Source organism: Oncorhynchus tshawytscha, linkage group LG04, assembly GCF_018296145.1.
Source record: "Oncorhynchus tshawytscha isolate Ot180627B linkage group LG04, Otsh_v2.0, whole genome shotgun sequence".
Lineage (NCBI taxonomy): Eukaryota > Metazoa > Chordata > Actinopteri > Salmoniformes > Salmonidae > Oncorhynchus > Oncorhynchus tshawytscha.
In genome coordinates this window covers 44,764,874-44,836,962 of record NC_056432.1, presented here as the reverse complement: position 1 = coordinate 44,836,962, position 72,089 = coordinate 44,764,874, and the positions used below count along the sequence as shown (strand labels likewise).

The window sequence follows — 72,089 nt, the reverse complement described above, 5'->3', positions numbered from 1 at the left end:
TAATGCAAAAACAATGTGATGGAGAAGAAAGTAAAAGTGCAATATGTGCCGTGTAAAAAAGCTAACGTTTAAGTTCCTTGCTCAGAACATGAGAACATATGAAAGCAGGTGGTTCCTTTTAACATGAGTCTTCAATATTCCCAGGTAAGAAGTTTTAGGTTGTAGTTATTATAGGACTATTTCTCTCTATACCATTTGTATTTCATATACCTTTGACTATTGGAGGTTCTAATAGGTACTTTAGTATTGCCAGCCTAATCTTGGGAGTTGATAGGCTTGAAGTCATAAACAGCGCAATGCTTGAAGCATTGTGAAGAGCTGCTGGCACTCGAATGGAAAGTGCTGTTTGACTGAATGCTTACGAGCCTGCTGTTGCCTACCACACAGAAATGCGAGCCTTAGATCATTAATATGGTCAAATCCGGAAACTATAATTTCGAAAACAAAACATTTATTTTTTCAGTGAAATACAGAACCGTTCCATATTTTATCTAACGGGTGGCATCCACAAGTCTAAATATTGCTGTTACATTGCACAACCTTCAATGTTATGTCATAATTATGTAAAATTCTGGCAAATTAGTTCGCAACGAGCCAGGCGGCCCAAACTGTTGCATATACCCTGACTCTGCGTGCAACGAACGCAAGAGAAGTGACACAATTTCCCTAGTTTAATATTGCCTGATAACATTAATTTATTTTAACTAAATATGCATGTTTAAAAAAATATACTTCTGTGTATTGATTTTAAGAAATGCATTGATGTTTATGGTTAGGTACATTCGTGCAACATTTGTGATTTTTTTCACAAATGCGCTTTTGTTAAATCATCCCGTTTGTCAAAGTTGGCTGTCTTTGTTAGGAAGAAATGGTCTTCACACAGTTCGCAACGAGCCAGGTGGCCCAACCTGCTGCATATACCCTGACTCTGTTGCACAGAACGCAAGAGAAGTGACACAATTTCCCTAGTTAAAATAAATTAATGTTACCAGGCAATATTAACTAAATATGCAGGTTTAAAAATATATACTTGTGTATTGATTTTAAGAAAGGCGTTGATGTTTATGGTTAGGTACACATTGGTGCAACAACAGTGCTTTTTTCGCGAATGCGCTTGTTAAATAACCTGTTTGGCGAAGTAGGCTGTGATTCAATGATAAATTTACAGGCATTGCATCGATTATATGCGACGCAGGACAAGCTAGGTAAACTAGTAATATCATCAACCATGTGTAGTTAACTAGTGATTATGTTAAGTTTGATTGTTTTTTATAAGATAAGTTTAATGGTAGCTAGCACCTTACCTTGGCTCCTTGCTGCACTCACATAACATGTTTTCAGCCTGCCACGTAGTCTCCTCGTGGAGTGCAATGTAATCGGCCATAATTGGTGTCCAAAAATGCAGATTACCGATTGTTATGAAAACGTGAAATCGGCCCTAATTAATCGGCCATTCCGATTAATCAGTCGACCTCTAGTTTGGACCATGATAGTTTGTTGCTGATGTGGACATCAAGGAACTTGAAACTCTCAACCCCGTCGATGTTAATGGGGGCCTGTTCGGCCCATGATTCCATGATCAGCTGCTTTGTCTTTCTCACATTAAGGGAGAGGTTGTTGGCCTGGCACCACACTGCCAGGTCTCTGACCTACTCCCTATAGGCTGTCTCACTGTTGTCGGTGATCAGGCCTTCCACTGTTGTGTTGTCAGCAACTTAATGATGGTGTTGGAGTTGTGTTTGGCCACGCAGTCGTGGGTGAACAGGGAGTACAGGAGGGGACTAAGTACACACCTCTGAGGAGCCCCAGTGTTGAAGATTATCGTGGCAAACGTGTTGTTGCCTACCCTTACCATCTGGGGGCAGCCCGTCTACCGATGTGAGTGCTACGGGCGGTAATCATTTAGACAGGTTACCTTCGCTTCCTTGGGCACAGGGACTATGGTGGTCTGCTCTAAACATGTAGGTATTACAGACTCGGTCAGGGAGTGGTTGAAAATGTTGGTGAAGACACTTGCCAGTTGGTCTGCACATGCTTTGAGTACACGTCCTGGTAATCGGTCTGGCCCCGCGGCTTTGTGAAGGTTGACCGGTTTAAAGGTCTTGCTCATATCGGCTACAGATAGCGCTACCACACAGTCATCTAGAACAGCTGGTGCTCTTGTGCATGCTTCAGCGTTGCTTGCCTCGAAGTAAGCATAAAAGGCATTTAGCTCGTCTGGTAGGCTCGCGTCACTTGGCAACTCGCGTCTGGGTTTGCCTTTGTAGTCTGTAATAGTTTTCAAGCCCTACCACATCCGACGAGCATCAGAGCCGGTGTAGTATGATTCAATCTTAATCCTGTATTGATGCTGCTTGTTTGATGGTTTGTCTGAGGGAATAGCAGGATTTCTTATAAGCGTTTGGAGCAGTGTCCCGCTCCTTGAAAGCAGCAGCTCTAGCCTTTCGTTTGATGTGGATGTTGCCTGTAATCCATGGCTTCTGGTTAGGATATGTACAGTTGAAGTGGGAAGTTTACATACAATCTAGCTAAATACATTTAAACTCAGTTTTTCACAATTCCTGACATTTAATCCATTTGCGACCAAGCGTTAACTTCCTGACTGATGTCTTGAGAGGTTGCTTCAATATATCCACATAATTTTCCTCCCTCATGCTGCCAGTGTGAAGTGCACCAGCCCCTCCTGCAGCAAAGCACACCCACAACATGATGCTGCCATCCCCATGCTTGATGACTGGGATGGGGTTCTTCGGCTTGCAAGCCTCCCCCTTTTCCTCCAAACATAATGATGGTCTTATATTTTTGTTTCATCAGACCAGAGGACATTTCTCCAAAAAGTACAATCATTGTCCCCATGTGCAGTTACAAACCGTAGTCTGGCTTTTTTATGACTGTTTTGGAGCAGTGGCTTCTTCCTTGCGGAGCGGCCTTTCAGGTTATGTCGATATAGGACTTGTTTTATTGTGGATATAGACACTTTTGTACCTGTTTCCTCCAGCATCTTCACAAGGTCCTTTGCTGTTGTTCTGGGATTGATTTGCACTTTTCACACCAAAGTATGTTCATCTCTAGGAGACAGAACATGTCTCCTTCCTGAGTGGTATGACGGCTGCGTGATCTCATGGTGTGTATACTTGCGTACTATTGTTTGTACAGATGAACGTGGTACCTTCAGGAGTTTGGAAATTGCTCCCAAGGATGAACCAGACTTGTGGAGTTCTACAATTTTTTTCTGAGGACTTGGCTGATTTCTTTTGATTTTCCCATGATGTCAAGCTAAGAGGCACTGAGTTTGAAGGTAGGCCTTGAAATACATCCACAGGTACACCTCCAATTTACTCAAATGATGTCAATTAGCCTATCAGACGCTTCTAAAGCCATGACATCATTTTCTGGAATTTTCCAAGCTGATTAAAGGCACAGTCAACTTACTGTATGTAAACTTCTGACCCACTGGAATTGTGATACAGTGAATTATAAGTGAAATAATCTGTCTGTAAACAATTGTTGGAAAAAGTACTTGTGTCATGCACAAAGTAGATCTCCTAACCGACTTGCCAAAACTATAGTTTGTTAACAAGAATTTTGTGGAGTGGTTGAAAAATGTGTTTTAATGACTCCAACCTAAGTGTATGTAAACTTCTGACTTCAGCTGTACGTACGGTACCTGTGGGGACGACGTCGTCGATGCACTTATTGATGAAGCCGATGACTGAGGTGGTATACTCCTCAATGCCATTGGATGAATCCACATCATCTGACCACATCTGTATTGAGCGAGTCACTGATACTTCCTGCTTTAGTTTGTAAGCAGGAATCAGGAGGAGGATGGTCAGATTTACCAGATGGAGGGGGGGGGGGGTAGAGCTTTGTATGTATCTCTGTGTGTGGAGTAAAGGTGCACGCACACGCAGTTACAAGCCTTCTAGAGTTAGCTGCAACAATATCCACTGTCGTAGTACGGATGAAGCCTGAGCTGTAATGAGAAGCTAACTGAAGCTGGTTAGCTTTTGAAAACCCTGAGCAGATCTAGCTTCAATCGTAGTATACCCCTCAGGACAGACTGGGAGATTCAGGATGGCATTCCCATTGGAGAGCTGCAATTCCTATGACATGTGAAGGCCCACTGAGTTTCAGGTTGTGTTGGTTCATTGTAGTGAACACCTGCCATATGCGCGTGTCATCATATGTGGTTACATCCTCCACATACACTGTCACGCCTGCTCCCACTCCCCCTCCCTGGCACTCGAAGGTACCAGGCTGCCCAGCATCACGCACTCCTATCACCATCATTACGCACACCTGCCTTCCCCCGTCACGCGCATCAACAATTGTTGGACTCACCTGGACTCTATCACTTGTGTCATTACCTCCCCTATATCTGTCTGTTCCCGTGCTCTGGTCCCTGCTTCACGATTAATTGTCGTATGCCATTGTGTTACCCATGTGCTGATGCTGTTCCTGCCTTGTTCCATGTCTGTTCCTTATTAAATGTTTACTCCCCGTACCTGCTTCTCTACTCCAGCGTCGCTTCTTACATACACCATAATGTCACCAAGTTGACATATACGGCAACTCCAGGGCAGACAGCCAGGATGGTGGACATGATTGTCTGGAAGAAGCAATGTGCCAGCTCAACCTGAACAGCATAAGAGTACACCGGAACATACCAATGTGCATCACAAATTCAGTGAGCCAGCAGAAGATCATGTTGGATTCAGGTAGCCATATTGGACTAGCCATGAGTCAAAGCTCACATCTAAATGATAAGGTGACTGAAGAACCCAATCCTGGTGGTACAAGTTATACCACAGTGGGGGCAAGTTGTAGAGCTAGGGAGAGGGTGTTGGATTCTCTTTCATTTTGTCGGAGCCTCTGAGATGCCTCATTGATCTTCAAAGAGGCTTGTGACTTGGAGTACAAGGTGGTGCCATGCCAAGCAGTCTGCCGCCTTTTCTATTTCCAGGCAATGGTGTGAGTGTAATTATGGCAGGCATATTGAATTTCAAACCTAGTTAAATTGCACACACAAAAAACATGTTAATATACAGGTGATTAAACCACCATTTAATGGTATTGTGGCAGCCATATTTGATTTGGATTGAAATCCAGGGGAGCCCCCTATGATAATTGCATGAGTAGGGGGTGAAGAAATAAAAATCTACAGAGGAATGTTTGACTGATAAAAATACAGTTTTCAGTGTCTGAGCCCACTTGTTTTCCTTAGAGCCAATTAGATTACAATAGCCACAACGTCAAAAAACATTGTTTTTGTTTAACTGAATGTATTTTTGTCAGACAGAACTATACAGCACTGAATGAGAGCAAATTTGGCTTGGAAAGTTGTCTATTAATCAGCTATCAAAAAGTCAAGCCTACTGCAAAGTTGACAGGGAGTCAGGAAGCAGGTGCAGTTAGTGAGTTTAATAATACTGAAAGCAGACCGATACAAAACAAGAGAACCGTCTGACAAGGAAACATAACCAATACTACCTGAAGAGTTATGTTAGGGAGTTCTAGATAAAGGGGGAGTAATCAGGGTATGGATGGAGTCCAGGTGTGCCTCATAATGGGCCGCAGGTGTGCTTAATGAGGGGTTGCCAGGACCGGTGGTTAGTAGATTGGCGCCGTCGAGCTCCCGGAGAGGGGGAGTGGGAATAGACGTGACACCTACATTCATCATAAATATTCATAGTTGATATTTCCACCTATTGTATCTCTCTGTTTATATTTCCATGATGCATTAAGATATTCTAATGCTGTTTGTGTGTGGTGTAGGGGCATGCAACTGACTGCTTGTATTCCAAATGGTAGCAATATCAGAGCTTGCATTTCTGGGTTACATGAGTTCATGCAGCTGATTCCATCTCTAGTCAGGTATTATTCTGCACTGTTTTAGTTTAGGGTGTGTGTCACAATATCGATCAATTTAACCACTTTTTCAGTGAAATATCGTTACACAACCATCCATTTCATAAATTTTGAGCCATAACAGAGGTAAAAAAAACATGGTTGTTTAATTATACTTCTGGTAGGGGTATCTCAAAAACTAAAGTTATTTTTGAAGATTGGCCACTAGCCTAGACTCGTGCATAGGGAGGGAGAGCGAAGAAGAGAGAGCGCAAGAAGGACAGGGGAGTGAGAAGAAGAGAGAGTCAGACGTACAGGCAGACAGAGATAGACAGAACAAAAAGATAGACACAGATAGCTAGAAATAGAGAGAGTGAAAGAACGAGAGAGAGAGAGAGCAAGAATGATGATGGTTATCCTCCCTGCTGCATGATTGAGTATGACAAGCTCCTTGTTAAGTCATGTTCAATTCTACACCAGTCGCTAAAAAGTTAAGTGCTCTTGGTAGTCTAATATCTCCCTCAGTCTTTGTAATTGGCTGTTATTTAAAAGTCACAAATAAGTATATATATTTTTGTCAGTATAAGTGGTTCTAGCCTCTAGATATTCAGGACTATAAACTAAGTGTATTTAACTCCAAACTTTAAGGACCACTGATGTTTATGTATTTACTTGCTGTCAGTGACTATCTAGACGACTTCAAACCTGGCAAAGCAGATGTGTCCATTCTCTGTTCAGTGAGACTAATTGACTAAGCAAATACCAGGGATACAATAGAACACTTAAAGATGCAGTCCGGGATCTTAAGCACAACAAATTTGTAAAATATTGTATGGATTGGATTCCTAACTACACACTATACATATATATATATATATATATGGAATCATGTATTTCAGCTTTTATTTCTTTCATCACATTCCCAGTGGGTCAGAAGTTTACATACACTCAATTAGTATTTGGTAGCATTGCCTTTAAATAGTTTAACTTGGGTCAAACATTTCGGGTAGCTTTCCACAAACTTCCCACAATAAGTTGGGTGAATGTTGGCCCATTCCTCCTGATGGTGTAACTGAGTCAGTTTTGTAGGCCTCCTTGCTCGCACACGCTTTTTCAGTTCTGCCCACAAATTTTCTATAGGATTGAGGTCAGGGCTTTGTGATGGCCACTCCAATACCTTGACTTTGTTGTCCTTAAGCCAATTTGCTCTCTTTGAGTCTACCACTGAACACATTTTACGTACTGCATTAATAGCTAGCTCTAGCTTGTACTTTTAGTACTAAACTCAGCAAAAAAAGAAACGTCCTCTCACTGTCAACTGCGTTTATTTTCAACAAACTTAACATGTGTAAATATTTGTATGAGCATAACAAGATTCAACAACTGAGACGTAAACTGAACAATTTCCACAGACATGTGACTAACATAAATGGAATATTGTGTCCCTGAACAAAGTGGGGGTCAAAATCAAAAGTAACAGTCAGTATCGTACTGTAGTGCGTCTCCTCATGGACTGCACCAGATTTGCCAGTTCTTGCTGTGAGACATTACCCCACTCTTCCACCAAGGCACCTGCAAGTTCCCAGACATTTCTGGGGGGAATGGCCCTAGCCCTCACCCTCCGATCCAACAGGTCCCAGACGTGCTCAATGGGATTGAGATCTGGGCTCTTCGCTGGTCATGACAGAACACTGACATTCCTGTCTTACAGGAAATCACGCACAGAACGAGCAGTATGGCTGGTGGCATTGTCTTGCTGGAGGGTCATGTCAGGATGAGCCTGCAGGAAAAGTATCACATGAGGGAGGAGGATGTCTTCCCAGTAACGCACAGCATTGAGATAGCCTGCAATGACAACAAGCTCAGTCCTATGATGCTGTGACACACCGCCCCAGACCATGACGGACCCTCCACCTCCAAATCGATCCCACTCCAGAGTACAGGCCTCGGTGTAACGTTCATCCCTTCGACGATAAACGTGAATCCGACTACCGCCCCCGGTGAGACAAAACCGCGACTCGTCAGTGAAGGGCACTTCTTGCCAGTGTTGTCTGGTCCAGCGACGGTGGGTTTGTGCCCATAGGCGACGTTGTTGCCGGTGATGTCTGGTGAGGACCTGCCTTACAACAGGCCTACAAGCCCTCAGTCCAGCCTCTCTCAGCCTATTGCAGACAGTCTGAGTACTGATGGAGGGATTGTGCGTTCCTGGTGTAACTCGGGCAGTTGTTGGTGCCATCCTGTACCTGTCCCGCAGGTGTGATGTTCGGATGTATCGATCCTGTGCAGGTGTTACACGTAGTCTGCCACTGCGAGGACGATCAGCTGTCCGTCCTGTCACCATGTAGTGCTGCCTTTGGCGTCTCACAGTACGGACATTGTAATTTATTGCCCTGGCCACATCTGCAGTCCTCATGCCTCCTTGCAGCATGTTCATGCAGATGAGCAGGGACCCCGGGCATCTTTCTGTTGATGTTTTTCAGAGTCAGTAGAAAGGCCTTTTAGTGTCCTAAGTTTTTATAACTGTGACCTTAATTGCCTACCATCTGTAAGCTGTTAGTGTCTTAACGTCTGTTCCACAGGTGCATGTTCATTCATTGTTTATGGTTCATTGAACAAGCATGGGAAACAATGTTTAAACCCATTACAATGAAGATCTGTGAAGTTATTTGGATTTTTATGAATTATCTTTGAAAGACAGGGTCCTGAAAAAGGTAGATTTATTTTTTTGCTGAGTTTATATTCATTCTCTGATCCTTTGATTGGCATGTCAGTTCATGCTGTATGAGCTCTGATAGGTTGGAGGATGTCCTCAAGAAGTTGTCATAATTACTGTGTAAGTCTATGGAAGGTGGTGAGAACCATGAGCCTGCAAGGTTTTGTATTGAAGTCAATGTACCCAGTTGGAGGACGGTAACTAGTTGTCCTCCGGCTACCCCATGGTGCTACCCTACAGAGTGCTGTTGAAGTTACTGTAGACCATCATCGCGAAACAGTGTGTTTTAATCAACTATTGAGTGATTTTGTACAGTTTTGTATAGTTTTATCTAAAAAGGATAACATTTAAAATGTTTCAAAATTATAATTTTTATGAAATTCACTGAGGAGGATGGTGCTCCTCCGAGGAGCCTCCACTGGTAAAACCGAAGAATTTCTGCAAACACTTTTAGAAACCGTCTCAGGGAAACTCATCTGCATGCTCGTCGTCCTCAACAGTTACTTTACTTGACTGCAGTTCGGCGCCGTAACCGATTTCAGTGTGCAAATGCTCACCTTCGATGGCCACTGGCATGCTGGAAAAGTGTGATCTTCATGGATGCATCCCAGTTTCAACTGTACCGGGCATATGGCAGACTGCATGTATGGCATCGTGTGGGTGAGTGGTTTGCTGATGTCAACGTTGTGAACAGAGTGTCCCATTGTGGCGGTGTGGTTATGGGAAAGCATAAACTATGGACAACGAACACAATTGTGTTTTATTGATGGTAATTTTAATGCACAGAGATACCGTGACGAGATCCTGAGGCCCATTGTCGTGCCATTCATCCGCCACCATCACCTCATGTTTCAGCATGATAATGCACAGCCTCATGTCACAAGGATCTGTACACAATTCCAGGAAGCTGAAAATGTCAAAGTTCCTTCATGGCCTGCATACTCACCAGACATGTCACTCATTGAGCATGTTTGGGATGCTGTGGATCTACGTGTATGACTGTCATGTCTGCTCCTGCTCCTCCCCTCTGGCGTACGACGTCGCCAGAGTACTAACCCCCGGTCCTGGGATTCATCATTACACACACCTGGCACTCATCATTATGAGCACCTGTTAATCATTATGATTCACACCTGGACTCCATTACCTTCATCATCTCCTCCCCTTTATATGTCATTCTCCCATGTTCATTCACCAGTTGGTATTGTTTTTGTGGATCTGCCTTCTGCCTTATGTTAGTGTCGTGTTCTTGGTTTTGTTGTTTTAGTAAAATGTTGCACCTGCATTCGACTCACCGCCCCATCATTACAACGACAGTATGTTGTGTTCCTGGATATTGGCCAGTTCCCGCCAAAATATCCAGGAACTTCAAAAGGATTGGGACAATATTCCACATGCCACAGTCATCAGCCTAATAAACTCTATGTGAATGAGATGGTTTTTTTATTTTTTATTTTTATTTCACCTTTATTTAACTAGGTAAGCTAGTTGAGAACAAGTTCTCATTTACAACTGCAACCTGGCCAAGATAAAGCAAAGCAGTGCGACACAAACAACAACACAGAGTTACACATGGAATAAACAAGCGTACAGTCAATAACACAATAGAAAAAAAGAAAGTCTATATACAGTGTGTGGAAATGGCGTGAGGAGGGAAGGCAATAAATAGGCCATAGTAGCAAAGTAATTACAATTGAGCAAATTAACACTGGAGTGATAGATGAGCAGATGATGATGTGCAAGTAGAAATACTGGTGTGCAAAAGAGCAGAAAAGTAAACAAAAACAATATGGGGATGGGGTAGGTAGATTGGGTGGGCTATTTACAGATGGGCTATGTACAGCTGCAGCGATCGGTTAGCTGCTCAGATAGCTGATGTTTAAAGTTAGTGAGGGAAATATAAGTGATGCATGAGGCAAATAGTGGTGACCAACAGATGCATATCTGTATTCCCAGTCATGTTAAATCCGTAGATTAAGGCCTAATGAATTTATTTCAATTGACTGATTTGAAATTATAGCATGTGGCATTTACATTTTTGTTCAGTGAACATGGCAGCTAAAAGCTGAATTGCATATATATCAGGAAGTTTTATAAAAGTAAATAATCAATAAATACGATACAGTGTCAAGAAAGTTCCGAAGTCATGGTTATGATCAGGGTTGTTGCGCAGCTTGCATATTGGATGGTCAGCCGAGGACATATCAATGGTCTTGAGGAGGGAGCAGCTCAGTCACAGCTAGGGAGTCAGAGACAGACAGGTCCGTAGCTTCAGCAGCACACCTTGCTTTCCCTAACATCCTCTCTGTGCCCTGGGCTTTGTAGATAGCTTACTACTATTCCTCCAGATGTACCATTTGTGCAGTACCCACTTGGGTGATGCCACTGCTGGCGCACAGGCTCATACATTTGGTCATATTAATAATTCATTATTTGATCATTTTTTGTTTTTGCTTTTTCAAACTCTATGAGATTCTTTGAAAAGCGCTATAGATGTTGAATAAATTATTATTATTAGTTGTAAAGGGGCAAAGTCCACCCACTCCAGAACAACCAACAGGGCTTGGCCCTCAAGCACTGCAATATAGTGGAATTTCCCTGGTACAGGCAGGGAGAAACTTTGGGTATGGCTTATCATCTTACTGTTGTCCTGACAAAGACATTAGAGATTAAGACAAATGCCAGTCTAAGGCAGTTAGCCTATTCCTAGTAAAGGAATGATTTAATGACTTAATTGTGTTGTGGCGGCATCCCTAATACTTTTATCTGCCTGCCGAGCATCCCCTGGGGTCCCAGTAAGTGTCATAGCAGCAAAGAGCAGGCCTGGTGTTTGTCGTCAATCTGGTAATGGGTCTGCTTGGGGTCCGGAAAGGAAAAAAATATATACCCACACACTGTTGAATGCTCCCAGAGTTTTATTGAGCAATGGTGTGCAGGATTCTGTCTTTCTTTCAATACTTATTTTTTTGTGCCCTGCATCTGCAATTTAATGGAGATGCGTACACTCCTTGTAAAGTATCCGCTCAGCATGTCTCATCTGCATGGCTCAAGATGCTTTGGCACAACAAGAACCAACTAACTTCCTCTGATATCTGTATAAAAGACGAAGGACCCCATGACGATAGCTGGCCGAGCCGAAGGCGGTCAACTGGTGCCTGCTCAGAATGAGTCAGAACGGAGACTGAATTGTTGTTGCCCTTGTCTATGTTAGTTTGCGATAGTAAAAGGAGTTATGGTTCTTTGTGTGAATTGTTTTTAGTTTTCTTTTCGACGGTGGCATTGTCATCTGTATGTGAATGTTTCCCAATGGATTGCCGTTCAAAAGACTTACTCGCAGCATCCATTATGTCTCTTCATGAAGCTGAAAGGTTTGTTAGTTAGCCTGACTGATGTGGCGTGTGTGTGTATGTCCAGTTGGAGGGCTGCCCCTAGCCTGCGGACAAAACACAACCCACCTGCTGGGCCTAGAGAGCCTGTTGTTAGGTTAACAGACACCACCAGGCTCATTTTACTATCACATTTAATGAAGACGTCTGCTCCCCACATAGCAATATCAATTCTAGAACAGAAATTTCTATTCAATGTTGTGGTCGGCTGAGGTATCTCTACAAGAAAAAAGTAATATAAACATTATTATCAGCACTAATGGCCACTAGAACAGACATGACTGCTTACCAAACTATGCAAGTTACACTAAGTACAAGTGTTGTATTAATGGGGACCAGGTTAAGTAGAACTTTCAGACTTCCAGTGAAAGAGGACAAGGCGGTGAGCTAGCAGCTTCCGCATTTGCCTGATGCGTGGGAGCATTCTGGTCTAGGTGAAGTATCCCAAAAATGCCAGTGACCAGGTTGGGGCTAGCAGTTGTATTACACATATGTGAGAATGCCTAAAAAAATGGGGTCCCAGAGGCCACTCAAAGATTGGCATGACCAAAACATGTGTCCCACAGTTGCTGGACTCTGGTGGCATCTAAAACACTTGTGGTCAACCTTTGGAAAAAATATACCCAATCTGTCATTCGAGTAATGGAGACGGTGCAAAACCTTAAGGTGAATAAGCCCACGCCTTATGCAAAAGGATGATGTGTGGATACGCTCAATACTTTGTTGCCATATGTCCTCAGGTAGCTCGCCACCTATGTCTTGCTCCCATGCAGATTTTGTATTCGCAAAGGAAGGCGGATTAATTTTCTGTATTATGTCGTATAGTCTGGAGATTGTGCCTTTCAGATAAGGGTTAAAATCTAAGCACCTCTCGACTGGACACTTAGGAGGCTTGAGTGGAAATGAAGGGAAAGGTTTTTTGGCCAAGTTGTGAGTTTGCAGGTATCTAAAAAAGTGGGTATTGGGAATATTATGGTCAACACTCAAGAGTATCGAATGAGACGAATGTGTTATCAGCAAATAGCTCACAAAAAAACACCGGACCGTTCCTATGCCAGAATCTGTGACGCTGAGAAGAGATGATTAGATGTTAACGGAGAGAAGCAGCCTGCTTGTTTAAGGCTAAAGTGATTTTAGAATTGGGACGAGGTTTTAAGGGAGTTCTTAACAATGGGGTTCAAAATATGGGTGCCGAGTTTCATAGGCATTGGGGAGCACAGGAGCGAGATCGGAGAAGATGGAAGGCTTGACTGTAAACTCCATGATGGCCCAAGTTGGGCCATCCTTGTTTTCAAATGTAGAAACCTAATAAACACATTTAGATATATTTGCTGATATACTTGCTGCGGGCTTAGGTCTCTCTAGATATACCTTTCTCATTTGTGGATTTGACTTATTCCAAATGAAGTTGTAAATGTAGCTGTCCAGCTGTTTGAACATCGACTTTGGCAAAAAACAAAATGGGAATCGTTTGGAATATGTACAAAAACCTAGGTAGTACAGTCATCTTAACAGAATTAATGCGACCTACTAATGAAATGGGAAGAGATGACCACCTTGTGAAATCCTGCTTAGTGCGTTCCAGAAGTGTTTTGAAGTTATGTTTAAACAGAACTTCAAATGATCGTGTGACCTCTACACCCAAATAAGTAAAGACCTGATGCTCCACCTTAAATGGGAAATTGGCACACCCAATTCCTTCTGAACTGATTAATGGGGAGTAGCACACTTTTTTTATTAGGTTTAACTTCTAACCAGAGAATGTCCCAAAATATTGTAGCTTGTCCAAGAGATAGGGTATAGACTCCACAGGGTTAGAGATGTATAAAAGAAGATTTGTCTGCATATAAAAACACCTTGAAAGTTATGTCGCCCCTTAATATTCCCTTAATCATTTCCTCCGCCCACAGGGCGATAGCAAGAGGCTCAATAGCCATAACAAATAGGAAAGGGGACAAACAGCAACCCTGCCTGGTCCCCCTGTGGAGAGGGAAGTAGCTGGACGTAACATTGTCGGTGCGAACAGAAGCCACTGGGGACGAGTACAAAATCTTAATCCAGGAAAGGAATGACGGGCCAAACCCAAATTTCTCTACTTATGTAAATAGATATTCTCACTCAACCTGGTCGAAGGCCTTTTCAACATAAAGAGAGAGGACAACCTCTGGCTGTAGAGTTGAGTGGGCAGAATAAAGAACATTAAATAGCTGCCGCATATTATGGAAAGATTGCCTACCTGAGATGCATCCTGTTTGGTCCGAGTTAATTATATTAGGCATCACTCTCTCTAGACGGCGCGAGAGGACCTTTAGTGAGAATTTTATAATCGCAGCACAAAAGGCTTATAGGGCGGTATGAGCCACAGTCTAGGGGATTTTTTTTTTAAGCAAAACCGAAATAGTCACCTGGGTAAGTATCTGTGGGAGTTTCTTACTAGAAAGGATTTCATTGTACATTGAGCTGAGGATAGGGGATAATTTAGAGGAGAATGTTTTATAAAATTCAATAGGGAAGCCATCAGGCCTATGGGTTTTACTGCTCTGCGTGGAGTGGATTGCCAGAGTAGCTTCATCATGACTTATTGAGGCAACCATGTTGGTTTGTTCATCTGAATTGAGACAGGGGATGTCCAGATTGTCTAGAAATACATGCATACGAGATGTGTCAGGAAGAGCCTCTGATGAGTAAAGAGCAGAGTAGAATTGTTTAAACTGATTGTTGATTTCTTTGGGATTGGTAGAAGTTAAATCAGCTGCAACACAGATTTCAGGTATGGTGCTGCTAGCAGCGGATTGTCAAAGCTGGTGAGATAACAACTTGCCAGCTTTCTCTGTGTTCATAGAATTTTTGCCTCAACTTAAACAGAAGCTGCTCCGTTTGTTTGGTGGAAAGATTGTCAAATTCCGATTGGTGTAACAGTCTCTCTTTGTAGAGTTCAGGAGTTGGAGGAGAGGCATATCTGTTGTCCACATGTAGAATGAGATGAGGTAGGCATGTGGTGCGCTGTTTGTTGTCATACGCTGTGTATTAAATGATTTGGCCTCTTAGATATTCTTTTAATGACTCCCAAACAGTAGAGTGAGACATGTCAGGGGTGCAGTCGATCTGTAAAAAGACATAAATGTGAGTTGATATGTATTTTTTAAAGGCACTACAGGATAGTAGTAATGGGTCAAGTCACCACGTTAGTTGTGACACAGTACTGTCCAGAAAGCGGACATCTAGCTGGACAGGGCTATGGTCTGAGATAACGATGCTATTATATTGGCAATTAGTTGCAAAAGGAAGAATTCTATTGTCCGGCAGGAAAAAGTAAATCCTAGAGTATGTGCTGTGGACTGGAGAAAAAATTGAGTACTGTTTAGCAGTGGGATTGCTCCTCCTCCATGGATCAGACAAATTATAGGATTCTAGAAATGAGTTGACTACTGCGCCTGAATTTGAAATTACATTGTTGGGTTTCGGTCTGGATCTGTATGGACTTGGATGCAATACACAATTGAAATCTCCGCCCGATATCAAATGATGAGAGTTAAGGTCAGGAAGTGTTGTGATGAGGTCAGAGAAAAATTGAGTGTCATCCCAATTAGGACCATAGAGGTAAGCCAGAATAACCTGTGTGCTAAACAATTTCCCCATCACTATAATATATCTTCCATTAGTATCTGAAATGACTATGGCGGGGACAAACGGGGTGCCTTTTCTGATAAGGATGGCTGCCCCTCTTGGCCTTCGCACCAAGGTTAGAGTGAAATATCTGGTCGACCCATCCTCTCGCTAGTTCATCATGGTCACTGGACCAGAGATGGGCCTCTTGGAGAAAAACAATGTCCGGACGTAAGGACTTAAGATGAGCATACACTCGGCTACGCTTGATCACCTGGTTAATTCCTTTTAAGTTCCACCTGATAAAGCATGTGGAGCCTAGAGTATGTGAATTAGGCATAGTCATAGTAAATCAGAAATTGATGTTAGTATGATCACATGGCCAGTGTACTGAAAGGTCAGAGTAATAAAATATAAAGAATTTAAAAATAAATAAAAAACCAGCTAAAAACAACAGAAAACCTTGGACCCCTATGCTGGCATTCCCCCTGTTGGAAGGCTGCATCTAGCTCTCCTAGACTAGAGCAACATGCAACCATGTAAAACTGAACATCAGTAGAGCTCTATCCAGGGTGAACATAATCAAGTTTACACCTAGGGAAGGGATTTTGAAGGGAACCACCACAGTTATCTAAGGTATCTTATGCAATATGCATATTTGAAGGATAGTAAAACAATATATAAAAAAGGAGGAATGGGTATATGACCAACCCCATCCACTTAGGATGACTTAAAAAAAAAAAAAAAAATATATATATATATATATATATATATATATACATATACACATATATAGATACACACATATACTTTAAAATCATTTAATTAAATAAGTAAATAGGAAAACAAACCCAGTAAAATTCAACATTTGTATAAATGTAACCCTCTGTTGAACATCCTAACAAGTCAGAATATCGAAAATTGACAAACGCTTGGCATTTAATACCCGTCCTGCAGTGTTCGCTCGGCTATACAACCTTCAAACCCGTGCCATCCGCCACCAAGCACCAGGGCAGACCAATATGAGAGCAAAATTGCAAGATTACGTTATAATGCTGTAATTCCATCAAATGGTTGTTTTATGCAACAGAATAAGGGCTTGTTAGACCACTCATCTGTGTGTGTTCTACTGAGGATGGGCCTCTGGAAAATGTACGATGTCATTGGGTGATACCGCATTCCAGAGCATGAGTTAACGGGGTGGCAGGTAGCCTAGTGGTTAGTGTGTTGGGCCAGTAACCAAAAGGTTGCTAGATCAAATCCCCAAACTGACATAAAAAAATATGTTGTTCTATCCCTGAACAAGGCAGTTAACTGTTCCTAGGTCATTGTTGTAAATAAGAATTTGTTCTGAACTGACTTGCCTGGTTAAATAAAAAAAGTAATGTTTCTGTTATGTAAGATACCAGGGAGAGATGACTTCAGGGCCAAAAATTAGAGTCTACACAATGAGAACTGATTTTACAGCAGATACTGTTTGCTGTGAATTCTAAGTATCTTTCATACAAATCTTAACCTTGTGACCCATTCCATACATCTGTTGTTTGTCATGTAGACTGAAGGAGGATGGACTTTGCTCAAAAATGCTGTGGCTCAAACCAGCTCGTTGAGTTCTCAGTGATCACCTCCAGTTTGATTGTTTTGAAGAAATCTAAAAGTCTCTCCTTTTGATTACAACAATTCCACCACACCAACCAGTCACATAGTAAATAATAATACACATGGTCCTTTGGGAGTATAAACTTGTATGTAACATGTCTAAAGAAGGCCAGTTGAATTGCTTCTTTAATCAGGTCAACAGTTTTCAGCTGTGCTATAACATAATTGCAACAGGGTTTTCTAATGATCAATTAGCCTTTTAAAATGATCAACTTGGATTAGCTAACACAACGTGCCATTGGAACACAGGAGTGATGGTTGCTGATAATGTAGATATTCCATCAAAAGCATCCGTTTCCAGCTACAATAGTCATTTGCAACATTAACAATGTCTACACTGTATTTCTGACCAATTTGACGTTATTTTAATGGACAAAAAATGTGCTTTTTTTGGCAGCATGGTGGAGGCACATCTCTAATCAAGATATGAATTCCCTATTTGGTCTACTTGACTAGTTGATTAGTAATTTGGGTTTCGATTCCAGATTAAATGTTACAAAATGAACACGGTGGGGGAGGTGTTGGTCAAGAATTAATAGTAAATTGTTCGCCCTGGATCGGCGCACGAGAAAATGTGTCTTCACATGTTGCTGCTCACCAGCTCCTCCTAGGCATTCTATTTCTATGGCTGGCTTCTCCCCTGTCTGCAATTCAGCTTGCCACAGAAAACATTTGTCTCACTGCTTCTCTCCATTCTGAATTGTCCAAATGAGAGACTGGTCTGTGCCATCCAGTTCAGGCATAGTATGTCCTACTTGCAGTCCCTCTCTCGTTGCCATGTTTCATTGGTTAGAACAAAACACTTACGGGAAAAAGTGGTGGTGTGGATATTTGTTTCACATCCATGATAATAGTTTCTAATGACCATCATCATGATGTGTAACAACGGAAAAGCAAGATGGCACTTGGGGATAGGTGAGGAGAGGGAGGGGGGTTCTCTTCATCAAAGATGACAGCAGATCAAAGATGACAGCAGAATGATATTCTGTTGAAAAGGTTGAACCCACACGTTGTGTTTGTCATGGAAACAGCGTTGGCAACAAGGCTCTTTGTCTCGAGTCAACAGAGTTTATTTCACACCGCAAAAATGACAGTTACATTTCACCACTCTTTGTGTTTCATTTTACCTTTATTTGACTAGGCAAGTCAGTTAAGAACAAATTCTTATTTTCAATGACGGCCTAGGAACAGTGGGTTAGCTGCCTGTTCAGGGACAGATTTGTACCTTGTCAGTTCGGGGTTTTGAACTTGCAACTTTTCAGTTACTAGTCCAACACTCTAACCACTAGGCTACCCTGTCGCCCCACTAGGCTGTTCATATATACGTATATACAGTACCGGTCAAAGAAATGTAGAACACATACTCATTCAAGGGGTTTTTCTTTATTTTGACTATTTTGTACATTGTAGAATAATAGTGAAGACATCAAAACTATGAAATAACACATGTGGAATCATGTAGTAACCAAAAAAAGTGTTAAACAAATGAACAAATGATCAATTAGCCACCCTTTGCCATGATGACAGCCTTGCACACTCTTGGCATTCTCTCAACCAGCTTATATATAGTCATATATATATATATACACCTGTAGGCATCATGCTGTATGAAGTATAATTCCATGCCTTGTCTTTTGCCACCTTTTACCATGCCACCTTTACCGTGCCACCTTTTACCATGCCACCTTTTACAGTGCCACCTTTTACCGTGCCACCTTTCACCGTGCCACCTTTTACCGTGCCACCTTTTACCGTGCCACCTTTTACCGTGCCTGTCATTAAAAAGGCAGAAATGGTTTAATATCCTCCATGTCCATGTCTCTACTCTCTCCCTTCCTGTGCTGTTGTTGTTTGGTTGTTTGTCATGTCATTAGAGGATAGAGGACAGCGAGTGGAGGGGGAAAGGGGGATGAAGGGATAGAGGGATGAGTGGAGGGGGATGGAGAATATGTCTCCATCCTTATTAAACAGAAACGGATGGAGGAGGACACTGTAGTCTGGCGCCTTTGGGTTACTCAGACCTCCGGTTCTGTGTGTCTGTGTGTCTGTGCCAAATCAAATGTTATTGGTCGCATACACATATTTAGCAGTGTGTGTGCTTGCGCACATGCTGAGGTGCACTCACAAAGGTCAATCAGGTCAGGCTAATATACTGTACCATCGTACAGAGGTTTCAGGACTTGACCCTCTGTGTGAGAAACAACTGGCAGGTCACAGAGGCGTCAACATCATCTGATGGTTGCTCTTGTGTTATGAGGCTGTTAGTGTAAACAGGCAGAACAATAAGCAGATATTTCAGTTCCCCTTCTCTATTACATTATCAGGCTGAGTGTAATTGAGTGATGTATTGGACTGTGAACCACAGACACAGAGTCACAAGCCCCAGGGATGGGGTGGCGGGGACTAGTAGTTGTTAGCGTTGGATTTTGTTTGCTCAGGAATGTGAGTGGTGATTTTAGACCTAAAGGTCAGGTCATAGGTAATGTACACTACCGTTCAAAAGTTTGGGGTCACTTAGAAATGGCCTTGTTGAAAGACCGATAGCTGTGGAATGTGTTGGACGAGAGGAGAGCAACGTGTGAAACAGGGGAGACAGATGGACATCTGTGGATTAGATGAAGGAGAGGTTGAGGTCAGGAGGTGAGGACAGATTTTCTTAAAGGAGTAATAAAGGTTTGGTATCCTGTTACCCTCTTTATTAACTTCCTGTAGAGCCATAAACTGTAAGGATTGGAGAGAGGGAGTGTCTTAAGTAGGATGAATATAACTAAGATGGAGGGAAAAAACTTTTTTTTTGCCAAGGCAGGAAACTTCAGTGGCTTCTGATTAAATTACATTTTCACAGAACTGCTTGTTGCAATTTCGATGAGGCTCTCTTGTTCAGATATCAGTATGTGGACTGGAGGCAGGGCATGAAAGGGATAACGAATCCACACAGTTGTTTGTGTCATCCGTTTCGGGAAAGTACCTGCGTAATTGCGCACCCAACTCACTCAGGCGCTTCACCATATCACATTTGACATCGTCCGTAAACTTGAGTTAATTCGCACACAAAAAATCTTACAATGATGGAAAGACCTGTGTGTTGTCCTTGTTAATGCAGACAGAGAAGAGCTCCAACTTCTTAATTATAGGCTCAATTTTGTCCCGCACATTGAATATAGTTGCGGAGAGTCCCTGTAATCCTAGATTCAGACCATTCAGATGAGAAAAAACATCACCAAATAGGCCAGTCATATGAGAAATTCGGTCAGACAAGTGAAAATTATCATCAGTAAAGGAAACTTTAAACTTGTCTCTCAATTAAAAAAGAAAACGTGTCAATACTTTGCCCCAGCGCACTTCTGTATGTTGTAAAAGCGTTACATGGTTGCTGCCCATATCATTGCATAGTGCAGAAAATACACAAGAGTTCAGGGGCCTTGCTAACCTGTTGACGGGTTAGGGTTCCCTTTTGGGAACGACCCCTCCCACGTTCAGCTGGAACGTGGCGTATGGAACGCAAAAATATTCTTAGAAATATTTCACCTCCACACATTAACAAGTCCAATAGCTCAAATGAAAGATAAACACCTTGTTCATCTAGCCAGCAAGTCAGATTTCTAAAATGTTTTACGGCGAAAACATAGCACATATTAATGCAAACCACCACCAAAGACACAGCTAATTTGAATAGCCACGTTGAACAAAATATGCAATCAACAACCGCATGATTAAAAGAAAAATAATTCACTAACCTTTTGAAAATCTTCATCAGATGACAGTAATAGGACATGTTACACAGTACATTTATGTTTTTTTCAATAATATGCAATTTATATCCATAAATCTCTGTTTACAATGACGCCATGTTCAACAAATGCTACTCAAATGTCCTGAGAAATGATGATAGCCCCGGCAGATAACGTCAGATAACAAGAAATACACATCAGAAACTTTGACTAAATATACATGTTCTACATATAGTTAGAAAGATACCTCCTTCTTAATGCAACCGCTGTGTTACATTTATTTTTAACGTTACAGAATTCGTTCACTAGGCTATAATATGAGACGGCGCTCAGAAATTAGCATTATGTCTCCTCTATCTCGGAGTCCACAGAAACCCATAATTAACACATAAATATTCCCTTACCTTTGATGTTCTTCGATCAGAAGACGTGGAAGGAGTTATACTTACCAAAAACTGCGTTTGGTTTTCAAGTCTGTGTCTTTAGGTTATCAAATGCGACAAATTCCGGTTGAAATGCAGCCAAAATTTCAAAATTACATATTATATGTCGACTAAACTGGTCAAACTAAGTGCAGAATCAAACTTTTGCATGTTCTAAACGTGCAAAACAATCCTTAGCTCGAACAGACAAACCTACATCGTTTGGTCAATCCTGGAAGAAAGAGAGCTCCGGACCCAACGCGCGCATGAAAGTACATGTATTTTCGCGTGACCCGGAGGTTTCAGCCCGCCAAAACTCGAGGGAGCGCGCGATTCTCACACTGAAAGGAGACATCGCGCTGAAGAGATAGGAACTGTTCCCAGATCCGTAGCTGGTTGGGAAGGGTGGGGGCGATGACGTCAAAGTTGGGCCAACTTTCATGATGGCAAGAGAGAGTTTGGGAGAATGGCTGGCTGCCCTGAGTGTTCTGCTTTACATACAGACATAATTTGAACGGTTTTAGAAGCTTTAGAGTGTTTTCTATTCAATAATAATTATTATATGCATATATTAGCCATTTTGGACAGATTTTTTTTCTGTTTACTATGGGCACGCAATTCCTCCAAAGGGGGCCTATCTTTAAGTTAACCATTTTCACTGTACTGTCCAAAATATATTTCAAGCTGTCAGGCATTCCCTTGGCAGCAAGAGCCTCTTGGTGGATGCTGCAGTGTACCCAAGTGGCGTCGGGAGCAACTGCTTGCACGCGCATTACCACAACACTATGTCTCCCTGTCATGGCTGGCTTTTGCGCCATCAGTACAGATACCAACACATCTTCACCACCAAAGTCCATTTGATGTCACAAAGCTGTCCAGTACTTAAAAAATATCCTCTCCTGTTGTCCTGTTTCCAGTGGTTTGCAGAAGAGGATGTCTTCCTTAATTGACCCCTCATAAACGTAACAGACATATACCAGGAGCTGTGCCAGGCCAGCCACGTCTGTTGACTCATCCAGCTGTAACGCATAGAATTCACTGGCTTGTATGCGAAGCAGTAATTGTTTCAAACATCTCCTGCCATGTCACTGATGTGTCGTGAAACAATGTTTGCGTCGTGAAACTCGGTAGCTCACCATATAAGATGCTTCTAGCCCCTTCTTATTAATGGTATCTGTTGCTTTTATACATGTCGCGCTACTCGAAAGTCGTCTTAATTCTCGCATAAAAAACCTCCCGTGGCTTATTTTTCAAATTGGCATGTCTTGTTTTTAAATGCCTGCGCAAGAGTGATGGTTTCATCGAGTTGTGAGCTAGTATTTTTGCACATCTAACACACTGGCTGAGGAAAAGCACTACTCCCAATATGATTAAACCCAAATCAATGTTGTTCTCATCATATTTGCACCTCTGAGATGGTTCAACGTCCTTGTCTGTTGTTCGGTGCTTTCCCGAGTAAGGGCGCAGTAGCTCTTCGGCTGCATCAGATTCACAACTGTCAGTGTCCATGCAATTACTGATGATAAATGGACTTAATTAAGGTTTCACCTGTCACTTTAAATAACGCCACTTTAATAATGTGTACATATCCTACACTACTCATCTCATATGTATATACTGTATTCTATTCTATACCATCTACTGCACCTTGCCTATGCAGCACGGCCATCGCTCATCCATATTTTTATATGTACAAAGTCTTATTCATCCCTATACATTTGTGTGTATAAGGTAGTTGTTGTGAATTTGTTAGATTACTTGTTAGATATTACTGTATTGTCGGAACTAGAAGCACAAGTATTTCGCTACACTCGCATTAACATCTGCTAACCATGTGTATGTGAACAATAAAATTTGATTTGATTTTCGTGCAAACGGAATGGACAGTAGCTACGTTTGGCTACATACGGACTGTTAGTGGCATTCCCACGAGAGAGTAACGGTTAATGTGATTGGATGTTAACTATTTGACAAGGCTACCTGTATTTGACATTGTGTTGTTATTTTGCTAAACACTAGATGGTTTCATTTGATTTTTGGCAATGAAACGAGGCTACTCAGGCGAGAAAAAAACCTCACCCAAATGTATACTGTTAGAAAATATAAATGGACTCTTTGAAAATGGAAGAATTATTATTATTTTAAAATTTGAATCACATTTTTATTTGGCATACACCCAAAGGCATTGTGTGTACACCTAGGGGTACTGTTTTAGACAATTGAGACATGGATTGTGTGTGTGCCATTCAGAGAGTGAATGGGCAAGACACAATATTGAAGTGCCTTTGAACAGGGTATAGTAGTAGGTTCCAGGTGCACCAGCTTGTGTCAAGAACTCCAACGCTGCTGGGTTTTTCAAGCTCAACAGTTGGGGTCAAGCATTGGAGTCAACATGGGCCAGCATCCCTGTGGAACACGTTTGACACCTTGTAGAGTCCATTCCCTGACAAATTGAGGCTGTTCTGAGGGCAAAACTCAATATTTTCGGAAGTTGTTCCTAATATTTTATACACTGTGTATAAAACATTGAACACAGTGATACAGTAGTTCCAAAGAATGTAGTTCCAAAGAACAGTTTTTTTGGACAGGGGATAGATCATACTGTACATTTAAGCTAAAAGCATTATTCAGTATGTAGGGATAAATATCTTACCATTATCTTACCAGTACTCTATATACTTTCCACTTTGACTCGCTCTATGAAGCTATTTTATAAATCTCTCTCTCTCTCTCTCTCTCTCTCTCTCTCTCTCTCTCTCTCTCTCTCTCTCCTATGAATGAAAGTTTACAACGTAGGTGCACAGGTTGAGAGCATTTTGAGTAATCAAGGTAATCATTAGTCCAACAGTTTCAAATGTCGGTGGAAGGAATCGGTGGAATGAATGCAAACACAGTTCACTTTCATAGCAACCACATAAAAACAGCTTCATCACTTTGCTCATTGTATAGATAATTCCTTCTAGCAACTACAGTATCTACGTACTCTCCTCCTCTCACCTCTTCCCTTCGCTTGTGGACTTCAATGCACAACACATCAGCTGTCTTTGACCAAGCCAAACCTTCATATCATGACCACTAACCTGAATTTGTACAATTTGATTTGATTTGATACACACGGCCTACATTGTTGTCAAGTCATAGTCAACATAAATACTAACGCGTAAACCCGCTATAATCATGCAGTATATTGTACAGTCAGAAAGTGGTTTAGCAGTTACACCAGCGGGCCCCGTTGGCAATATATTTCTAAAACCAAAAGCTTACTTTGACTTTGATGAGCTACCATGTTGGATAGCCATAGCCAGCTAGATAATATACTGTAGCATCCCTCTCTGTTTCAGCAGGGTGTTTGAGTAGGCTAAACTAGCTAGCTGCATTGCTAGCTAGGTGAAAGTACAAATAAATACAACCAAATATAGCTGTGTCTCTCTCTTTCTTCTCCTTCATTTTGGAAGAATTTTCTTTCTCTCTGAGTCAACTACTCAACACATTTTATGCAGTGTTACCTGTAGCTTATGCTTTCGGTACTAGATTCATTATCTGATCTTTTGATTGGGTGGATAACATGTCAGTTCATGCTGCAAGAGCTCTGATAGGTTGGAAGACGTGCTCCGGAAGTTGTCATAATTACTGTGCAAGAACCATGATCCTCCCTGGTTTTGTATAGAAGTCAATGTACCCAGAGGAGGACAGAAGCTAGCTGTCCTCCGTCTACAACATAGTGCTATCCTACATAGTGCTGCTGAAGCTACTGTAGACGTTCATTGCACAACAGTGTTTTAATCAATTATTTGGTGACGTGAATATATTTAGTATAGTTTTATCTGAAAAGGAAGGTTTTTAATGTTTCACAATAAAAAAAATGAAATTCACTGAGGAGCATGGTCCTCCCCTTTCTCCTCTGCGGAGCCTCCACTGACACACACACACACACACACACACACACACACACACACACACACACACACACACACACACACACACACACACACACACACACACACACACACACACACACACACAGAGAAATACAATATACAGATACTCCAGCCACACTCCTCACTATAGCTGTACTGCATGTGGGTGGACTGGGGCTGAGTAGTGGCACACAGTGCATTGAGAGGTGCATAATGTATTAGATGCTACTGCTACCGTTGCTGCTATTAATGTGTTCACTAATGGACCTACCAAAGGTTCTATGTTGGAAATACCTTTTGAAGTAAGAGGGTCCCTCTGTGCATACCCTCACAATGGAACATCTGCAAACACACAAAAGCTTTTTATATGGACGATATCATTAACATGCCACCTATTATTGTCTATATATACACGTGTGTCTATATAGCGGGGTAGGTCAGGTTACTTTGGGATTTTGGTAATAAGGCCCTTTATCGACTTCCCCAGAGTCAGATGAACTCATGGATGCCATTTTTATGTATCCGCGTGCAGTTTGAAGGAGGTTGCTAACTAGCGTGAGCGCAATTCAAATCAAAATCAAATCAAATGTATTTATATAGCCCTTCGTACATCAGCTGATATCTCAAAGTGCTGTACAGAAACTCAGCCTAAAACCCCAAACAGCAAGCAATGCAGGTGTAGAAGCACGGTGGCTAGGAAAAACTCCCTAGAAAGGCCAAAACCTAGGAAGAAACCTAGAGAGGAACCAGGCTATGTGGGGTGGCCAGTCCTCTTCAATTGCTAACAAGCGTTAGTGCAATGACTGGAAGTCTATCGGTATCTGCTAGCATGCTAGTAGATACTGTACCCACAGACTTCCAGTCATTGCGCTAACGCTAGTTAGCATTGGCTTATGAAACTACCCCTAACATCCTTCAAAATGGACACAGAGACATACAAATGCTGATTACATTCAATCTCTATGATATAAGGATGATTAGAATAAAGAATAAAACTTTTATTTTTTTCTATAAATAACCATGAGTGAATCATTCAAACCCACAACTTTTAACGTAGATCAGATATTTGTCACTTTATTGTTTTTGAATGTCAGGACGTTTTAGTCAAAATAGGTAATTATGATTGATTGCAGTAAAGGCCAAAGACACATCTGAGCAGTTGGTACAAATCTATTAATACGCTGAAATGACATGCAGTGCACAAATCAGTGTTTGATTTAGCCCAATCACAATCAGTGGTTACCAGCAGGGAACTATTCAATACCATTGCACGTGTTAATATTTAGGCCTACCCTCCACTGTCCAATGACAAGAATGCATTTGGCTGCAATGCATTGTTGATTCAATCAACCCTTTTGTGTCACTGGTTAAATATCTAATAATGCCTATGTTCTTATACATCCATCCATCCCTCTTTCTCCCTCTCTTCCTTCAGACACTCTGTCAGTGCCTCGCTGGTCCCCACAGATCCCTCGGAGAGACCTGGGAAACTCCATAAAACACAGGTAACGTGTGTGTGTGTGTGTGTGTGTACACTTGAATGAATGTATGAGTGTGTTCAGGCATTAATTTGTGTGTGTGTGTCTTAATGTGTGTCTTCCTCTACCAGAGACAGACAGAATGTCGGTCCAATTTAAGGGGGCGCTAGCATAACTCCTCTCCCTGTTCTATTCCTGTTTGAATATCTGATGAATCCCAAATGTCACTAATCTCCAAATTAAAGTACACCTCCGCTATTGGTCATGGGAATCTTCCAACCTACCGACTTTCTCTCTCCTTCTCTCTCTCTCTCTGTTTCTTTGTCCCTCCTCTCTCTCTTATTCACTGTCTTTCTCCACCTCCCCCTCCCCCCCTTTCTCTCAGCCTCAGAAGTACGTGGGTGTTAGCTCACTGCTGAATGTTAATGACGAGGAAAGACAGTGGTTGTGCACACACGTCTTAATGCATCATCAGCCAGGGACGAGCGCAAATGTAATTTATATTGGCATTAAATCTCAAGCTGTTATTAAAAGGACAAATGCTAGTTTCTAGGGTGATGGACAACTTTATTTCTCTTCATACTCTTTCTGACATGGTGATTGTCATAGATCTCTATTTGTGCCTAAAAGGACAAATGCTAGTTTCTAGGGAGATGGACAACTTTATTTCCCTTTATACTCTTTCTGACATGGTGATTGTCATAGATCTCTATTTGTGCCTCGATGTATCTTCAAAGATATGGCTCTAAGCACAGGTTATTATTCGTAAGTAAATCATAACAATGCAATAAACTACTGGCTATAGCAACATCTCCCTGGGAATGAAAAATATCTATCTGTCAAATCATATCTCACCTTTAATGTCAGTCTAACGGTAACTTAGGCAGCGTATGTATGCCTGCCAAAGCAATGTATCATTTAGGCCCCGATCACCAAAATTAGAGCGGGTTGCCAGATTGAATTGTGCCCTCCCTGATTCTGTTTAGCACAATACGAGGCAATACGAAGGTTCCTAATGAAGAGATTTCGATTCTGTCAACCCATTCCTATTCCATTACTCCAGCCAGCCCGCTGCTGGTACCCAGACGTCAGATCTATCAGAAAATAAACCCAGAGTTTTTCTTAAATTGGGCACTCAGATACTTCATCCAACCCCAAAGTAGGGAATTGCTTTTTATCATTCAAGACAATTGAGACACACTGTAGTCTTGCTCTGAACGCTGTGCCACGGGCTCTGCTGGGCTCCATCTTCATCTCTGTGACTGATTGCTGTGTTACTGTGTTGATGTAGCAGAATGGCCTCTGTCACAGCCTTTATTCACAGACATCACAGCCACAAACTGAACATTGGTGCAGAGTATTGAAAGGTGTGGGGGCCCCCCAAATTGAATCAAGGTGCATTGGAGATTGGAGCTCAAATTGTTGCGCGGTGGGGAAAGATTAGCCCTATAGGTGTCCATCTATCTTATGTTATGGAAACATCACCCTGCATAAGAAATAATAATAATATCATATTTTTTTATGTGACTTGTGAATATGAGGCATTCTATGACAAAAGCCATTTGTCATCACAAGGTGAATGGGAATGATAATCCAAAAGGTCACAAGCAATCTGTGATGTTTTTCTGCAGTGATCCACACCTGGTGGCTTTTGTTTGCACTCGTTTATGCGTGAACAAACAGGTGGAAGAGATGTTTTGTTTTGTTTATGTGCTCTGATCTCTCTCTCTCTCTTTTCCCCTCTCTCTCTTCTTGTGCTTGCAGGTTTTCCACCAAGTATTGGATGTCTCAGACATGCATAGTGTGTGGAAAAGGAATGTTGTTTGGACTTAAATGTAAAAACTGCAAGTAAGGTCCTTCCTTGTATTATTCTAATCTGTGTTCAGAAAACATTACTGCGCGATTATAAAAGTTTTATTGCCGTGCATAACATGTTTCTAAGGATTTATTTTCGTGTGCTTTTACAGAAGATTTTTAAAAAAAACCCATCAACATCAATCAATGATCCTCCTGGTTGGTTATAAAGGTTATAATCAAATCTCCAGCTATAAACTCTTTCTTGTCATCCATATTTGTTCATCCACATTATTATTAGAATTCTGGAAAGGACATTTGTCACTGTATACTTGTGAAAATCTCTGAAAAGAACAAGCAATTATCATTTAAAACAGATTACTTAAGTAAATTAACCAATTTTACAACCAACTGAATGTGCCATTTTTGACACAAGGGAAATAATTGGGTGGAACTCAGACAGCGTTTCCTTTCCTAGACTATTAAAAGTTCAAGAATGGGTTTCTTTTAACTGTTTGTAAAATGAGTAGCAGAGATTCAGTGATGTCTGGGGTTGCATCCGAAGTGACACCCTATTCTCTATATAATGCACTGCTTTTGATCAGACTCTGATCAAAAGTAGTGCACTATGTAGGGAATAGGATGCCATTTCTGATGCTGCCCTGGTGAGTGTTTTACTCTGTTGTTTCACCAGGCTGAAGTGCCACAACAAATGTACCAAAGAAGCCCCACCTTGCCATTTACTGATCATCCAAAGAGGAGGAGGAAGTAACCCCCTCAAAGGTAAAAGGACTGTTGGACCAGCAGCTTACTGTAGGACTGAAGACTGACTTCATATGCAGGTCCAATAACTTCAAGGACGATTTCACCACTCGTCTTTCAATTCATACATGTTATGTCATTTAGCTGATTATTTTATCCAAAGCGACTGAAAGCAGTGATTGCATACATTATGTACCATTTTAATCGCAGTAGAACTTCTTGATACACATGGCACAAACCTTGAGTATCATTCTCATCGTAAGCAGTAACACAAACTGCACATGCATCTCAAGCTAGGAGACACATATATAGCCCTACTGTAATTACGCAGTGCATATTCATATTAGGTATACTTATTAGGATTCCTAGAATATAGGTGCTTTTGCTATTGAAGTACTATTTTAAAAGCTCATCATTCTCTATTATAGTGCTTTTGTTATTGAAACTTTACTTTAAAAAAACGACTCATTCTCTGTTATAGTGCTTATGTTACTGAAGTATTACTTTAAAGTGCTACTCATTCTCTGTGATAGTGCTTATGTTACTGAAGTATTACTTTAAAGGGCTACTCATTCTCTGTGATAGTGCTTTTGTTTGAAGTACTCATTTAAAAAGATTCTCTGTCATCTAAAGTGAGCTTTAACTGTATGTCCTTTACACCTTTCTCTTTTTCACCCAACCGGTGTGACAGATCACCAAGGAAATCAAGGTAAAATAATCCATTTATGAACCGTTCTTTTGTTTTAGTACAGAACCTTCAAAAAAAGCAAGGGAAGATTCAAGTCTCTGCTACTTGAAGTTGGCAAGCTACAGTATCGTAGGGTGTTCTTAAGTGTTCCCTTGCGAGAGCAAAAAAGGACCATCTTCAAAGAAGAGGAGTTTGTCATATTTTCACATTCAGAAATTTGAGAAAATAAAGACTTTCTCTCAGTGTCTTGTTGTTTGTCTGATTCGGTCTATCCCCAGCTCGTTTGGTACGGACTGAATCGGTACCATGTGACATCAACAACCCGCTCAGGTACACAGACCTGCACATCAGTCAGACGCTGCCCAAAACCAACAAAATCAACAAGGTAGGAACTACCAGACGCATGAAGGCATGCTCACATGTACGTGCGCCCACACATACACATGCACCCCCCGTTCTGTGCTTCCACATCTGAGCTCTGTTGTCTTGATATCTGTTATTTTGGTCTGTTTGAAATGTGCATCACCTGAAGTCCAGTCAGACGGACCAGGATTACTGGACCAACCACCGACAACTGGATTATTTTAAAAACAAATTAATTTTCACACTTCAAAAGTAGCAGCTCATCAATCCCACAGATACTTTTCAATTCTTCAAACATTGTTTGGGATTTCCGCAAATCCCCCTACCCCATTATTAAGTTTGCAAGTCATCATAACTTCATAATGGAGGTATTTTGTTTGGAAACCCACACTATAGTGTTTTAGACAACTTTTAGTGGATGAGAGTTATAGTTTTATCTCACTGTGATTATATTTGTCTTATTGTGTCACGTTCGTTAGTATAGACGGACCAACGTACGTAGAGTTCCACATATTTATTAGACAGTGAAACTTAGAAAAAACAAAACAATAAAGAATAAACGAACCGTGACTACAATGCAGTGCAAACAGGCAACTAAACATAAACAAACAATATCCCATAACCCACAGGTGGAAAAATGCAACTTAAGTATGATCCCCAATTAGAGACAACGATTACCAGCTGCCTCTAATTGGGAATCATACACAAACACCAACATAGAAAATGAAACCTAGAACCCCACATAAACTAGACTAAAAAACCCTAGTCATGCCCTGACCTACTCGGCCATAGAAAATACAGGCTTTCTATGGTCAGGACGTGACATATTGGGTCTTCATCAGATGTCCTGTCACATGAAATATAACCCATTGGATTGCTTTGAGTCTTTATTTAAACAAGACAGAACTCTTTTTTTATTCACTGTGATAATAAGTAGTTTGATATGAGATCTCCCTTACTCTACCACATCAATACAACCACAAAAAGTTAATGGTGTGTATGTGTGTGTGTGTGTGTGTGTGGGGATGCTATTAATGAACACGCATAGCAGCGCTCAATAATAAGCGAGTGTAACCAAGGCCACTTATTTATACCTTACAACGTAATAGAGCTTTTATCTCTCAAAGAAAAGCCAGCATATCTCTCCCCTAAATCATATCTTGAGCAGCACTATCTCTATAGACCCGTGTCATAACAACACAATTAGTCGACAGGTGCATTGTCAGGTGTTATCTTCTGAATGAGGAAGTCTGAAAAGAGACAGAGTTCTACCTGCTCTAGGCCATAGAAATGCATTATAGTACTGGTTTATTTAATTCTGTGCTCCAGGCACTGAGGTGGATACAGGAGAGAGGTGCCTGAGGGTTCTAGAAGAAGAGAGTGTGTGACTCACAGTGGGGATGAGCTGTCTGTCAATGTTCGACTGAAGGGCACCAAAAAAGCTATCATGTAAACAGCAAGTAAACTCACAAGCCTAGGAAAATGAAATTATTTTGGATTCACAGTCAGTTTTGAGACTTGTTTCACCTGTGGGTCTGTATTCATTTTACACCTTGAAATTGACTCCCTCACTCGCTCTTTTTTTGTTTGTTTTACCCCTCACTCACTCTCTCTCTTGTCTCTCTCTCTCTCTCTCTCTCTACCTTTCTCTCCCTGTCTCTCATCTCTCATCTCTCCCTCTCTCTCTTCCCTCCACCTTTATCTCTCTCTCTCTCCATCCCTCTCTTTTTCACTCTCTCTCTGTCCTCAGGATCACATCCCTGTCCCGTACCAGCCAGACTCCAGCAGTAACCCCTCCTCCACCACCTCCTCCACACCTTCCTCACCCGCTCCACCCCTCCCTTCCAGTGCCACCCCTCCCTCCCCCCTACACCCTTCCCCACAGTCAGCACGGCAACAGAAACAGTTCAACTTCACAGGTACAGGATGAAATTAAAACCTACTCGTCTCATTTTCACCCCATTTTACACCTGATGTACTTAACAGAAATCACATCTCAATAAGGGGTCCAGGTTTGACATCATAACAGACCATCAGACCAACTCTTGAATGCCCCACTACTTGAAGTTTATTGTTGTGTCTAAAAACACACATTTGCTCAAAACATTTTTTTAATGCTTAAGTGTGTGTACAAGTACATTACTGTATTTATACTTGGGGAAACTTCAAAAATTACTGGAGGATGTCTTTAAAGTGCATTTAGAAATGTTATCTGATAGACGTAGTAAATGTAGTGCCACTCCGCTACTCTTTGATTTTTAGAGCTGTCTGTCCTACATCTCTGCTCTAGGAAAGAAATATCATTATTGCCATTTCAACCCTTCTATGAACCCAGCTCTGTACCACTCAGACCCATTCTCCCTCTCTCCCTCTCTGCAGCTTCTTCTTACTTCAAATACAAGCAGCAGTTCATCTTCCCAGGTAAGTGCCTCTTAATTGATCATTACGCCTAACCAAAATGCACTGCACTAGGCCAAAGTAAGAGGAGGAGGACTTTTTTGACGTTGTGATTTGATGCTTCTGTTCCTCTCCTCCTTGACAGCTTCTAAACTCTAAAGCCTTTTTCTCTCTAAGCCTGTCTTAGTTTTTGGTCCCTTAATGTGGAGACATGAGCATCTCCTGGCTGGACCATTGCAGAAGGGTCTTTTAAAACAGTGTTTCTTAATCCTGGTCCATTTTGGTTTTGGCCCTAGCACTACACAGCTGATTCCATTTATCAAGCTTTGATGATTTTATTCAGGTGTGTAGCGCTAGGGACACAATCAAAATGTGCACCCCTTTGGTTCCTGAGGACCAGGATTAAGAAACACTGTTTTAGAGAGATATTTTACAAGAGGGGATGTGACTGAAATCATATGGGGGTGGGAGAGAACATTTAGGAGATACAGTATGGTGGTATAGGATCGGTCCTGACAGAGTATCTCATGTATCTCAAGTCCTGAGTAGTAACAACTCCTAATGCTTATTATTTATTATTTACAGCCCCTGTATTATTGTAATGATTTAGCATGGACCTCACCCCCCAGGCATGACCCTTGAAGTCCCCAGCAGAGCTCAGTAGATTATTACAGGGTTATTACATACATAGATTATTACACTGTAGTTACCATGGTATAAGGGCTATTTTATGATTTACCATATACTGTATACTGCTCCAGACGTGTCCCCGGCACCAGAGGCTCCTAACAGAACACCCCAGGTCATCCTTCACCCTGTCCTGTCTGAGCCTGGGTGAGTAGAACTCTAGATCAAATCGTATTAGTCACATGAGCCGAATACAACAGGTGAAGACCTTACAGTGAAATGCTTACTTACGAGCCCCTAACCAACAATGCAGTTTAAAAAAAATAAGAGGAAGAGTAAGAAATAAAAGTAACAAGTAATTACAGAGCAGCAGTAAAATAACAATAGTGAGACTATACACAGGGGGGTACCGGTACAGAGTCAATGTTCGGGGGCACTGGTTAGTTGAGGTAATATGTCCATGTAGGTAGAGTTAGTAAAGTGACGATGCATAGATGATAACAACAGAGAGTAGCAGCGGTGTAAAAGAGGCGGGGGGGGACAGTCTATGACTAGGGTGGCTGGAGTCTTTGACAATTTTTAGGGCCGTCCTCTGACACTGCCTGGTATAGAGGTCCTGGATGGCAGGAAGCTTGGCCCCAGTGATGTACTGGGCCGTACGCACTACCCTCTGTAGTTCCTTGCGGTCGGCGGCCGAGCAGTTTCTATACCAGGCAGTGATGCAACCAGTCCGGATGCTCTCGATGGTGGAGCTCTAGAACTTTTTGAGGATCTGAGGACCCATGCCAAATTTTTTGTCTCCTGAGGGGGAATAGGTTTTGTCGTGCCCTCTTCACGACTATCTTGGACCATGTTAGTTTGTTGGTGATGTGGACACCAAGGAACTTGAAGCTCTCAACTGGCTCCACTACAGCCCTGTTGATGAGAATGGGGGCGTGCTCAGTCCTCTTTTTTCTGTAGTCCACAATCATCTCCTTTGTCTTGATCACATTGAGGGAGAGGTTGTTGTCCTGGCACCACACGGCCAGGTCTCTGACCTGCTCCCTATAAGCTGTGTCATTGTTGTCTGTGATCAGGCCTACCACTGTTGTGTCATCGGCAAACTTAATGATGGTTTTGGAGTCATACCTGGCTGTGCAGTCATGAATGAACAGGGAGTACAGGAGGGGACTGAGCACACACCACTGAGGGGCCCCTGTGTTTGGATCAGCATGGCGGATGTTGTTACCTACCCTTACCACCTGGGGGTGGCCCGTCAGGATGTCCAGGATACAGTTGCAGAGGGAAGTGTTTAATCCCAGGGTCCTTAGCTTATTGATGAGCTTTGAGGGTACTATGGTGTTGAACGCTGAGCTGTATTCAATGAATAGCATTCTCACATAGGTGTTCCTTTTGTCCAGGTGTGAAAGGGCAGGGTGGAGTGCAATAGAGATTGCGTCATCTGTGGATCTGTTAGGGCGGTATGCAAATTGGAGTGGGTCTATGGCTTCTGGGATAATGGTGTTGATGTGAGCAATGACCAGCCTTTCAAAGCAATTCATGACTACAGACTTGAGTGCTACGGGTCGGTAGTCATTTAGGCAGGTTACCTTAGTGTTCTTGGGCACAGGGACTATGGTGGTCTGCTTAAAACATGTTGGTATTACAGACTCGGACAGGGAGAGGTTGAAAATGTCAGTGAAGACACTTGCCAGTTGGTCAAGCGCATGCTCGCAGTACACGTCCTGGTAATCCGTCTGGCCCTGCTGCCTTGTGAATGTTGACCTGTTTAAAGGACTTACTCACATCGGCTGCGGAAAGTGTGATCACTGGTGGCTCCTCGCTGGCTGTCAGCTCTGGCGGTTCCGGACAGGAGGGAGACTCTGACGGCTCAGGACAGGAGAGAGACTCTGGCGGATCCGGACTGGAGGGAGACTCTGGCGGATCCGGACTGTGACCCGCCGTGGTAGGATCCGGACTGCAATCTGTCGTGGTAGGTTCCGGACTGTGACCCAACGTAGGAGGTTCCTGTCTGCGGCCCGTCGTAGGAAGTTCCGGTCTGTAGACTGTTGCCGGACACTCTGGACTGGGTACTGTTGCCGGACGCTCAGGACTGGGTACTGTTGCCGGACGCTCTGGACTGGGTACTGTTGCCGGACGCTCTGGACTGGCGAGGCGCACTGTAGGCCTGGTGTGTGGTGCCGGCACGGGTGGTACTGGGCCGAGGACACGCACCTCAGGGCGAGTGCGGGGAGGAGGAACAGGGAGTACTGGACCCTGGAGGCGCACTGGTAGCCTGGTGCGTGGTGCCGGCACTGGTCGTACCGGGCTCTAGACACGCACCTCAGGGCGAGTGCGGGGAGAAGGAACAGTGCGTACAGGGCTCTGGAGACGCACAGGAAGCCTAGTGCGTGGTGTTGGCACCGGTGGTACTGGGCTGGGGACACACACCTCAGGGCGAGTGCGGAGAGCAGGCGCAGGATGTACTGGGCTGTGGAGGCTTACTGGAGGTCTGGAGTTTAAAGCTGACACAACCCGTCCTGGCTGGATGCTCATTCTAGCCCGGCCAATGCGAGTTGCTGGAATATAGCGCACCGGGCTAGAAATGCGCACTGGAGACACCGTGCGCATCTCTGCATAACACGGTGCCTGACCAGTTACACGCTCCCCACGGTAAGCACAAGGAGTTGGCTCGGGTCTCCTACCTGACTTAGCCAATCTTAGCAAAATTTTTTATTGGGGCTGCCTCTCGGGCTTCCGTGCTAGCCGTGTACCCTTATATCTTCACCGTTCCTCCATTCTCCTGTATCCCTCCTCGCACTGTTCCAAAGAATCCCATGCAGGCTCTGGCACTCTCCCTGGATCGATCGACCAACTCTCAATCTCCTCCCAGGTTGTTACCTATTCGTCCTTCTCCCGGGTCCATTTCTCCATTAAGCGCTGTTCCTCCCAATCACACTGCTTGGTCCTTTTATGGTGGGTTATTCTGTCACGTTCGTCGTACGGAGGAGACCAAAGCGCAGCGTGATTAGAATACATACTTTTTAATGAAGACGAAGAACACTTAACAAACTATACAAAAACAACAAACCGAACGTGAAGCTATATAAAACTAGTGCAGACACAGGTAACTAGACATAGACATAGATAATAACCCACCAAATACCCAAAGAACATGGCTGCCTAAATATGGTTCCCAATCAGAGACAACGATAAACACCTGCCTCTAATTGAGAACCAATCTAGGCAACCATAGACATATATATACACCTAGATGATAAACAACCCCATAAACCTACAAAACCCCTAGACAGTACAAAAAACACATACATCACCCATGTCACACCCTGACCTAACTAAAACAATAAAGAAAACAAAGAATACTCAGGTCAGGGCGTGACACCCGGCTACTTTGAGCTGCTCTGTGTGAGCATTTTCCTGTTTGCTTATGGCGAAATACAGCTCATTCAGTGCTGTCTTAGTGTCAGCATCCGTTTGTGGTGGTATGTAGACAGCTACGAAAAATACAGATGAAAACTCTCTAGGTAGATAGTGTGGTCTACAGCTTATCATGAGATACTCTACCTCAGGCGAGCAAAACCTTGAGACCTCCTTAGATATCGTGCACCAGCTGTTATTTACAAAAATACATAGTCTGCCACCCCTTGTCTTACCAGGCGCCGCTGTTCTGTCCTGCCGATACAGGGTATAACCGGCCAGCTGTATGTTGATAATGTCATCGTTCAGCCATGACTCCGTGAAGCATAAGATATTACAGTTTTGAATGTCCTGTTGGTAGTTTAATCTTCCGCTTAGGTCATCGATTTTATTTTCCAAAGATTGCATGTTTGCTAGCAGAATGGAAGGAAGTGGGGGTTTATTCGATCGCCTACGTATTCTTAGAAGGCAGCCCGCCCTCTGGCCCCTTTTTCTCTGCGTTCTCTTCACGCAAATGATGGGGATCTGGGCCTGTTCCCGGGAAAGCAGTATATCATTCATGTCGGGCTCGTTAAAGTAAAAAAGGATTCTACCAGTCCGTGGTGAGTAATCGCAGCCCAGAAGTTATTTTCGGTCATAAGAGATGGTAGCAGTAACATTATGTACAAAATAAGTTAAAAAACAAGTTACAAACAACGCAAACACAATTGGTTATGAATACGTAAAACGTCAGCCTTATTTTTCAGTGCCATTTTGGAGTTAAACTGTTGACAAATACCTCTGATTCTTCCTCCGGATCCAGTCACCAGTGAAGTAGGTCGGAAAATAACCTAAATGTTATTTTTTAATGATGTGCTGAGAAATGTTGTCAAGCGATGCGGTCACAGAGTAATGTCCGTGTGGGCAAAAAAACAGACTGTTTCAGATAACCCTCATATCACATCTTGTCTGCCTATCTCTGTCCCTTCATTGGTTAAAGAGGATAGCGACTTTGAATCATTTGAGCAAAGATGTTTTGGTGACAATTTCAATGAGAGATGAAGGGCTAGACAAACACTCTGGGGCTAATGTTAGCATGGCCTTCACTTCACGCTACAGTTACGATGCCAACTGGATTCCGCTTGGTTTTTTGAAAACCACGGCTGCGGAAAACAAGCAGACGGAGGAGACAAGGACTGATGGAGATGTCTTTGGACTACTCAGCTAATTAGATTATAATCTCAATTGATCACAAAACTAAACCCAAGGTAGCACTCAGTAACTTTAGCTTTCAGTAACTGCATATGTACCAAGATGTTCAACTAAACCTAAACTAGCTTTCATAGACGATTTTCAATTGTTTTCAATTATTGGTGGATTTTTATGCTTATTGAAATGGTCATTCCTTTTTAGTATCGCTCCCATGGATATCTCATCCCCTCCTCAATTGACGTCTTTGGAGTCTTCAGCTAATTACATTATAATCTCAATCAATCACAAAACTAAAAGGTAGCGTTCAGTAACTAGCTTTCATAGACAATTTTTATAGTCAATTACTGGTGGTTTTTAAGCTGATAGAAATAGGTGGCTGTTTGAATGACTTGTGTTTGATACCTTCTAAGTGACTGACACAGGTGTTGTCTCAGTGTCAATATGACAGGGGAAATTAGTTTAAGGTGGCGCCAGCAACAGTCGCTCTGTCTCTCTCGCTTTTGCTCTTTTTCCTCCCTCTCTCTCACACACTCTCTCTCTCTTTCACCCCCACTGCTCTCTCCCTCTGTCGTTCCCCTCTCCTTCTCCGCCTTCTGACAAATGTGAATACATTATCTTGGTTATGAAACACACATTCTCATGATTTAATTAAAGCCCGTCTTCTCTGTGTGCAGCTCCACGCGCTCCCTCGCCTAGCCAGCACCCAGTGGCAGCTGGCTGATTCCCCTGCCTTAATGGCCTCTTCCCTGGTTTAATGAGGGCCTCTCTCTGGCCCCGGCTGGATCCTCTCATTAGGAGACAGAGGCCCTACCAGGGGCCCCACGCGCCACAGGGACCACATATAATTTCATACACATATCATCACGACACTGAGCTGCCAATCAGTGTCTCTCCTCACACAGATACTGTGTGTGAATCTGTAATGATGATACAGAGAGGTTAGGAAAGGTTAAATGCAGCTAAATGGACAAAAAGGATGGCTCACTAAGTGTATGGTGTTTAATCAATGATGCATGATTCAACAGGGTTCAGCGCATATGTATAATGCTAACGTGTGGGATGTAAAGTGCTCATAATTCCCGTCTGCATGCTGTGCTCTTGTTTTCAGAATCGAGGTCAACCCTTTAAACCCTTTACTACAGATTGAAGTTGAACCGACATCAGACGTGAGTCCCCCCATCCGATGGCATTGTATGATTTCTTTCTGAATAAGATCTGTGTAGCCTTTGTCATGTCTGTTATAGTTTGGCATGCTGACGCTCCTGATGGTAATCCTCTGCAACCCCACAACATGGCTGTCCATTTTCACTGTTTCAATTTAATTGGATTTTATTTTAATATAAAGTAGAGGCCAGAGGACAGCACATTCAATAATTATTATAAAACACTTATTGTTGACCTGGATGGAAATTAGTTTCACTCTTCCTCTCCTGAGCAGAATGAGGAGGGCAACGATGAGGCGGAGTACTCGGAGGATGAGTTTGAGGAGATGAACCTGTCTCTGCTGTCAGCCCGTAACTTCCCCCGTAAAGCCAGCCAGACCTCCATCTTTCTCCAGGAGTGGGACATCCCCTTCGAACAGCTAGAGATAGGGGAGCTCATCGGGAAAGGTAATAGACAGACTTAAATAAATCAGCCTCTGACAAGATCAACAGACTCCATCACCATCATCTGACCAGCTCTCTCCGCTCAAGCCAGGAACTGACCCTTTCCATCTCCGGAGGATGCAGCTTTCAAAGACTTGGCCTCTATTGGTTGACTTGTCATGATATATTGCTTGCATCTTTTTTTGTTCTTGAAGTGCTTAGCGATTCTATGAAAAGCGTATTGTATTGTATTATTATTATTAATACAATACTGTGAGAGAGCTGACCTATGCTCTAACACTTAAAAGGCATTAAAAACAGACAGAAGTAAAATGTGCAAAAATGCTTAATTAATTGTAAAACGGCAGGATAAACCAAGTAAACAAGTAACTGATGGCTAAAACTGTGGCTCACCTTACACACACAAGGATCTCTCAAAAAATGACACACCTGCTGTTAAAAGCAGTTCCTTTAATAATTAGGTCAGAGGGACCACACCTGTGTTCAAACAGCCGCTCAACGAGCAAGCCTATCAGGATACAGAACCAATTAACAGGGAAGAGGTACAATTGACATTGTAGCTATAGTATTGCCTGGAATGATGAATGGTTCAAATGAAAGGGATTTTGCATTCAACTTGTTTTACATTAATTGAAATAATGTCAATACGATACAATTCCATGCAATACCATACAATAAAATTGTATTAGTCCAACTCTTACAGTGGAAATTGGTCCACCCAATTGATCCACCCCCCTGAAAACGGCAGCCCTCCAGTCACAAAATTCAGACCCCACTTTTTAGTGTCAGACTTGAAACCTCTGTGGCGGAAGAATCAGAATTAGTTGTGTAACATAGACAATAAAGATGTCTTATCTGCATAATATGCTTATGTAATATACTTGTTATTTGAATGTATCCCTTCGGACTCTGGTGTTGGCAGTTGCACTTCTTCCCTCAGCTGGGGCTCAGTCACCCGGGGCCCAAAGAGGGGAGAGGTCAGGCTTGTCTTTCACATGTCCCTGGTGCTATGCAGAATATCAGAAAGGGAAGAGGACAGGAGGGAACATTGTCTTCATATGTGAATGAGTCTTTACCTATTCTTAAACCATGTGAAGGGATGGCGTGATTAATGGGGAACCAATTACTTGTCTCCACAATGTCTGTGCGCCAGTCACTCCCTCCCTTATCATTGGGGGATGTGTGTGGTAGTGTCTGGAACCATTGTATGTCATCTCTGGTGTTGCACTTATCCTGGGTGAGTGTATGACCTAGAGGCTCACTCCCCTCAGTGAGCTTGTCCAGGAGTGGGGTCAAGAAGGGGTTTTTACTTGAGATGGGAGTATCTGGAGTTGACAATTGATTTATGCCATTGGATGAGTTTGTGCTTTTGTGCTATGAAGTACCAGGAATGAGATTGAACCTCATCTTAGGGACCAAACTGAATGATAATTGATAGCGAATGCTATCTGGCTATAGGATACTCCTTTCTCATTTAAAGTCTCACCTTGTGACCCGTTCAAAACATCTGTGGTTTGTTATGTCGATTAGGGGGTGGATCTTGGCTTTAAAAGACCTTTGTACTTTTGTCTCGCTGCTTTTCAACGAATCAGAGACACTGATTTATCGACAAGCGATTGCTATTGCAAAGCTCTTACTATTAAAGATTTAGTTTACGTATAACTCTGACTTGTGTGATAAGTTTGTCTCTCCTCATTTGATAGTAAAGAAATTAACCACCACACCTCTCTAACCTCTAAGTTACAGTACCTTCTGCCCTCTTCAGGTCGCTTCGGCCAAGTTTTCCACGGGCGCTGGCATGGCGAGGTGGCCATACGCCTCATTGACATTGAGCGTGACAATGAGGACCAGCTCAAGGCCTTCAAGAGGGAGGTGATGGCCTACCGAAACACTCGGCACGAGAATGTGGTCCTCTTCATGGGCGCCTGCATGAGCCCTCCACACCTGGCCATCATCACCAGGTGAGTGATGATGTTTGTAATTCCTGAGCTCTGTTCCAACATGGAATACAGCCAACTGAAGAATTAATCAGCAAGCATGTTGTTACGTGTGCTCTTCAAGTACAGGAGGGGCATTGGGTCAGACAACCCTGTAATAAATATACTTGACAGCTTAGGAGTGGCAATACAATAATTAACATATTCTGTGTTTATTACCAGCAGCTGTTCTTGCAGTATAGGAAAGGAGCCCAACCCTTTTCCCGTCAACATAACCCCCTCTTTAAATTCACCTACCCTGCCCCTGATCCCCTTGTGTTCATCTCATAGAGTTGTGAAGTGGAATACTAATCGCAATATCAAAATCTCTGCAAAGCTATTGTAAAATAGTTTAGCTCTGTAGAAAAAAGACAATACATACACTTACTATGTAACGTAGATGCTGGGAGTCGAGAAGCAAGTGGTAAGTTTAATATAAGAGTTAACATGGAATGATACAACATAGGAGTAGTGTCTAGACAAGAACAAACAGAAACCAGACTGCCTGGGGAAGGAACATAAGGGAGTGTCAGATAAAGTGGAGGTTATGGAGTCCAGGTGCGCGTAATGATGAAAGCCATCATTCCCAACTGGCAGCGTTGAACACTGGAGGGGAGGACTTGACAGTTCCTGGTAGAGAGCCAGCCGCGATTCCCAGGATGGAACACTGGAGTCTCACTGCGGTGGCGGTCTGCCTGCTCCTTATGACGGTGAACGGCGCGCTGGAGTCTCACGTGAGCCTCGCACAACACTTCTTCTGTGCGCCTGAACCCCTCATCAACCGCAGGAGTGTCAGTCTGGCCCAGGGTCCACGGAGCCAGAGCTGGCTGAAACCCCAGAACGCTCTGGAAACGTGTCAGCCCGGTGGAGGTGTGACGTAACGAATTCTGGCCATGGAAGTAATTGGTCCCACTTTCCCTGCCGGTTCTAGCAGTAACTCCTCAGGAAACTCCCCAGCTCCTGGTTCATCCTCTCCGGAAAAACAGCTGGAATAGTGCCTCAGTGACCTGGAGAGCAGTAGGGAGACTAGAGAGAGGAATAAAACGACAGGATTTAGAAAATTGTCAGAGAAGGGGAGATCAGTGACAAAGTCAATGGATAGATGAGACCAGGGATCCCGATGCATGTGAAGGGGAAGGACTTTCCCTGTTGAAGCGTGTCAAGGAGACTTAGTTTGGGCAAACACAGAACAGGAATTGACGTAGCGAGTAATATCCTGCGCCAAGGTGGGCCATCAATACTTCTCGGAGAGTGATTGTATAGTACGGGTGATCCCAGGATTTCCAGCAATGACAGCTATTTGTGCCAGGTCAACAGGCACTCTCTTATCCCTGTGGCAATGTAGATGTGCTCAGGAGGACAGGTAGTGGGAGCGGGTTCCTTCTCCAGAGACTGCCGACTGTCCACATTTACATCCCAGACCACAGTGGCTACAACATGAGAGGGAATGGGAAAACAGGTCCTCTGGCATTCGGATGACCAGTCCGTGATCCTCATCCTTGACCCCACCTTGAGATGGTGGGGTTATGGCGTTGGAGCTATGGGAGACTGAGGATGATCTTGTGAGCTGGTGCACTAGTGATGAAGAAGGGGATGTTTTCCTGATGACTGGACTCCATGGTGAGGTTGAAGGGTGTGGTGATGGTTCCGGATCCTAGTGGCCGATTGCCAAGGGCTTGCACCGGGAACGGAGAGCGTGTATGAGGGAATGTTCAGAGAGGAGGCAGGGTCTGGTCATCCTGCCGTAGTTGGAGTAGGCGCTCACCCCCATCTCTGCCCTCCTGTGGAAGATCAAAAATACCTCTGAACAGAGCCATGAACCCCTCATACAAAGCCAGCTCCTCCTCTCCTCTCTCCCAGATGGCCATAGCCCACTCCAAAACCCACCCAGTCAGCAGAGAATTTTCTGTGGCAACCTTGGACCTCTCAATGGTGGGGGCTCCCATCTGATGAGCAAAATATAGGGAGCACTGGAGTCGGAAGCGACAGCATTTAGATAGGGTTCAGTTATATTTATCCGGGAGGGACAAACGGGCATTGCTGACCTGAGGGGGCTGCTGAATTGACTGATGTGCTGGCTCGCTGGGTCGACTGGTGGTATCCTCCGCTAGTGGAAGGCAACACCTCTCAGGCATGTTCGAGACGTTGTAGACTGCAAAGAACCTCTTCCATGGCCATCCCCAGTTGAGCCAGCTGGTCGTGGTGTTTACAAAGTAGGTATCCCTGTTTGTCGACCGTCTGGGAGATGTCCTGATTTCCTGCTGCTTCCATTTGGTGAGGCTGTATTCTGTAATGTAGATGCCGGGAGTCGAGAAGCAGGTGATAAGTTGAATATAACAGTTAACATGGAACGATACAACGTATTGCCTGGGCAAGGAACATAAGGGAGTGTCAGATAAAGGGGAGGTAATGAGTGAGGTAATGGAGTCCAGGTGTGCTTGATGATGAAGCGCAGGTGCGCATAATGATGACAGCCAGGTGAGCGTAATGATGATTCCCAGAACCGGTGGGTAGTAAACCGGCAACGTCAAATGCTGGAGGGGATGAGCGGGAGTAGACGTGACATACTAATTGATTTAGCTACTGTACAGTGTCATCTTTCCCTCGATCCTGACTAGTCTCCCAGTAAATGCCGCTGGAAAACATCCCCACAGCATGATGCTGCCACCACCATGCTTCACCATAGGGATGTTATTAACCAGGTGATGAGTGGTGCCCGGTTTCCTTGGCTTTCAGGCCAAAGAGTTCAATCTTGGTTTCATCAGACCAGAGAATCTGGTTTCTCATGGTCTGAGAGTCCTTTAGGTGCCTTTTGGCAAAGTCCAAGCGGGCCATCATGTGCCTTTTACTGAGGACTTGCTTCCGTCAGGCCACTCTACAATAAAGGCCTGATTGGTGGAGTGCTGCGGAGATGGTTGTCCTTCTGGAAGGTTCTCCCATCTCCACAGACAAACTCTGGAGCTCTGTCAGAGTGACCATTGGGTTCTTTGTCACCTCCTTGACCAAGGCCGTTCTCCCCCGATTGTTCAGATTGGCAGGGCGGCCAGAGCTAGGAAGAGTCTTGGTGGTTCCAAACTTCTTCCATTTAAGAATGATGGAGGCCACTGTGTTCTTGGGGGACCTTCAATTCTGCAAAATTGGGGTACCCATCCCTAGATCTGTGCCTCAACACAATCCTGTCTCGGAGCACTTTGGACAATTCCTTTGACCTAATGGCTTTGTTTTTGCTCTGATATGCACTGCCAACTGTGGGACCTTATATAGATGGATGTGTGCCTTTCCAAATTATCTCCATTCAATTGAATTTACCACAGGTGGACTCCAATCAACTTGTTGAAATATCTCAAGGATGATCAATGGAAACAGGACACACATGAGCTCATGTTTGAGTCACTCTCTCCCTACTCCCTCCCTGTGTGTGTCCGGGCTGTGCTGTCTGGCTGGTTGATTTGAAGTGCACTGGGTTGACCTAACTTAGATGTGCAGTGATTCTCGATGGTCCTCACATCTTGTGTAGAGATCTGTGCTTACACAAAGAGTTGCCTTTCTGAATGGTCTGCAAACTCCTCTGAATACTTTTCTAGGGGGACATGTTGGTTTTATTATAGGTTTAATAGACATGGTATTGTTTGTAATTTATCATGTATCAGGGTCCTCCAAGAAACTTGATGATTCATCTCAGGGTGTTTACTGTATGTGGCAGAGAATTTATATGAATAAAATATGAAATGTTTGTGGCTGTCTAAGAAAAGATACAGACGATGTTGCGGCTAAGAAAATAAATGTATGTTAAGGTAAAGGGGCAATCCAAAATTCCTCACAAGTAGAACTGCATACTTTCAGGTGAAGCAGTTCAATTGATAATCATACTGTTTAGTTAAGTCATAGCAGAAACATCTGAACATTCCCTCGTCCAGACATGGCACTGTTGTGGTATAGTACAATGTTCACTACTATGAAAATTCCTTCCTGGTGTGGTATTATTCTCAAACAAGACTGAAATTAAGAATACATTAATCTGGACCTTTAGACTATACGGTTCTGCAAAAATATGATTCTGGGATAATTGGCTTTAAAGTTCCGAACCATCATTGGTTTGAATGTTGTTAGGAATTTATATATTTTTTAAATATATTTTTAATATATATTTAATATATATTTATTTTTTAACTTAACTACATGAATTGGAGTATTTAGAGCAGTGGTCACTAATCTTTTCTGAGTCAAGATCACTTTCACAGTCAAAAAGCAAACTGAGATCTACCGCCCGGTTACATTTCTTTTAAACATTTAAAAAATGTAACATTAACTTAATAAAAACTGTTCTGTATGAATGACGTTTGGGCAGTAGGCCTAATATATTATCACAGCATGTTTCCCATATGCCTGGCCTGCCAATATTGTTATTCTCAGACCATATTATATTTCAAAAATCAAAGCTTTGATAACAAAATAGATCAGTTGGTGTAGCACTTGTGAGGTACTGCTGAACATGAATGGAAATAATTAGCTTTTTTATTTTACTGGACTGAAGGTACTTGTATCTGGCCAATGTTGAATGTTTATAATTTTAAGCTTGGAAAAGAGACCCTTAAACCCAGACTTGGGACCACACAACCACTCCACTGAATAGCATGCTAGTGATTGCTTTGCAATGCTTGCAGTTAGACACTGATTCCTTCCAAACCACTCATTGTTGAATTTGCGATTTCCAACTTGTTGTGTAATGTTTATGTCCAATGGCCGATGAGAACCGACACGTTTTATCTATAATTTGTCTTCATTATTTGTGACTCACCACCTGGATTCGGTTTTATGTAGCAATATTTGAATTTCTGTGTCTTACATTGGATAAAAGTAGAGACTCAAAGCTACAAAATAGAATATCAAACACTGCATTTGAGGAAACAATTGGAAAGTAATTCTGCTTTGAAAATTGATCAATTTGTAAACTCAGTTTTGGAGAAAACCGTCTTTCAATGTTTTGGTACTACAATTGGAGAGCCCTTCACTGTCTCCACCCATTCTGCATTGTTCACACCCTCTTAAGCCTTAGCCCCACCCATCTCTTTAAGGGCTGTTCCAACCGTTCTGTACTAACTTGCCAGCTACTTCCAGACATCTAAGAGAGAGAGAACAGTTCACTAAGCATTACATGCCCTATCGCTCTATCTGTGGTTTCGTGTTCAGAGCGCACACTGGACGCTCTGGCCAATAAGTAGGGTTGTTCCGAAAGCTCTGACCTCACAACTACAGTCAAGCACCCAAGCTAACATTACTTCCAGACACATAATGAGAGAACACCCCACTCTGACCATTTTACTCACCCTAGCAGTACTGGTTACACGGAACCCAAACCGGCTGCGCGTGTGCGCCATCGTGCGCGATCGTGCATTAATTTATTTTGTCCCCCTACACCAAAAGCGATCACGACACGCAGGTTAAAGTATCAAAACAAACTCTGAACCAATGACATTAATTTGGGGACAGGTCGAAAAGCATTAAACATGTATGGCAATTTAGCTAGTTAGCTTGCATTTACTAGCTAATTTGTCCTATTTAGCTAGCTTGCTGTTGCTAGCTAATTTGTCATGGGATATAAACATTGAGTTGTTACTTATTTATTTATTTGAACTCTGTTTATTAAGTTTTACACACACACATACACAGACAAGACAACACAAAGCAATATAAATAATATACTCAACTAGAAAAAATACAAATAATACATTTTTAAAAATAGCTTTAAATAGACCATACTTTAGACAAGTTAAACACACCAGGCAGAAGGCTACAAAGGTTAAAGGGCAATCTATAGTACAGGGACAGAGCAAACACCTCACCATTGTTCCTGTAAACAGTCAAGGGATAGGGGTGGAGAAATGCAACCACTCACAGACAGTCATGGCCACAGACCGACCATCCACTGGAACAAAAATAAAAAGTTTACAATGCTTTAAAATAAAAAAATGAATAATAATAATTTTATGTAGGCGTGATTTAAAAAATAATAATAATAATAACTGGGAAAAACAAGCTCACACCTTAGTCTCTGCCCGGGCAAGATGAACAAGGCATCCGCAGGTCACAATCATTAAGCACATCAACCTTAATCCCCCAGAAAAAAAACACAACAAAATGCTCATCCAACCCTTAAATCACAGGGGGGTCAAATACAGACTTATTTTGGTTATAATAAGAATGCCATCAGAGGATGGACTGTTTAAAGTAAGACCGGAATGGAGCCCAAGCCTCATTAAACAGTTTGGGGTTCCCACGTGAATTGAATTAAAAAATGTCTAGTTTCAGAGAGCACAACACATCTCTCACCCAATATTTATAAGATGGGGGAGCTGCCATCTTCCAGTTCTGTAGTATTAGCCGTCTAGCTAAAAGAGTTGTATAAGCAACAGTGTCCAACTGGATTCTTGACAGGGGGGTACCTATGGGCAGTACTCCAAAAAGGGCTGTAAGGGGAGACGGATCTATATCAGTGTCATATATATCAGAGAAACATTTAAATATTAATTCCCAGAAACCTGACAGTTTATGACAGCCCCAAAACATATGCAACAGTGTGGCTGGTTCCATTTTACATCTGACACAGGTAGGATCAAAATCAGAGAATATTCTTCCAAGTTTGGCCCCAGACCAGTGGATACGGTGAACCACCCTGAATTGAATGAGGTTGTGTTTAGTGCTAAAAGAGGACGAATGCACCCTGTGCAGCACAGATTCCCAGGTGTCTTCCCCAAGTTCTTCCCCCAAATCCTTTTCCCATCGAGTCTTTAAAGGCACCAAAGAAGGGTTCTGTAAGTTAAAAATGATTCCATATACATCTGAAATTGCGCCCCTAGGAAGCTTGTTCAGCTCCAATATGCTCTCTATAGCTGTATTCGCAGGCCTATGGGGAAATTCAGGTGTGTTAGCTCTGACAATGTTCCTAGTCTGGAGATAGTGGAAAAAGTGGGATTGAGGGAGGTTGAACTTTTCCTGCAGCTGAGCAAAAGAGCCAAATGTATCATCAAAGAATAATTGGGCTAGTGAGGAGAGGCCTAGTGAGTGCCAGATGCCAAAAGCCCCATCATTCAAAGATGGAGGAAATCAAATGTTCTGATTGATTGAGCCTGATAAAGAAAAGCCTTGGAGGCTAAAGGCTAAACGGAACTGATTCCAAATTTTAAGAGACTGCTTTACAATTGGGTTGACACACATTTTGCCTAGGGACACTGGGAGAGACGAGCACAACACAGAAGAAAGTGCAGCAGGTTTACACGATTCAGACTCCATCTGGACCCAGAGTGGTCTAGGGCCAGTAGGATCAGTCTGCAGCCATTACAGAAGGGCTCTGAAATTTGCAGCCCAATAGTATGTCTGAAAATTTGGTAGAGCTAAACCCCCCAATGACTTAGGCTTCTGTAAATGTTTTCTACCAATCTGTGGTACCTTGCCATCTCAAATAAAATGCATGAATGTTTGATCCAGTGAAATAAAAAAAAGATTTTGGAATAAAAATGGGTAAACATTGAAATAAATATAAAAATTTGGGCAACACACTCATTTTAATGACATTAATCCTTCCGATAAGAGAAAGAGGTAGCGAATTCCAAAAAGATTGTTTCAAACTGTCTGCTAGAGCAACAAAGTTTTCCTGAAACAAATTTGAATATTTCCTTGTCACTTTAACTCCCAAGTAGGTGAATTGATCCCGGACAATCCTAAACTGAGAACTTGTAAAAGAGCACTTTAAAGCAGCCTTGTTTACAGGAAAAAGCTCACTCTTGCCTAGATTCAGCTTGTACCCTGAGATTGATCCAAACTCTTTAAGAACAGATAAGGCACGTGGCAATGAGGTATCAGGGTTAGAGATAAACAAAAGGAGGTCGTCAGCATATAGCGAGACTTTCTGTTCTAAACTCGTCCTGATTATTTCTTGAATGGCATCATTAGAGCGTAGTGCAATGGCGAGAGGCTCGATTGCCAAAGGGAGAGAGTGGACAACCCTGTCTGGATCCGCGGTGCAAGGGAAAATAGTCAGAGGACAAGTTGTTAGTCCGTACCGAAGCCATGGGGGAAAATAAAGAATCGTTATCTACGCAATGAATTTGGCCAAAGCCAAAGCTTTTTCCGCATCAAGTGAGACCACCACTTCCGGGTCCTCCAAAGCTGGGGAGTACAGTACATTCATAAGGCGCCTAATATTGACCACGCGCAATGAGACTGAGGCTTTCTGCCAGACCACCCACTCAAAGAGCTATTATGAGCCCCTCCTTTATAGTAGAATCATACAACTAGAATCAAAAGACGGTGACATCTTGTGGAAGCCCTAGGAAGTGCATAAACATCCATATCTAAGCTGGACTTCAAATGGCACTGTTTTAAAAATCGTGGTCTCACTTCCTGTTTGGATTTCTTCTCAGGTTTTTGTCTGCCATATGAGGTCTGTTATACTCACAGACATAATTCAAACAGTTTTAGAAACTTCAGAGTGTTTCCTACCCACCAGTAATAATAATATGCATATATTCCCATCTGGGAAAGAGTAGGAGGCAGTTTACTCTAGGCACGCATTTTATCCAAAAGTGAAAATGCTGCCCCCTAGCCCCAACAGGTTTTAAACTGCTCCATTCATTAACCAACTGTTTAAGAGCTACGCGATCTCTCTGCCCAACAGATTATATTTAGGTTATATGTGTGCAGCGCGCGCAATTAAATAATCAACATAACTAAAGAACACTTTCTTTTAGAAAAAAAAGTTAAGCATAATTACTGTATTTTTTTCACTGGCCCCAAGCACGCTACTGACTGTGATGATCCACTGGATTTGCATGATTTGAAACCGCATTAGCTCTTTAGCTAAATCATACAGGCATTATCTCTAGGAGCTTTCAGGGAAGTTTACTCATCAGCGAACCACCAACACTCGCAAACAATAGTTAAGAGGACTCAAAGTCAAAGTGTATGCTTTGCTTTGTACAAAAACACAGTCATCCACGGCAGATGTAGGGTTAGACAGTTGCTCTGTACTGTACGTCCATCACCAAAATGGAAATTATAGCATGTTCTTCACAATTGTTCATTTGCAAATGATTCCAGGAGAGTAACATGTTTGGGATTACACCTCATATATGGACTACCCCTATTATATGTGGCTATGGAGGAAAATGATCTCTGCTGTGGTTTACATGTGCAAACTGAATAATTAATTTATGTGCTCTGTTCTTCTTAAATACATGTCATCATGAATAAAAACGGACATTGAATGACTAATAATGGGAACTAGAATACAATATCATACAGATACCATGTCATGTTGTCTAAAGTATAAGACCGAGCGTAGGCCAAACATGGCTCATAAGGTTTTGACTGCTTGCCTAGAAATGTGGATACAAATGATCGATCTATCGTTCTCTGAAGTCCTGATTGCTAGAAATGAGCGAGTGCATGAAATCAAAGTAAGTGACAATGTCAGAGGAATACTGGTATTTATTAGTCATAGCTAGCCGAGCTTGCTCTTATTATAGCTTGCGGAACAGGAGTCTTAATTATTCTATTCAGGCCCATTACCCCAGAAAGCATCAGGAAAAACATTTCAAAAATGTAACCTGAATGAGGTAGAAATTGACTCATACCAGGTGGGGATGCAGGTTTCGTCAGTGATTTGGAAAATATAAATATTGATTGTTTGTGTTTGATTCTTCATGAGTGGCTGTGTGTGGACTGATTTGCAAGAGCGTCCGCAGCGTGGAACAATCTTTTCTCATCACCGTAGGTTTCTGTCCATACAGATTAATTACTCAGCTTTCAAAGTTAGGCTCTCTGATTGTTTTGGTGACTTTATTTGCTTTTGATTAGAAAAGAGTGCCATCCCTGGCTGTTTTCAAAACCTTCAGTACACGCACATGCATGCACGCACACCTGGACGTGCGTACGACACACCCACTCTTCAATGAGGTATGGCAGTAATTGATGACATCCATGGATCTTTAAGATCTTTAACGGTACCTGAAGTTGTTGACGGTGATGGTGCAACATCAGGCGACATAAGGCCCCTGCCTCGTCATCTGGAACCACAGAGGGCCCAGAGAGATGCTAAAAATGTCTCCTGTCACCTTCAGACTTGGTATGAATGAATATGCATGAAGCTCTGGTATCAGCTGGCCCTCAGGTCATCTGGATGTCACCTATCTGCGTCAAGCAGTCACAGTCGGGGTGAGGGGAAAGACGGGGTATGAGCAGGGGGTAAGAAGGTGAGTGGAAGGGGTGAGGGGGATGGGAGGATGAGGTGAGGAGGGTGAGGGGCAAGGCTTTGGGGTGAGAGGAGGGGTGTGAGGGTTAGGAGGGGAGAGGCGCTATTGGGGCGAGAAGATGTAATTCTGCACTCTGGGATGAAACTTCCTTTGATACCTCCTCTTCCCCTCCCTCTCCACCTCCCCCCTGACCTCTCATGCCCAACCTTGACAAGAATCAAGGAATCCTTCTACATTTGAATGACAGTGAAGCTCTATACTTTCACAAGGGCCTTCAAAATGACAGCAAAATGATCTGGTATAAAATATGGCCTACGTTTGTTTTGATTAAATGATAATGACATACTGTGCAGTTGAGTAGTCGGCGGCTCAAAATGATCAGAGGACATTGCTTTCGTGGAACCATTCTATGATTCACCAGTAGTGGATAGAAAGATTGCAGGCAGCCCCTGGCTTTAGTTGTTTTCTGCTCTCATCCTTCGCCTTCCCTCTGAGCCCAAACAAGGGGCCTTGGGGATAGATGTCACACCAGTTATTCCTCCACTACAAAGCCAAATGCTCAGTTTGTGGTCAATTGGCGATGTAATGTAATGTGATTAGAGGATATGTCACCAGTAGGGGTTGGCATGACAGGATGGGTTTTCCCTACGCTAGAAGTGATACCATCATCATTGTGCATATTTCATTCATTTAATTTAATTAACAATGCCCCCCTGGTAAAAAATAAATACAATTTTAAAAAACATAGCATATGTTTTCATGAAGCAATGCATCTCTTGCTGTGAAGATGAATATGTTATTCTACTCTACTCTATTCTAATGTATAGTATGATGTGTTGTTAAGGTGTAATGTCTATCTCTCTCTCAGCTTGTGTAAGGGAAGGACTCTATATTCGGTGGTGAGGGATGCCAAAGTCATCCTGGATGTCAACAAGACCAGACAGATCGCCCAGGAGATGGTTAAGGTCAGAAAAATGAAACATGCAATATATACACTGAGTGTAAAAACCTTTTAGAACACCTGCTCTTTCCATGACATAGACAGACCAGTGGATTCCAGGTGAAAGCTATGAACCCTTATTGATTTCACTTGTTCAATCCCCTTTAATCAGTATAGATGAAGGGGAGGAGACAGGTTAAAGAAGGATTTTTAAGCCTTGAGACGATCAAGTCAAATCAAGCTTTATTTATACAGCACAAACACAATGTGCTTCACAGGAAAAATAAAACTGAAATATTTACTACACAACAAACATAAGAGGATAAAAAACAAAAGAATAACAATAAAACTGAACGACTAAAAAGCACCCCAAGGAAAAGCAAAGCTAAAAAGGTGCGTTTTGAGATCTCTTTGAAAAATGTCCACAGTTTCAGCCCCCTTGGGTTCTCTGGCAGGCTATTCCATAGGCTCGGGGCATAGTAACTGAAGGCTACCTCTCCATGCCTCTTGGTCCTAGGCTTTGGGATAGTTAAAAGGCCAGTGCAGGAGGACCTGAGGGACCTACTGGGTACATAATTTAAAAGCATGTCTGGCATGTATTGGGGTCACAATTGTGGATGGATTTAAAAAACAATTGAAGTTTAAAATGAATTCTAAAACTCACAGGCAGTGTGCTCTCCATCTGGTCTTGGTCAGTACACGTGCTGCAGCATTCTGTATATTTTGCAGTTGACCAATGGCTTTCTTGGGTAGATCAGACAGGAGAGCATTACGGTAGTCAAGCCTGTTTCTAATAAAAACATGGATGAGTCTCTCTGTATCAGCCTGAGAGAGAAACGGTCGCATCTTGGCAATGTTCCTCAGGTGGTAAAAAGCTATTTTGGTCACATTCCTAATGTGAAATTCGCAATCGAGTTCAGATTCTAAAATAACACCTAGGTTTTTTATTTTTACTTTATTGCCTGTGAATTCAAATGTGCAGAGATTCTCTCTCTGTGCTTTGGCTCCAACAATAAGTACCTCGGTATTGTCTTGATTTAGCTGGAGGAAGTTGGGAGCCATTAAATCATTAATACAGTCTAATAATTTATCAGAGGAGCTAAAATCCTCTGGGTGACACAGAAATGTAAAGTTGTGTATCGTCTGCGTAACAGTGAAAATCAATGCTGTGCTTTCTGATAATGCTGCCAAGGGGTAACATATACAGTATGAACTGAACAGTACAGGACCCAAAATTGAACCTTGTGGAACGCTGCATGTGATATTTATTTTCTCTGAGTTATGTTCAGTAATGGTGACAAAACTGTCAACCAGTTAAATAGGTCCTAAACCAATTAAGAACTGGACTGAAGAGACCAACCCACCTCTCCAGAAGGACATCATGGTCAACAGTGTCGAATGCATAGAACTGTTTGGCATCTGTGTTGGCTCTAAGATAATTTACCACTTTAACTAAGGCTGCCTATGCTGTGGTGGGCCCAAAAACCAGATTGGAATTTTTCTAAAATACAAATACAAAATGATTTGGTTGTTTGAAAACCAATTTCTCCAGAATTTTGCTTAAGAATGGTAGGATGGAGATTGGCCGAAATTGCTAAGAGCTGAAGAATCTAGATTACTTTTCTTCAGAATGGGTTTCACCATAACAGTTTTTAGTGCAGTGGGGAAAGTGCCTGTGCACAGGGAATGATTAGCAATAGCTTGCACTTCTTCAGATATGCAAATAAAAACTGTTTTGACGAAGGTGATGGGGATAGGATCGAGAAGGCAGGCAGAAGGCTTAAATTGTGATAGCACTTCAAATCAAATCACAAGTTATTAATCACATACGCCGAATACAACAGGTGTAGTAGACCTTACAGTGAAATGCTTACTTACAAGCCCCTAACCAACAATGCAGTTTTAAAAAATACCAATAAGAATAAGAAATAAAAGTAACAAGTAATTAAAGAGCAGCAGTAAAATAACAATAGCGAGGCTATACACAGGGGGGTACCGATACAGAGTCAATGTGCAGGGGCACTGGTTAGTTGAGGTAATATGTACATGTAGATTGAGTTATTAAAGTGACTATGCATAAATGATAACAACAGAGAGTAGCAGCGGTGTAAAAGAGAGGGGGGGGGGCAATGCAAATTGTCTGGGTAGGCATTTGATTAGTTGTTCAGGAGTCATATGGCTTGGAGGTAGAAGCTGTTTAGGAGCCTCTTGGACCTAGACTTGGCGCTCCGGTACCTCTTGCCATGCGGTAGCAGAGAGAACAGTCTATGGCTAGGGTGGCTGGAGTCTTTGACAATTTTTAGGGCTTTCCTCTGACACCGCCTGGTGTAGAGGTCCTGGATGGCATGAAGCTTGGCGCCAGCGATGTACTGGGCCTTTCGCACTACCCTCTGTAGTGCCCTGCGGTCGGAGGCCGAGCAGTTGCCATACAAGGCAGTGATGCAACCAGTCAGGATGCACTCGATGGTGCAGTTGTAGAACCATTAGAGGATCTGAGGACCCACGCCAAATCTTTTCAGTCTCCTGAGGGGAAATAGGCTTTGTCGTGCCCTCTTCACGACTGTCTTGGTGTGCTTGAACCATGTTAGTTTGTTGGGGATGTGGACACCAAGGAACTTGAAGCTCTCAACCTGCTCCTCTGCAGCCCTGTCGATGAGAATGGGGGTGTGCTCGGTCCTCTTTTTCCTGTAGTCCACAATCATCTCCTTTGTCTTGTTGTCCTGGCACCACACGGCCAGGTCTTTGACCTGCTCCCTATAGGCTGTCTCATCGTTGTCGGTGATCAAGCCTACCACAGTCATTTAGGCAGGTTACCTTAGTGTCATCACTAAGGATCTGTTAGGGTGGTATGCAAATTGGATTGGGTCTAGGGTTTCTGGGATGGTGTTTATGTGAGCCATGACCAGCCTTTCAAAGCACTTCATGACTACAGACGTGAGCGCTACTGGTCGGTAGTCATTTAGGCAGGTTACCTTAGTGTTATTGGGCACAGAGACTATGGTGGTCTGCTTAAAACATGTTGGTATTACAGACTCGGACAGGGAGAGGTTGAAAATGTCAGTGAAGACACTTGCCAGTTGTTCAGCACATGCTCGCAGTACACATCCTGGCAATCCGTATGGCCCTGCTGCCTTGTGAATGTTGAACTGTTTAAAGGACTTAATCACATCGGCTGCGGAAAGCGTGATCCCACAGTCTTCCGGGAACAGCTGGTGCTCTCATGCATGTTTCCGTGTTATTTTCCTCAAAGCGAGCATAGAAGTAGTTTACCTCGTTTGGTAGGCTCGTATCACTGGGCAGCTCTCGGCTGTGCTTCTCTTTGTAGTCTGTAATGGTTTGCAAGCCCTGCCACATCCGACGAGCGTCAGAGCCGGTGCAGTACAATTCGATCTTAGTCCTGTATTGACGCTTTGCCTGTTTGATGGTTCTTCCGGAGGGCATAGCAGGATTTCTTATAAGCTTCTGCGTTAGAATCCTGCTCCTTAAAAGGGGCAGCTCTAGCCTTTAGCTCAGTGCGGATGTTGCCTTTAATCCATGGCTTCTGGTTAGGGTTTGTACGAATGGTCACTGTGGGGACGATGACTTATTGATTAAGCCAATGACTGATGTGGTGTACTCCTCAATGCCATCGGAGGAATCCCGGAACATATTCCAGTCTGTGCTAGCAAAACAGTCCTGTAGCTTAGCATCTGCTTCATCTGACCACTTTTTTATTGATCGAGTCACTTGTGCTTCCTGCTTTAATTTTTTGCTTGTAATCAGGAATCAGGAGGATAGACTTATGGTCAGATTTACCAAATGGAGGGCAAGGGAGAGCTTTGTATGCGTCTCTGTGTGTGGAGTAAAGGTGGTCCAGAGTTTTTCCCCTCTGGTTGCACATTTAACATGGTGATAGAAATTTGCTAAAATGGATTTGTTTCCCTGCATGAAATTCCCCGGCTAATAGGAGTGCCGCCTCTGGGTGAACGTTTTCTTGTTCGCTTATGGCGGAATTACAGCTCATTCAATGCTGTCTTAGTGCCAGCCTCTGACTGTGGTGGTATGTATAAACAGCTACGAAAAATACAGATGAAAACTCTCTAGGTAGATAGTGTGGTCTACAGCTTATCATGAGATACTCTACCTCAGGTGAGCAATAGCTCAAGAGTTCCTTAGATATCGTGCACCAGCTGTTATTTACAAAAATACATAGTCCGCCGCCCCTTGTCTTACCAGACGCCGCTGTTCTATCCTGCCGGTACAGCGTATAACCAGCCAGCTGTATGTTGATAGTGTCGTCGTTCAGCCTCAACTCCATGAAGCATAAGATATTACAGTTTTGAAGGTCCCGTTGGTAGTTTAATCTTGTCCGTAAGGTCATTAATTTTATTCTCCAAAGATTGCTCGTTTGCATGCAGAATGGAAGGAAGTGGGGGTTTATTCGATCACCTACGAATTCTCAGAAGGCAGCCTGCCTTCTGGCCCCTTTTTCTCTGCCTCCTCTTCATGCAAATCACAGGGATCTGGGCCTGTTCCAGAGAAAGCAGTATATCATTCACGTCAGGCTTGTCAGACTCGATAAAGGAAAAAAAGGATTCTGCCAGTCCATGGTGAGTAATCGCAGTCCCTATCCCTAAGTTATTTTCGGTCATAAGAGACAGTAGCGGCAACATTATATACAAAATGAGTAAAAAAATAAGTTACAATCAACGCAAATAAACGAACAAAAAAATACAATCGGTTGGGGCCGTGTAAAACGTCTGCTTTCTTCTTCGGCGCCATTGGTCTTTTCTGAGCATGTCTGTGTCAACCAGGGAAAAGGAATCCATAGTGCCTTTGCGTTGTAGGCTAGGGCACATATCATCAGGTCTTGCTTGACTGATAACCAGCCCAATGTTTGTTATCTCATCTCTGAAATATGCTACAAACTCATCACATTTAGATGGGGAAGAAGGTTCACATAGGTTTGCGGGGGTAAGATTTATCAGGCCTTCAATTGTCGAGAAGAGCACTCTCAAATTATTTTAATTATTAGTGATCAAGTTAGAAAAATTTGCCCGTCTGACATTTATAATTGCATTGTTATACAGTGGGGCAAAAAAGTATTTAGTCAGCCACCAATTGTGCAAGTTCTCCCACGTAAAAAGATGAGAGAGGCCTGTAATTTTCATCAAAGGTACACTTCAACTCTGGCAGACAAAATGAGAAAAAAAAATCCAGAAAATCACATTGTAGGATTTTTTATGAATTTATTTGCAAATTATGGTGGAAAATAAGTATTTGGTCACCTACAAACAAGCAAGATTTCTGGCTCTCACAGACCTGTAACTTATTTTTTAAGAGGCTCCTCTGTCCTCCACTCGTTACCTGTATTAATGGCACCTGTTTGAACTTGTTATCAGTATAAAAGACACCTGTCCACAACCTCAAACAGTCACACTCCAAACTCCACTATAGCCAAGACCAAAGAGCTGTCATAGGACACCAGAAACAAAATTGTAGACCTGCACCAGGCTGGGAAGACTGAATCTGCAATAGGTAAGCGGCTTGGTTTGAAGAAATCAACTGTGGGAGCAATTATTAGGAAATGGAAGACATACAAGACCACTGATAATCTCCCTCGATCTGGGGCTCCATGCAAGATCTCACCCCGTGGGGTCAAAATGATCACAAGAACGGTGAGCAAAAATTCCAGAACCACACGGGGGGACCTAGTGAATGACCTGCAGAGAGTTTGGACCAAAGTAACAAAGCCTACCATCAGTAACACACTACGCCGCCAGGGACTCAAATCCTGCAGTGCCAGACGTGTCCCCCTGCTTAAGCTAGTACATGTCCAGGCCCGTCGGACGTTTGCTAGAGAGCATTTGGATGATCCAGAAGAAGATTGGGAGAATGTCATAGGGTCAGATGAAACCAAAATATAACTTTTTGGTAAAAACTCAACACGTCGTGTTTGGAGGGCAAAGAATGCTGAGTTGCATCCAAAGAACACCATACGTACTGTGAAGCATGGGGGTGGAAACATCATGCTTTGGGGCTGTTTTTCTGCAAAGTGACCAGGATGACTGATCTGTGTAAAGGAAAGAATGAATGGGGCCATGTATCGTGAGATTTTGAGTGAAAACCTCCTTCCATAAGCAAGGGCATTGAAGATGAAACGTGGCTGGGTCTTTCAGCATGACAATGATCCCAAACACACCGCCCGGGCAACGAAGGAGTGGCTTCGTAAGAAGCATTTCAAGGTCCTGGAGTGGCCTAGCCAGTCTCCAGATCTCAACCCCATAGAACATCTTTGGAGGGAGTTGAAAGTCCGTGTTGCCCAGCAACAGCCCCAAAACATCACTGCTCTAGAGGAGATCTGCATAGAGGAATGGGCCAAAATACCAGCAACAGTGTGTGAAAACCCTGTGAAGACTTACAGAAAACATTTGACCTCTGTCATTGCCAACAAAGGGTATATAACAAAGTATTGAGATAAACTTTTGTTATTGACCAAATACTTATTTTCCACCATAATTTGCAAATAAATAAATAAAAATCCTACAATGTGATTTTCTGGATTTTCTTTCCTCATTTTGTCTGTCATAGTTGAAGTGTACCTATGATGAATAATACAGGCCTCTCTCATCTTTTTAAGTGGGAGAACTTGCACAATTGGTGGCTGACTAAATACTTTTTTGCCCCACTGTATATGCCAAGTTGCTCTCTCAGAATATCGTAATGGACCTGCAACTTTTACTTTGCCTCTTCTGCTCTGCCTTTCTGCAGTTTCTCTTTAATGTATTAGTTTCCTCACTCATCCAATGGGCTCTCCGTTTGGATGTGGCCTTTTTCATCTTTATTGGAGCTATGGCATCAATGGTTGTCTTTAATTTGCTATTAAAGTTATCAACTAAATCATCACAAAAGGAAGGCAGAATAGGTGATGGAGTATTGTTCATACACTCAACAAAAATCTGCAGCAACTTCAGAGGTAAGATAGCATTTCTTAATAATGTGTTCAGTATAACCCTGTGCTATGGGCAACAAGGTATTAAAAATACACAGTGGTGATTAGATAAAGCAACATAAACAATAGAGGATATGTCAATAGAAAGGCCCTTTGGTAATAATCAGGTCCAGAGCATGGCAGTGGTTATTGGTGGGCCCAGTAACATGTTGGATAAAGTTCAAAGAGCTTAACATATTCCGAAATTCAATGGCCTTGGAGTCAGTCTCCTTGTCAACATGAATATTAAAATCACCCAACACAATGATTTTATCATAGTTCTCAAGGACAATAGACAATAGTTCAGAGAAATCAGTAAAGAAAGTAGGGCAGTGCTTTGGTGGCCTATACAAGGTACTGGTGGCTGACATTTAAACAGTATAGCACGATGCTCAAAAGACCCAAAGTCGCCAAATGAAATGTCCTTACAGCTGAGAGCATTAGTAAAAATAGAGGCTGTCCCCCACCCCTTTTCCCTTTTCTGATAGAGTATGAAAAGCTGTAGTCCGGGGGGAGGCTTTGAAAAAAGCGACACTACAGTCTGAAGACAGCCATGTTTCCGTGAGAAACATGCAATCAACTTTGCGCTTAGTAATGAGGTCATTCACAAGAAAGATTTTGCTATGGATTGCTCTAACATTTAAAAGTGTCTGGGGCATCTGCCTAGAGATAACCAATTGAATAACAACCAATTATTAACATCTCCAATCTATCAGAATGGTAGGAGATGACAGTTTGTATAAACTCATTAGAAGGCAGAGTTAAAGGAACATAAATTAGATTACTTACAATAACCATAGCTGAGACATGGATTGTGTATGTGTGACATCCTGCTAACTTGACACAACGGTGGGAAGCATTGGAGCCAACATGGGCATCCCTGTGGAACGCTTTCGACACCTTGTAGAGTCCATGCCGCGACTAATTGAGGCTGTTCTGAGGGCAAAATGGGGGGAGGGGTGCAACTAAATGTTAGGAAGGTGTTCCTAATGATTGGTATATTCAGTGTATATGGTTTATAGGTAACATCATGAATAGTGTTTCAACGTTATCTGTAGCACAGCATGGTCAATACATGTCATAGAGACTGGGGTTGGAATGAGATCTTCAGTCAGGTTTATTGTGACATTGGTCACAAAATGCTTTACAGTGACTCAACCTAGACTCCTATGAGTTATATTGTTTGTGTTTGTTTGTTTATTTGTTTGTGTTTGTATTGTTTTAAGGGGATGGGCTATCTCCATGCCAAGGGGATCCTACACAAGGATATGAAGTCCAAGAATGTCTTCTACGACAATGGCAAAGTGGTCATCACCGACTTCGGGCTTTTCACCATATCTGGGGTTCTGCAAGCTGGCAGGTGCGTAGCTACTGTTGTACTCAATTTATTTATTTTTTGGGGTTCAACTAAGGTCTCCCTCAGAAAAGTGATTCTTTGTCTGAAGGGACTTCCTGGTTAAAAAAAAGGATACATAGAAAACAAAAATAAAACATCAGCGCTAAACCACACAGGGAGGCGCATCGTTAGTAACCCCTACTGTTGTGACAGCTATTATATTGCAGTGATGATTATACTCTTTAGTGGAAAATTATATGGATTGGTGCTAATCTCTTTTTTTTAAATTCTCCCTGAGAGTGATTCAAGTCTATCTTGGCTGCTACCGCTGTGCTGAAATGACTGCTCACTGACATGGCTTCTCCCTGGAATGCTAACAGCCACAACTTTCACACAGCAAGGAATACTAATCCAACTTAGACATAAAACCATATAAGCAGCAAGGAAATGTAATAAATCTTTGATCTAGAAATGGAGCAACTCAACAGGTTATCAACGTGTTGTGTGTGTGTGTGTGTGTGTGTGTGTGCATGCTTTTGTGTGTGTGTGTGGGTGTTTTGTTCTCTATGCAGTAAGTTTATGTGTCTATAGATTTTTATTGACATGTATGTTGAGATAACTGCTATAATTGACTGGATCTGATTTGTCATAATGGATTTTTGTATTTATTTAATTGCGACATCAATTAAAAATATCTAGCAGTAGGTGTGAGATGCTTTCCAGCTAATGAATGTGAGAGGATAACACATGCTTTGTGCTACTAATTATTATAATCAAAAAAGATGTTGATTATATAACTGACTTGCATAGTGTGTTTTCAACAAGTTCGCACAACACAGTTTAACCCTGGGGTTGCGGAGGAGTGCATTGCATCACCATGGATGGAAGAGTATAGGTGATGAACAATAGTTGTTTATGTAAAATGAAGATGGATGGTTTCATAATGGCATTCTTATCAGCTCATTAAAACCATAAGCCTCTTTCAAACTAGATGCTGAGGAGTTGCTGTAGACAGACAGTTATGCAATGCATTGAAATGGTGCAACATGCACCTAGATCTTATCCTGTCTATTGTTCGTTCCCAGTGTAGCTAGCTCCCATTTTAGGTTTGCTGTGAAATCAATACTTTGTATAGTGAACATCTCCCACGACTAGACACAAGCAGAGAGCCATAGAGCATTGTGTGTATGGACAAAGGCAGACTAAGAATTCTAAAGATTCTAAAATAACATTTAATGATTCTAAGATTTGTAAAGACTTTGTGAATCACTCTGCCCATTGTGTTAGGATGGTTTTCAGGAACTGTTGGTACCGCAATGCAGAACAAAGAGAGAACCTGGAGATGGTTGTTTTAGTATTTCCTCTTGTGCTAGTTGACTTGCAGTGTACAGTCGTGGCCAAAAGGTTTGAGAATGACACAAATATTAATTTTCATAAAGTCTGCTGCCTCAGTTTGTATATTTGCATATACTCCAGAATGTTATGAAGAGTGATCAGATTAATTGCAATAAATTGCAACGTCCCTGTTTGCCATGCAAATGAACTGAATCCCCAAAAAACATTTCCACTGCATTTCAGCCATGCCACAAAAGAAAAGCTGAATCACAGCTGTTAACACATCATGATCACCCTTTCATGCTGATTGAGTTCGAATAACAGACTGGAAGCTTCAAAAGGAGGGTGGTGCTTGGAATCATTGTTCTTCCTCTGTGAACCATGGTTACCTGCAAGAAAACACATGCCGTCATCATTGCTTTGCACAAAAAGGGCTTCACAGCCAAGGATATTGCTGCCAGTAAGATAGCACCTAAATCAATCATTTATCGGATCAAAAACTTCAAGGAGAGCGGTTCAATTGTTGTGAAGAAGGCTTCAGGGCACCCAAGAAAGTCCAGCAAGCGCCAGGACCGTCTCCTAAAGTTGATTCAGCTGCGGGATTGGGACACCACCAGTACAGAGCTTGCTCAGGAATGGCAGCAGGCAGGTGTGAGTGCATCTGCATGCACAGTGAGGCAAAGACTTTTGAAGGATGGCCTGGTGTCAAGAAGGGCAGCAAAGAAGCCACTTCTCTCCAGGAAAAACATCAGGGACAGACTGATATTCTGCAAAAGATACAGGGATTGGACTGCTGAGGACTGGGGTAAAGTCATTTTCTCTGATGAATCCCCTTTCCGATTGTTTGGGGCATCCGGAAAAAATCTTGTCTGGAGAAGACAAGGTGAGTGCTACCATCAGGCCTGTGTCATGCCAACAGTAAAGCATCCTGAGATGGGGTTGCTTCTCAGCCAAGGGAGTGGGCTCACTCACAATTTTGCCTAAGAATACATCCATGAATAAATAATGGTACCAACACATCCTCCAAGAGCAACTTCTCCCAACCATCCAGGAACAGTTTGGTGACGAACAATGCCTTTTCCAGCATGATGGAGCACCTTGCCATAAGGCAAAAGTGATAACTAAGTGGCTCGGGGAACAAAACATCGATATTTTGGGTCCATGGCCAGGAAACTCCCCAGACCTTAATCCCATTGAGAACTTGTGGTCAATCCTCAAGAGGCAGGTGGACAAACAAAACCCCACAAATTCTGACAAACTCCAAGCATTGATAATGCAAGAATGGGCTGCCATCAGTCAGGATGTGACCCAGAAGTTAATTGACAGCATGCCAGGGCGGATTGTAGAGGTCTTGAAAAAGATGGGTGAACGCTGCAAATATTGACTCTTTGCATCATCTTCATGTAATTGTCAATAAAACTCTTTGACACTTATAAAATGCTTGTAATTATACTTCAGTATTCCATAGTAACATCTGACAAAAATATCTAAAGACACTGAAGCAGCAAACTTTGTGGAAATTAATATTTGTGTCTTTGTCAAAACTTTTCGCCACGACTGTAGAATGTTTTCAATAGCCTCTATGAAAACACTGCCTGCTAATGCTCACAATGGCCACAATAGGGCCTACAGTTTTTCCGGTTATCGTTTGACGTTCTTGGCATCTCTTAGTTGATAAGAAAGCAAAAAAACATGTTTTTGTTGCTGTTTTAAGATGGTACACCCGCTTTTTACTGCACACTCATTGGACCTTTTGTATTGTCATAAATACCCAGAACCCTCTCCTTTCAAAGTTAAATACATTTCTGAGAACAGATATCTTGGTGTGACGTGGGTAGCATCACTCGAGCCTCAGTCAGTTCCGCGACTCGTTTGTGTTGTTATTTATTTATTTCTGCCTAAATGTTATAATTGGACGGCAAAATGGCTAGCTAATTAGTAGGTCTGACAGAATGACAAGACAAGCATTTATTGACCACCCCACTCTGAGCAGGAACGTTATGTTCAATTCAATTCAATGAACTTCATCATCTGACATGGCTGTTTGCCATAGCAGAGGAGGGGAGAGCATTGAGAAGATGTACAAACAATCATGCCCCTGAATATTATCCTGCATACACTGAGTGTACAAAACATTAGCAACACCTTCCTAATATTGAGTTGCACTCCTTTTCGCCCTCAGAACAGCCTCGATTTGTCAGGGCATGGACCCTACAAGGTGTTGAAAGCGTTGCACAGGAATGCTGGCCCATGTTGACTCCAATGCTTCCCACAGTTGTGTAAAGTTGGCTGGATGTCCTTTGGATGGTGGACCATTCTTGATACACATGGGAAACTGTTGAGCATGTAAAACCAGCAGCGTTGCATTTCCTGACACAAAACGGTGCGCCTGGCACCTACTACCATACCCTGTTCAAAGGCACTTAAATCTCTTGCCTTGCCCATTCATCGTCTTAATAGCATACATACAGTGCATTCAGAAAGTATTCAGACCCCTTGACTTTTTCTACATTTTGTTATGTTACACTGGTATTCTATCAAATTGATTAAATTACATTTTTTACTCATCAATCTACACACAATAAATACCCCATAATGATAAAGCGAATATGGTTTATTTAAAAAAAAATAAAAACTGAAATACCTCATTTACATAAGTATTCAGACCCTTTGCTATGAGACTCAAAATTGAGCTTAGGTGCATCATGTTTCCATTGATCATCCTTGAGATGTTTCTACAACTTGATTTGAGTCCACCTAATTCATTGGACATTATTTGGAAAGGCACACACCTGTCTATATAAGGTCCCACAGTTGACAGTGCATGTCAGAGCAAAAACAATTGTCCGTAGAGCTCAGAGACGGGATTGTGTCGAGGCACCGATCTGGGGAACGGTACCAAAACATTTCTGCAGCATTGAAAGTCCCCAAGAACAGTGGCCTCCATCATTCTTAAATGGAAGAAGTTTGGAAGAACCAAGACTCTTCCTAGATCTGGCCGCCCAGCAAAACTTAGCAATCGAGGGAGAAGGGAGGTGGTTAGGGAGGTGACCAAGAACCCGATGTTCACTCTGATAGAGCTCCGGAGTTCCTCTGTGGAGATGGGAGAACCGTCCTGCAACACTCCACCAATCAGGCCTTTATGGTAGAGTGGCCAGACGGAAGCCCACCTGGAGTGTGCCAAAAGGCACCTAAAGGATTCTCAGACCATGAGAAACAAGATTCTCTGGTCTGATGAAACCAAGATTTAACTCTGTGGCCTGAGTGCCAAGCGACACAAAGATCTATTGTTTCATATTATGCTGTATCTTTTATTTCGTTGTGTCGCAAATCACGCTTTTACGCCAATATTTTTTGTCAATTGGATAACGCTTTGTGTTCTTCCACACGTGCCATGGCAGAGTCATGCTGTGAGGATGTTTTTCAGTGGCAGGGACTGGGAGACTAGTCAGGGTCAAGGGAAAGATGAACTGAGCAAAGTACAGAGAGATCCTTGATGAAAACCTGCCCCAGAGTGCTCAGAACCTCAGACTGGGCCCTAAGCACACAGCCAAAACAACGCAGGAGTGGCTTCGGGATAAGTCTCTAAATATGCTTGAGTGGCCCGGCCAGAACCCAGACTTGAACCTGATCGAACATCTCTGTAGAGACCTGAAAATAGCTGTGCAGCAACGCTACCCATGCAACCTGACAGAGCTTGAGAGGATCTGCAGAGAAGAATGGAAGAAACTCCCCAAATACAGGTGTGCCAAGCTTGTAGCATCATACCAAAGAAGACTTGAGGCTGTAGTCGCTGCCAAAGGTGCTTCAACAAAGTACTGAGTAAAGGGTCGGAATACTTATGTAATTTCTAAAACCCTGTTTTTGCTTTGTCATTATGAGGTATTGTGTGTAGATTGATGAGGGGCAAGAAATAATTTAATACATTTTAGAATAAGGATGTAACGTAACAAAATGTGGAAAAGTCAAAGGGTCTGAATACTTTCTGATTGCACTGTACACAATCCACGTCTCAATTGTCTCAAGGCTTAACAATCCTTCTTTAACCTGTCTCCTACCATTCATCTACACTGATTGAAGTTGATTTAACAAGTGACATCAATAAAGGATCATAGCTTCACCTGGTTTCACCTGGTCAGCCTATGTCATGGAAGAGCAGGTGTTCATAATGTTTTGTACACTCAGTGTATATCTCCATTATAGAATAGAGAACAGAATAGAATATATAGAGTTATACTAGAATAGAATAGACATTAGAGTTAGAATATCATCAGATTCAGTTGGGAGTTAAATTAAACCATCGGCTTTATGACTCAACGGATTGTTAACTGTCATCATGACAATACTGTTACTATGAATACTCATGGGCTAGACTAGACAGATACAGTACCATTGGATGGACATACCCACACCAGTTCTCTACTGTGCTGTGTTAGAGAGCTGGCAGTGTGCCTGTCTATCTGAGTAAGCACTCAGGATGCATTTTGAAGTAGTTGTGAATAGAGGGAGAGAGACAGCAAGAGGGAGGGAGAGAGATCGAGAGAGGGAGATAGGCAGTTTGGAACATAGTGGAGACAGAGTGGAGAGGCTGACTGAGTCATCAGGAATTAGAATTTCTAATGGGGTTTGATTGCATCCAGGATTTTTGAGTCAGGGTTCGTTTGGATTAACGGGTGAGGAAGGAAAGGACAGATTCAACCTTGAGACAAAATGCTGCTTTAATTCCATTCAAAGTTTTTCCAGTGTTTGAATGAACTATAAGCAGTTATTCTGTATTTAGATCAAAATTACATGGCACAAAAATGTTTAAACATTTGACTACAACTTCTGTGGAGGGATGAAATTTGGAAATCCTGAACAATTAGAAAAGGAAAATAGGCTGTCCTAAACGTTGAGATAAATATGAAAAATCACCACACACCACATCACAGAATTCAGACTGTGTCCTGTCTCTTTTCTGTAGCCGTAGAGAGGACAAACTGAGAATCCCCAGTGGATGGCTTTGTCACCTGGCCCCTGAAATAGTCTCTCAGCTCTCCCCTGAAACAGAGGAGGACAAGCTGCCTTTCTCCAAACAGTCAGATGTCTTTGCTTTCGGGTGAGTACAGCTACATCTCAAATGGCACACTATTCCCTATTTAGTGTACTACTCGTGACCAAGGCCCATAGCTCTTCTCTTTGTTCTGAGGAGTGTTTTAGGGGCCTCTTTACTCTGATGGTTTTTCCAGTCTCTGTCTTGTTTTCATTGGATTTTCAAGCCTGATTTTATTGAATTGAATTCATTTGAATCAACGTTATCCCACAAGGGGAAATTTGATTTGACACCAGCAAGACACATATTATAATGTTTTGTGTTTAGTTTTTTTGTAGGTCCTAATCCATCTCCTGGCCCCTCCTTGGATTTTGTGTTAAATTAAATTCTCTACAACAAAGCTTTCTTAGTGTCCAACAAGCTTTCTCTACCCTTAACCTTGTTCTGAACACTTCCAAAACAAAGATCATGTGGTTTGGTAAGAAGAATGCCCCTCTCCCCACAGGTGTGATTACTACCTCTGAGGGTTTAGAGCTTGACCTCATACAAGTACTGGAGAATGGGAGTATGGCAAGACAGTACACTGTCCTTCTCTCAGCACATATCAAAGCTGCAGGCTAAAGTTAAATCTAGACTTGGTTTCCTCTAGCGTAATTTCTCCTCTTCACCCCAGCTGCCAAACTAACCCTGATTCAGATGACCATCCTACCCGTGCTAGATTACGGAGACATAATTTATTGATCGGCAGGTAAGGGTGCTCTCAAGAGGCTAGATGTTCTCAGCCGGCCATCAGATTTGCCACCAATGCTCCTTATAAGACACATCACTGCGTTCTATACTCCTCTGTAAACGGGTCATCTCTGTATACCCGTCGCAAGACACACTGTTTGATGCTTCTTTATAAAACCCTCCCAGGAGTCTTTCCTCCCCCTATCTGAGATATCTACTGCCACCCTCGTCCTCCACATACAATGGCAGTCACATTCAGTTAAAGGTCCCCAAAGCACACACATTCCTGGGTCGCTCCTCTATTCAGTTCGCTGCAGTTAGCGACTGGAACGAGCTGCAACAAACACTCAAACTGGACAGTTTTATCTCAATCTCTTCATTCAAAGACTCAATCATGGACACTCTTACTGACAATTGTGGCTGCTTTGCGTGATGTATTGTTGTCTCTGCCTTCTTGCCCTTTGCGCTGTTGTCTGTGCCCAATAATATTTGTACCATGTTTTGTGCTGCTACCATGTTTTGTTTCTTACATGTTGTTGTCATGTTGTGTTGCTACCATGCTGTGTTGTCATGTGTTGCTGCCTTGCTATGTTGATATCTTAGGTCTCTCTTTATGTAGTGTTGTGTTGTCTCTCTTGTTGTGATGTGTGTTTTGTCCTATATTTAATATATACTGTATATATTTTAAATCCCAGCCCCCGTCCCCACAGGAGGCCTTTTGCCTTTTGGTATGTTGACTTGCCTAGTTAAATAAAGTTAAAGTTAAATAAAGTTAAAGTTAAATAAAGTTAAAGTGAAATAAAAATCCATCTTCCCTCCCAAATCATGTATGGAATGGTTATAATAACCAAGCCCAGGAGTCTTTCCAGGCCACCTGTCTGACCAGGAACAACTCTGTTATCCTAGTTATAACACTCCATGCTTCAGGTCAGCCTTTCCATTTATGTTTTTTTTTTTAAATCTTCTGTGATCGTCACAGATGCAATTGCGTGGCTGGACCCTGCTCTGTTGACTCCTAACACAATTGCATTTTCAGATGCCCTCCCATATGGAGGGACTGTCACTGAATCAGTCTGAGGGGGACGGATGCAGCATTCACACACGCTGGATGATTCCCAAATGGCACCCTATTCCCTATATAGACCAGAGCCCTATGGGAATAAAGGGAATAGGGTGCCATTTGGGATGCATCCACTGTCCAGCTGGTCTGTTGGTGCCTTAGTGTTACCTAGAGGTGACCCCTGAAGCTGTTTTACATATTCAACAATCCTCCATGTGTTTTTCTGTCTTGGCCGAAAGCTATTTTTATGCTACTCAAACCCGGTCGTTGACATGGCAGTGGAAAAAATGGCTGCTCATAATGCTGTGACGGTGTTGATGACGTATGACTATGTGTTAATGGACTGTTTATCAGATCATTTACATCTAACAGGTTTGATATAAAGTTAGTTCCTCAGCATTAAAGGGCTGTTTCTTTAAGAAAAGGCAAACTTGTGGTCTGTCTGTCAGACTCATTGTGGGGGCTTCTGGAGCTTTTAAATGGATTCAGACAACCACGACAGACATACAGTATAGAAATCCACATTTAGATATTCAACTTGGTGTGAACATCTATTGTAGTTTTTTATTTAAATAATGTCAACATTATAGGAAAACGTTACATGTATACATCCAATCTCTCTGAGCGGGTGCTGGATATATATTTTTTTAAAGAGACGCGGCAACCCCACATGATATGCTACCACGTGGATTTATCTGTTACAAAGTTAAATGCACAATGCCATCATTTCCATTTTGTAAACCATGGGATATTTCATACATCCGCTCCAACTGACACCCCCTGTACTGTCCCTGCAGCACTATCTGGTATGAGTTGCATGCACGTGAGTGGCCTTACAAGAACCAGCCAGCAGAGGTTATCATCTGGCAGGTGGGCAGTGGGATGAAGCCCAACCTCACACAGATCGGCATGGGCAAAGAGATATCGGTGAGTGTTCCTCATGCATGGTAAACTGGTTGTACCACACTTTAGGTAGAAGTCGCTCACTAGTTGTAACGTGTACATATTGTATGTCTATGGGCAAAGGGTTATCGCTGAGTGGTGTTCTTCGTAATACTGCACTGTTGACTGTTTTTCTTCACAGAGACCGAAGCTCCACACCTGGTTGTTTTTATGTGTGATCTGCATACTTGTTTATTTGTATTTATTATGGATCCCCATTAGCTGCTGCCAAAGCAGCAGCTACTTTTCCTGGTGTCCAGCAAAATTAAGGCAGTTTATACAATATAAATTTAAAAATCTATACATTCACAGATTTAACAACACACTGTGCCCTCAGACCCCTACTTCACCACTACTACATACGTAGCTATAGTACTAAATCCATGTGTATGTATAGTGTGTGTGTGTGTGTGTGTGTGTGTGTGTGTGTGTGTGTGCATGTGTCTCTGGCAATGTTTGTGTTGCTTATTATTTCCCAGGTGTTCAGAATGAGCATCTTCATTCCTGGAATGTTCTTGGAATAAGACTAAATTATCAGGTACACCTGTCTAGGCAGTCTGGGATGTTTTTGAGTTTTCTGTTGGCTGTTGTTTAGTTATATGTGTTTTCTGAACCACTCCACACAAGAAGTTCTCTCACAGTGAAGAATACAGTTATCTGAATCAGGTGGCATTCATAATTTTGTCCAGTTACACTTGTGGCTCTTTCGCTCCAGTGTTTCCTTTATATACCTGGGTCTCTAAAGGGGAGTCTGTTCTGTCTCTTTCTCTCTCCAGGACATCCTGCTCTTTTGCTGGGCATTCGAGCAGGATGAAAGGCCCAGCTTCTCCAAGCTGGTGGATCTGCTGGAAAAGTTGCCAAAACGGAACCGTCGCCTTTCCCACCCAGGGCACTTCTGGAAGTCAGCTGAGTATGTCAAATGAGATAGACGCTAAACAACAACAACTTTTACTACTACAATACCTACCACTCACAAAACCACAACTCCCTTAGAGTGCACTGAATCCAAATACCAATCAATGAGTAAAACTGTCTAGACTACAGTATGTATCCTCATGGAGTGTGTGTGTGTGTGTGTGTGTGTGTGTGTGTGTGTGTGTGTGTGTGTGTGTGTGTGTGTGTGTGTGTGTGTGTGTGTGTGTGTGTGTGTGTGTGTGTGTGTGTGTGTGTGTGTGTGTGTGTGTGTGTGTGTGTGTGTGTGTGTGTGTGTGAGAATAGGTGCAGTTGACCAAGACCCCTGAATCTAGACTTCTCAACATCCTCTGAAATCACATTTTTGGTTTATTGTTTAATCACATGGAATATATGTTTTATTTGATTACTCGAATGACCTGTTCAGTTTGTTTGTTAGCTTATTTATTTTGGAATGTCTTTTTCTCAATGTCATGTTTTTTTCGTGTCATGAATCACTTAATTATCTATGGAAAATGCATTTTTATGAACAAATGTGTGTTTTGTGTTTTCTTTTCAGAATGAAATTGTTTTTATAGTGAAAGTAATTATTTTACGAATTGTGAAATGTACATTTTTAAGTCATTGTCTTGCAATTTCCCTTGTATGTCAACTGTCTCTGTCATGTGTTTGACCCTGGTTACCTCATGGTCTCTCATGTGTTTGACCCTGGTTACCTCATGGTCTCTCATGTGTGAATGTCTACATGTTTGTGTTTTCTACATTTGTCTCAAAGCTTTATCTTATAGTCATTATTTACTATTGAATGTGATCACTCCTGCCAAGTGTAGGGCTGGATGATGGTACAGTACCTTAGTAGGAAACTGTTCTCCAATTGGCCTGTGCTTTGATTATCGGCTGTGAACACTGTTGAGCATGCATCAAAAATGGCATCCTGTTCCATACATAGTGCGCTACTAAGGTCAAAAGTAGTGCACTAGATAGGGAATGGAATGTGAG

The 72,089-nt window shown here is 42.5% G+C and overlaps 2 protein-coding genes and 1 long non-coding RNA gene across 3 annotated transcripts; all 3 read left to right on the top strand.

Annotated features, from left to right (window-relative positions):
- Positions 1 to 29,251: 29,251 nt before the first annotated feature.
- Positions 29,252 to 30,383, top strand: LOC121846364. Its single transcript, XR_006083239.1, has 3 exons — positions 29,252 to 29,339; positions 30,010 to 30,027; positions 30,285 to 30,383. It is a non-coding gene; the product is annotated as an uncharacterized LOC121846364 (long non-coding RNA).
- A 348-nt stretch (positions 30,384 to 30,731) lies between these two features.
- LOC112249535 (kinase suppressor of Ras 2-like) lies at positions 30,732 to 39,775 on the top strand. The gene is made up of 6 exons (XM_042320174.1): positions 30,732 to 30,737; positions 32,120 to 32,288; positions 32,749 to 32,790; positions 33,528 to 33,600; positions 39,110 to 39,167; positions 39,440 to 39,775. Exons 1-6 carry the CDS (start codon positions 30,732 to 30,734, stop codon positions 39,626 to 39,628), a joined length of 537 nt encoding a protein of 178 aa, XP_042176108.1. The 3' UTR covers positions 39,629 to 39,775.
- Positions 39,776 to 40,500: 725 nt separating this feature from the next.
- On the top strand, positions 40,501 to 71,101 carry LOC121846315 (kinase suppressor of Ras 2-like). The gene is made up of 7 exons (XM_042320173.1): positions 40,501 to 40,585; positions 41,374 to 41,569; positions 52,703 to 52,799; positions 60,971 to 61,104; positions 67,379 to 67,513; positions 70,034 to 70,163; positions 70,955 to 71,101. The coding sequence occupies exons 1-7, from the start codon at positions 40,501 to 40,503 to the stop codon at positions 71,099 to 71,101; spliced, it is 924 nt and encodes a 307-aa protein (XP_042176107.1).
- Positions 71,102 to 72,089: the final 988 nt, after the last annotated feature.

Excerpts from the sequence above, each read along its gene's own strand:
- LOC112249535 (XM_042320174.1), top strand. Across the intron at positions 32,289-32,748 it reads GAAACAGTTCAACTTCACAG|CTTCTTCTTACTTCAAATAC; the intron begins GTACAGGATGAA and ends CCCTCTCTGCAG. Across the intron at positions 33,601-39,109 it reads CCTGTCCTGTCTGAGCCTGG|AATCGAGGTCAACCCTTTAA; the intron begins GTGAGTAGAACT and ends TCTTGTTTTCAG.
- LOC121846315 (XM_042320173.1), top strand. The coding sequence starts at position 40,501 with ATGTATCCCTTCGGACTCTGGTGTTGGCAGTTGCACTTCTTCCCTCAG. Across the intron at positions 61,105-67,378 it reads GGGGTTCTGCAAGCTGGCAG|CCGTAGAGAGGACAAACTGA; the intron begins GTGCGTAGCTAC and ends TCTTTTCTGTAG. Across the intron at positions 67,514-70,033 it reads TCAGATGTCTTTGCTTTCGG|CACTATCTGGTATGAGTTGC; the intron begins GTGAGTACAGCT and ends CTGTCCCTGCAG.